Below are 60,948 nucleotides of genomic sequence, written 5' to 3'. Positions count from 1 at the left end.
GAAGCAGAGTCTTTCCTCTCCAGGCAGTACTAGAAACGCCCCACCATCTGCCCATTCCCAAGAGTCTACCAACCCCAGATCCCGTGGAGGGACCTAGGACCCTCCCTCTCGACATGGCTGACTAAGCCAAGATGAGCACCTGACCCAAGGGCAGGGAGTCCAAGGGCGGGCTGGAGACTTCTGTGGCTTGGTATAGAAAGAGGAAGGGAAGCCCCCGGGGCAGTGGTAAAGAATCCGCCTGCCCATGCAGGAGATGCAAGAGATGGGGGTTCGATCCTTGAGGTTGAGAAGATCACCTGGAGTAGGAAATGGCAATCCGCTCTAATATTCTTGCCTGGAGAACCCCACGGACAGAGGAGCTTGGTGGGCTACAGTCCGTGGGGTTGCAAAGAGTCAGATGCAGCTGAGCACACACACAGACATAGCAAGAGAAGGGCCAGATTCCACACCTTAGAATCTGAACCAGCTGGTGTCACGGCATACACAAACTTAAGGGAGTAATGAGATACAGAATAGGTAATAGAACAGGCTAAATGGAAGCAATAGATGGGAGGCAGGAGCTAAGTCATCAAGTGGCCACGCGCTTCTGCAGCATGGCCTCAGTTCCCTCTCCAGCTGGCCTGCACCTTTCCTGACCGCTGCCGATCTGACACCTCTGTGTGCCAGGCTCTGTGCCAAGTACTTTCACAGTTTTCCCCCAAACCCTGACACGTCCAAGACCTAGCATCATTCTATGTTACAGATAGGAAAACTAGACTCACGATGATTAAATTGTTATGTCACTTCTTACGATGTCAGGACTCGCTAGGTCTGGACCAAACCCATGCCCTACACCACTAAGCTGCACTAACCCACAAGACATGTCTTTGCGAGGCCCGAGCACTCCCTGCCCCCATCTCCCGCCCATGTGCCCCACCTGGAGGATCTTCCGCTTATAAGAGTCTGACACTTCCCAAGTCAAAGAATGTCCTCTGTGTAAAACCCTGTGAGAAGACTGCTTCCTTTGTAGGGTGAAGAGAGCAGGGTCAAAGGTTTCCGCCAAGAGCAGAGAACACGGCGCTGATGGTAAGAGTTCCTGGTCTGGGAGAGCATTCTGGGAGAATCTTACTTTTCCTCCCTGCTTCTCAGTGGTCCTCAGGCAGCTAAGGAGGATGCTTTTTATTGTCTAAGAAGCTACAGTGTGGGATGTAGGGCAGGGGCGGGGAGCCAGTGTGTTCTGCTCCTCCTCCAAAGGACATATGAACGGAAATGTGGGTTCTCCATCCCATTTGGAATGCACAAATATAAAGGGACTCGGGTTCTCTCTTATCAACCAGACTTTATAAGACTGAGACAGTAAACATTTATTACTCCCGGATAAGCTCTAGAGTCTGGTTCTGGCTGAGATAGCCATGGATACCCAAATACTTAAAAATGCTCCACAAAGAAGCCCAGCGGAGTCCCCCAGTGGGAAGGCTGCAGGCTATTATTAATGGTGAGGGAAGTTCTGTAAAGCACTGCTAGGAAGCTATGTAAAGCAGCCAGAACCCGGCCAGGGCATTCTAGTAACAAACACCCAGCAAGAAAGATCAGAGTCATCTTCTTTCACTTTCCAGACGATCAACTCCATTTAGGTTCACATCGGGGGCGGAACCAGAGGTTCATCTTACGGTGATAAAGAAAATCTAGTAAGGAAGCAAAGCGTGAATCTGGTTACAGTCAACAGCTGGGTCCACCCCGCAGAGATGGTGCCTGTTGATGTGTGACAGTACACGCTTCCCGGCCAGAGGGCAGACTGATGGAGCGCACGTTTCTCAGTCTTCCTTCCTACTGAGTCCAGTTGGGATGACCAATCCTCAGATTCTGTTAAGGGTATGGTTTGTCTCAGAAGCCCCTGCTGAGCCAAGTTTCTCCACACACTGGAACCTCTCTGTTGGACTTAACTTTCCCAATGGTCTTTTTTTTTTTTTTTTCACGTATCCACTTTTGCATCTCAAGCAAACAAATTCTAATTTAGACCCGGACTGGATTTCTACGTGGTGAGAAGACTGTGGAGGGAAAGGAGACCAGAAGGTACAGTGGCTGCACCCTGGTCTGTTTGATGGTTGACAACTGGATAACCTCCACTTCTATCTTTCTGGCTTGACCCTGCCATTCCCTTTCACTCAGCTTCATGGCTCCTGCCTCGTGGGTATGTGAACTCTTCACTTCTTGCCAAACTGTGGCTAGAGTTCCTTGCAACAGGGACTGTGGGACCTCTCTGCAGTATTTCAATCCCCAGGTCTCTTTCATTAATAAGCTCTGTGTCCTCAGGAAACCTTAGAGTAAAAGGATTCTCCAGGTCATTTCATCCATCACCACATCTAGTGCAGGGAGGGGTGCCTTCTCCAGCAAACCCTGGAGAACGTGCAAGTCCGTTTCTTCAGAAGGGAGCTCACCACGGGGGGACAGCATCATGACTCTTCTTCTTTCTCGTTAGGGACACGCAAACCAGAACTGATCTCAGTCTTGAGTTCCTGGTGGGGAGGTGGTTACCTGTGAAGCTGGAACTCAGACTCTGAGATCCCCAGGACTCCCCCGTTTCCATGGTAGTGGATCCAGATTCTAGCTAGAAAACTCTTCAATTCAGCATGTCAAGGTTCTGTTCATCATCTCTCGTGGTGTGTTCCATACCCTTGCCTTCAGACTGTAAGTTATGACAGGGGACTAGGTCTCACACACATTTCTTAGGGCTCCTGTGATGCGTGGTGTTGTGAATGTCACAGAGCAGATATTTTATACATGTGATTATCCAGAGAGCAGCATGTTCAGGAAGCACCCTCTCGGGAGCAAAGCTGGGCTGACACTTTTTCCTAGTGCAGTCACACATAACGAGGCAGGGTGAAGTGTGCGCTGGGTGACGACGGGGCAAACGGGTCCTTCCCTTATCATTTCGTCAAGAGAGTGTCTTGCCTAAATACTCACAGACCTCGTCCCAATCACCATAGGGAGGTTCCAGGGAAACAGGAGAGCACCAGAGGTACAAACAACTTTTCTGCCCAGGACTTGGGGCTTCTGCGCGCTTGTCTTCTATCCCAGTCTCCAACCGAGTCAACAAATCAAACTGATTTCAGGCAAGTTTCAGCAAGAACATCTCTGCCTTGATTTTGCTGTCTTGTTTTGCTTTCCTTGGATAACAACCAGAGATAGAGATAGGATTTTGGCAGAAGGAATGTACAATATATATATTTTTTAATCCTAAAGGTTCACTTTTTTCCTTTCACCAGCCTTGCATTGCAGATGAAAATGTGAGATTTGTAAAGGAAAGTGGTCAGACTGCAAAGTCGCTTAGGAACGGGACCAGGCTCAGATGCTTCCTGGTGACTGACCGACCCTTACAAAGGTACACATGGTGGCAAATCTCCCCAGAAGCGAAGCCGGCGCAAGAGGCTGCCCTTGCCCCGTCTGATGCTTAGCTCTCGGGGGTCTATGAAACCCCTCAATCTGTCCATCACCGGGGGTGGGGGGGTTGAGCCGGCTCAAGAAAGCTGCATTGTAAACATCATCTCACTACTGAGGAAGCAAAAGCTGAGAGGCCTTGGGTACTTTCCAGGACTCTGTAATGCTTCTAGAAGGTGCTGTAGCCTTTTCCGTTGATGATTGTCAGAATATCAGACACCAGGAATGGAAAAGCCAGCCTACTGGCTTGGAAATGATAGGAAGAATATGGCATATAGTGGCTCTCGGGAACATGGTTCAGGCACAAACTCTAGGCTGTTCTGTCACTTCTCTGGGATCTCTAGCTTTTAAAGCTGGGGCTGCATATCCTGCCTCCAAGTTCTTAACTATGACCTTGGCAAAGCTTTCTAGTAGCTTAAATGGCAGTAAAAGCCTGGATGCTTCAAATTAAGCTAATGAAAGAATTGTTCTCCTTAAGAAGCTTTTAACATCAAGATTTTTGCTCACTCAATATTAAACAAAATATATTAGAAGGATTACTCTGGGAGACCTAGGAAGGCAGTCTTGAGTCATCATTTCGGGCGGGGCAGGACACTGGAGCTCTGCTAGGGCAGCAAGAGCAGGGGGAGGGCTTGGGTACTGGCTTCCAGCAGCCATCACACGACCAAGGAAGTGAGCAAGTGAGCAAACATTCTCTGCCTCACGGTGGGCTTCAGGGCTTGGAGGCTCTTCCATGCACCTGACTCTACATAGAGCTCAACCACTCTCAACTTATTAACCTGTGATGGATCATCAGAGGCTGAACCTTGCTTTCCAACATCTGCGACATTCTGCTAACTTCTGCTTCCGTCATATTTTTTTTGAAAAGATGGGGCAGCTGGGCTTTCTTCCAGGTCTTCCTGGGTTTCGCAACTCTGGTGCTCTTGTGAAGTTCCGAAACTCACACACGGCTCTAGTCAAGTGTTCAGGACCCCACATTCCTCGACGTGCCAAGCAGTCCTTACCGTGGGGTGGGGGGTGGCGGGGATTTCCTCTTTCCCCTACCCTGCCCACACAGAAAACCCTGAAAGGAGACAGCTTTACAAAACCGCGCCCCCACTGCCTTCCCCATACCACTGATTGGCCTCCAGACCTTCGGGGTTCACGCCCAGGCCCGAGGCTTCCAGCCCGGGTAGGAGGGGCCCAGGGGGGTCCGGCGGCGGTCCAGAGGGGTCCCGGTCCCCACCGCAGCCGCCCCCGTGGCCTGCGCGCAGGTGGTCTTTGAGCGTCTGCTTGTAGCGGAAGCTGCGGCCGCACTGGGCGCAAGGGTAGGGCCGCTCGCCCGTGTGGATGCGCTGGTGTTTCATCAGGTGGTGCTTGCGGATGAAGCTCTTGCCGCAGTGCGTGCAGCTGAAGGGCCGCTCGCCCGTGTGCAGCCGCCGGTGGTTGAGCAGGTGCTCCTTGCGCATGAAGCTCTTGCTGCAGTCGGTGCAGGGGTAGGGCCGCTCGCCCGTGTGGATCATCTGGTGGCGGATGAGGGCCGAGTGGCCGTTGAAGTCAATGCCACACTGCGGGCAGGAGAAGGGCCGCTCCTGAGCGTGGCCGCGCTGGTGCAGCAGCAGGCTAATCTTCAGGCTGAAGCTGCGGCCGCACTGCGCGCAGCGGAAAGGCCGCTCGCTGGCGTGTGCTCGCCGGTGGCTGGCCAGGCGCGCCTGGTCAGCGAAGCGCTTGGGGCAGTCGGGGCAGGGGAAGGGGCGCTCGGCGCTGTTGTGGACCCGAAGGTGGTAGGTGAGTCGGGACGGGTGCGTGAAGGTCCTGGCGCAGTGCGGGCAGGTGGGGGGCGTCTCGCGGGCGGGGGCTGGGGGGCCGCCGTCAGCCGGCGGGGGCAAGTGCTTGGGGCACTGGGCGCAGGGGGCGGCGTGCTCGCCCGGGGGGCCGCACTGGTGGGTCAAGAGGAGGTCCTGGCTGAGGCTCTTGCCGCAGTGGTGGCAGGAGAACACCGGCTCCCCGGCTGGGGGCGGCAGCGGGTAGGTGCCCAGCTGCGTGAAGGTCACTTGTCCCTCCGAGGCCTCAGCCAGGTCAGCGGCTGGACGACCAAACGGCGCCAGGGGTGCAGACTGCGGGCTCTTGAAGGCCATGTCTGGGAACGGCTCCTTAGCTGCGGCTGCTGGTGAAGAGAAGGCGACGGGCACCTCGGGGCACAGGGAGGCTCTGGTGAGGCCTTCGGCCTTGATGACCAGCTCTTCGTCTGCAAGAAAGGACTCAGGGTCACCCCCGGCCACCCCCCGGGGTCCCCGCAGCTCTCCTGGGTCCCTGCCTGGCACAAAGCAGGAAGTCAGCAGAGGGCTGAGACAACCACCAGGGTGTCTGCAGGGCTCGCAGTCCATCACTGGATAGTTTGCTACCTAGCCTCTGCGGTGCTTCCGTTTGGACAGGAAGGGCCCTGGCATCCGTCTTTCCAGCGACTTTCACTGTTTCATTCCTGGCATGCATACTCTGAGGTGTTCTCTGTTGCCTGTTGTCATCAGGCCTAAAATCATCTGTTTTATCTAATCCTGTTCCTCCTTACTCTGTCAGATGAACCCCTCAATATAGTTCTCTGTCCTTTTGTCTTTTGGAAAATACAGTACACATTTCTGCTCCTGTATCTTTGCTCACCCTGCCCTCCCTTTTGTAGAATGCACCCCTCTCTTCCCAGCTTCCTGGGTTACACCCAAGCACTTGATACCGGTTTTCTAAGGCCAGTTCCAGCTTCACGTCCTTCTCAGGCTTTATCTAAATACCTAAAGGATAACTGATGGAATGTCCTCCAGACTCCTTATTTCTTGTGTATAAAGTTAAGTCATCCATCCCACTCACCCTTGATGTTTAATAATAGGCATGCCTAGTACTGAAATGTGTCCCTCCAACAAAACTTCTGGAAGAGCAGAAACTCTTTTTCTCTTTTAATTTTTATTTTCCAGGGTCTAAGCACAGAGCACAAAAGATAAATAGGTTGCATTCAGTTGCATGAACCATTGTGTCTCCTCTGACCTTGAGATTCTCTTCTGTTCAGATGGCAAAATACAGATGGCGCTAAGTGTCTTAGAAGACAGGTGCTTTCTCCTGTCATGATTTTGTCCTTAGGGAGAGCTCCTCACTAACACCCTCATTGGTGCCTTGGCTTGTCTCCCCCACACCCATCCCACTTTGGGCCTTTCTACACGATCCTCCAATGTTCTTCTGCCCTTCTCTCCCCTCATACTTTTCATCCGTGTGCACTTCTTTTCCTTCCTCTGACAGTTCTAATTTGTCTTCACATTTAAGAGTGTGTTTTCTCACTTAAAATTTATCTTAGTTGGATTTTAGTTTCATTTCTTACTTGAACAAGCCTCCCCCCGCCCACTTTTCTCATTCCTCACCCACTTCCTTGCCTCCACAACCCCACTTCCTCTGCAGTTTCTACTCAGTGGTCTGACATACTCTGAGCCTGGGTGGCTCAGTACTCACCAGCATAGGTACTTTTGCACATGTCACTCTCCTTGGGCTCCTGCGGGGCACCAACCTGGGTCTCTTCCTCTTGTTTAATCCAAGACAGAATATCTGATGTCGAAATGCCAGGCTCTGTTTGCAGGGGCCGGGGGGGGGGGGGGGGTGGGGGGGGGGCGGGGGGGAGGGAGGGGGGAGCGGTGTGGTGGGAAGAGAAATGTCCTCAGGGCTTGACTCAGAAAGTGGAAATAATCATGCTGGTGTGCTGAATAGTACATTTTGCCCCAATATTTATCTCTAATTAACTATAACAACAAAACAAAATCAGGCTTAAAAAAACAAAAACACATATAACATCCAGAGAACCAGTTCAAAATGAAACCAAATATATGAATCTTTCCATGATAGACTCACCTTGATTCACTATTTTTGGTGGTGAAAAGTGAAAGTGATAGTCGCTCAGTCGTGTCTGACTCTTTGCGACCCCATGGACTGTGGCCTGCCAGGCTCCTCTGTCCATGGGATTCTCCAGGCAGGAATACTGGAGTGGGTTGCCATGCCCTTCTCCATGGGACCTTCCCGACGCTTCAAAACAAATCAAAATTTTTATTTTGGAGATCCTGCAATCACCTAGAAGCATGAGTACCTTTCATTTCATCAGCACACTTACTTTCAGAGTGTTTTCATATTTTTCTCTCACAGCATTTTTATGAGATAAGGAAGCAGGGGATCTCCTCTCCATTTAAGTTAGAGGGGGCCCACGGAGGTTAAGTAAATTTCCAGTAAGGAAACATTTACAGTAAAACACTATATTATCAAAGGGTTACTTTAAAATACAGAAACAACAACCACCACCACCAAACAAACAAGACTGACCAAAAACTTTTTAAGAATGTTAATTTAAAAACAAATATATTATCAGAATTACAAAATCAGGTTTAAGCACAGATCTGATTGCTCAGAAACATTTTTCAGGTTCCCAATGCTACATTCTTTTCAAGACAACATATTACTTTTGCTTATTAATGACACAGGTTTTTGTTTCCTAAACCCTGAGAGTAGGAAGAATAGTATTTGCAAGTTCCTCAGACCTTGGGGATTCTTTTGGAAAATAAAAAAGAACAGCCTCTAAAGATTTTGCACATAACATGCCTCATTTGTTCAGCACAGAAACAGCTGTGCTTGCTATTCCAGCCAAGGTCTATATAGCCTTTTTTGGCCTAAAAGAACAAGCTGGCACATTGACAGGGTCCAGAGAGTAAATTCAAGCTCTCTATATTATTTATCAAAAAAGCCTTGTATACAGGTTATGGTTTTATTCCTAGTGAATGAACAGAACTCACTGTTATTGCTCAATGCCTTTTAAATTTTAGAGACTGCTGGGATCTAAAGGTATACACAAAGCAGAAATAAGAGTTGGACAAGGCCCAACAGACTGTCAGGTTATGTAGACAGACAGGAGAATACAGGGTTCTGTACACATTGTGGGCTGCCTTTCCAACTTCCTACTTTGAGCTACAAGGCTGAAGTGTACTAACTACAGTCCAACCTTATCTTCCTCCAAGACTTTATAAATATTATACATATGTTTATATATATTATAAGCATATATATATAATATATATGTTAACTGCGTCATTCATCAGTCTTCTAAATAACGAGTTAGTGCTCTAGAACCTCCAAATGTGATTCAAGTTGTTTTGACTATTTTTTCTCTAGTTTATCATTATGAACTCATAGAACGTTATATATTTGGTGAGTTTCAATCAATTGCAGTCATTATTCTTTTCTGAAACCATTTTTAAAATTGAGTATGATTAATTTACAATGTTGTGTTAGTTTCAGGTATACAGCAAAGTGATTCAGTTATACACACACATATATATATATGTATTTTTTGTCAGATTCTTTTCCATTATTGGTTAATATAAGATACTGAATATAGTTTCCTGCATTATACAGTGGGTCCTTATTGTTTATCTATTTTATATATAGTAGTATGTATATGTTAATCCCAACTCCTGATTTATTTCCTTCTCCCCACCCCCCACTAATTCCTTTGGTAACCTTAAATTTGTTTTCTGTGTCTGTGAATCTGTTTCTGTTCCAGAAGTAAGTTCAAGTAATTATTCTTTTTGATGCTCAAATTGTCCCTTTTTGGCTAGGGGGAGCCCCTTCAGATCAGTTCTATGTCTTTTCACATCATCAAATATCTAGTTTTGTCCATTTCTGGTATAACAAACTAGACCAGATTCATCTGGTATGTTTTCTGCTCCAAGCACACAATCAATAATCTGAGAAATGGAATTTAGAGACCATAATCTAGATGATAAGGACACAAATTGTTAATAGGTTGTCACTGCTTCTAGGTCTTTTCAATAGACAGAGCTATAAAATACCATTTAGAAAAACAAAATATAATGAATGTACATTAATATTTATGCCCATATTTAAAACTACAGTGTTTAACTGCTTTAACACTTGTATCTGTTCTCTCTTATCCTGAGAATCTTGGTTCCTAATAACAGTGCACAATGTTTGCTTTATCTGAATGTACATTTCAAAACTATACCAGTATTATTAACAAAAATATGGACTCAAGATGTTCTGTGGTATACAGTTTAGCTTTTTCAGCATGTGTTTGATTTTATATCTTATTTTTCTATGTAAAATATTTACAAGGCTCCAAAATCAAAAGTATAAAATACATTCAAAGAGATCCAGCTTCCATCTCTAGTCTCTTTCCTTGTGTAGGTAGCCATCCTCCTTGGCTTTTGTTTTAATCTTCCATACATCTTCATTTTTTCCCTCTTTAAGAGGCATACTACACCAACTGTCCTGGACCTTCATTTTTTACTTCACAATGTATTCTGGGATGCGTGTCTGCAGTATTATACAGAGACCCTCCTCATTCCTTTCTGTAGCTGCACCACTGTGCGTTCAGCATCTCCCCCGGATGGGCATGTGGATTCTTTCCAGTCGTTTGTTACAGTATTAGTCATCAGCCAACCATAAAAGCTGAGGAGGACTGAAACACCAAGGCAGTTCTCTAGAAATGGAGTGGCTATTGTTCCCGTCACTGGTTCAGCGTGCCTTCACTGAACCTGGGGAACCTCGGGAAAGTAACCCAGGGTCTTCTTGAATACTGATGCTAAAGTGAGTTCCTCCTGTCATTCAACTAACTAGATTAGTGCAACGAAGTAAATGTTTATTTTATTAAATAACTGGGTCTTAGCACTGCCGTCCCTGGGTGCAGGGAATATGGCTGTGTCTACTACACTCGGTGGGAGTGGTGGGAGTGCAAGACTGAGCACCTTTAGAAGTGAGATGAAAGGAGCAGGAGAACTGGAGTGGTTAGGGGGCCTCGTGCAGTCACCTGCCTGGTGACAGAAGGGCGACTGCTGGCCCAGTCACAAGGGGACCTGGAGTACACCCTCACAGGCCTGGGGGACCCGAACAGTGGACACTTAAAGAGACACAGAAGAGTCAAATCACTGGTTCATGCAAGCAGCAGGCTTTGGGGAAAGCTAGAGAAGAGAGAAACTGAAAATGCTGATCAGGTAAGAGGGAAATCAAGAAATGCTGAGGTTTTAGGTTCGAGAGGTGGTTAAAATAGAAAGGCAGATCACAAGAAAATATAAAATTAATGTCTACACTGGTTGAATGTTATCATGTGTGCTTTAAGCAGGTAGGGCCCAAGCTGTCTGAGAAGGAGCTGGAGCCTTGACGTTCTGGGATGTGTACAAAGGTGTTATGAACTGAGTGAGTTAGAACTGATGCTGAGCTATGAATTCTTAAGCAGACAATGAAAGTGCCTGGTACATGAAACTACCGTTGGTAAAGATACAAAACTCTTTTTGCGACTTTCGTGAAGCAGATCTGGAACTGTAACACAGCAGGTGACTATGTTGTGTATTTGTGTATTAAGCTAAGTTTTACTTCCAGGGTAATTCTTGCCTGCATGTAGGCTAAACAAAAATAAAGAGTTTACCATATCGGGATGTCTTAGTCACTGGTTTTCTTTAGGAAAAGATGGTCTTGCTGGACAAGAGTGACCAGTGACAAAGGAGATAAGGGCCATGGACCCTAATCAATAAGCAAAGAAGTGTCCTCAGGACCACAAGTTTGGGAATGAATTTACTTTACTTTTCTAGAATGTTGGCTCAGGTCCATGGCTTCCAAACTAGAAGGCGGGCTAGATAATGGGCTTTTGATTGTTATTCTGTTTGAACTTCTTAGTTAAGGCTTTTCTCCAAAGAATTCTAAAATACTGGAGTTCAATATTACAACTATCAGTGACCAAATAATGGCCACACACACACACAGAGCTGGTCTGCATTTTGGCCCTAGTAATGAAGAAGAATTTCAGAAAATCTCAGGTTTATATTTTTCTGCATTCTCTCATTCATTACTATTTTCTACTAATTGGAAGCAATTTTATCTAAGATATGAGGCACCAATGACTGCTCCCTGGAAGGAATAATAATTTCTTCATCAGATTCAGATAATGGTGACTAAGACAGAATATAAAATGAATTCCAAGATATTTGGACATAAAAAGGAGGGGGTGCCACACGGTATCCTTACTATCCCCAAATCTATTCTACCTGTATATATTTTTACTTAATTATAATGCACCGTTCTTTCTAAAGCTCTAAAACAGAGTAAGATAATAAATTATGGGCTTATAAGAAATAAAGATAAAATCCAAACATATTTTAGAAAATTGTTTCTAAAAATACATCAATATTTTAATATAAACATACTACTAACAAATTACAAAGTATGTTAAAGTTAATTTTGAAGGGCCTCCCTGGTGGATCAGTGGTAAAGAATCCAGCTACCAATGAAGGAGAAAAGAAATAGGTTCGATGCTTGATCTGGGAGAATCCCACATGCTGAAGAGCAACTAATCCTCTGTGCCACAACTCCTGATCCTGTGCTCTAGAGCCCGGGAGCTGCCGTTACTGAAGCCCGAGTGCCCTAGAGCCTGTGCTCTGCAACCAGAGAAGCACGGCGATAAGAAACCCTCAAACCACAGCTAGAGAGCAACCCTCGTTGGCTGCAACTAGAGAAGAGCCGGCACAGCAACAAAGACCCAGCACCGCCAAAAATCTATAGATAAATAAAATTAAAAAAAATTTTTTTAACTTTAAAAAGATGATCATGTTAAAGAAGAGGACAGCTGCTTGCTCAATAATGAGAAATTTTTCTTCTTTTCTTTTCCTATTAGAACAAGATGGGGAAAATGATATAAACAGAGTGAAGAATAATCAATGAAAAAAATATTTGATTAGTCCTGTTTCTGAAGTGGCCCAGCATTAGTATCCACCTGGCATCCACGCGGACAGTCTGTTAGGCACCTTGACGACCAGACACTTAACACTATTCTCCACTGAAAGGAATCAGGACGTTTTTAATGTGTTAGGAGAAGGAAAATCTAAAGTAGCCCCATGTCAACACAGCAGGCCTGAGACTGCCTGTCCTTGGAAGGCCTGCTCCCAAGGTTGGCCCTTGGCTGACCAGTAGTTCCATGTACTGATCTCAAGCTCTCCTCAATGTTAAGAGTGCCTCGCTGGGTCTCAGCTGTTTCTACATTGTGGTTTATGCTGAAGATCCACTCCCCTTTTGGGAGTCTGGAATCTTGGTACATGCCAGACAGAGGGGACCTACGGGACCAGCCTTGGGTGCTTAGTCTCTGGAGAGCCTCTCTGGGAGACGACACTCCATGTGTGTTGCCACAACTTGTTGTTGGAGAAATTAAGTGTGGTCTATGAGGCTCTACTGAAAGGGGACCCTGAAGCTGGCCCCCAGTTCCCTCCAGACTGCATCCTGAGCACCTTTGATCTTTGCTGATTTTGCTTTGCGTCCTTTTGCTATAATAAACCTCAACCGTAAGCATGGCTATATGCTGGGGCCTGTGTTCTCCCAGCGAATTACTTGAGTGTAGAAGTCTTGGAAACTCTAACACAGTCTGGAACTTTTTTTTTTTTTTTATGAAAACAAGTACTGAGGCAGTACTGAAAGGACACAGGAGATGGTTTAAAAGTCAGTTGTTGACAATTTGAGCAACCAAAAGAAAACAATTGAATTAAATGAATAAAAAGTCATGAAAATATAATTAAACCTAAAAGGGGGAAAATATTAAGGGTTCTAAAGGTTAGACATGCATGATTTTTTTTAATGCTATATATTAATCAGTCTAAATTCTATGACTCCTATCTTTAAGTTCAGGTAAAAAACTAGGCTGGTAATTACCAATGCAAACTAAAATTCTAAAGACTAAAACCAGAGTATTAAATAAATTCAATGCTTACACTGTTAATTTTAAGTAAAAGTATATTAAAGCATAAAAGGTGACGACCCACAAATGGAGTCTTGAAAACCAAGGTAAAAACAAATTGACAAAAAGGCAGCTAAATGAAACTTTCAGGTATCATCACAAAACCAAATTACTTACACCATTTCCATTCATCCCCAAACAATAAAATGACATACTCATTTTCTCTCACTGAGGCCTATGTCAGGTATTTTTCTGCAATCAAATAACCCATCTTTACTTGTGATATGATTTTAGACTCATTATTTATATCCAAGGTATAGAGATTAATAAAATTCAACCTGTTACACTGCCTAAATATAATCACCTACACATTCTTAAAAACAATGTGTGGCAGACATACATTCCTCAAAATTCAGAGAAAGTTCACTTGAGATTTGAGAATTTCATTGTATATAAAATGTGTATCACAAAATATATAAACAAATATTGAACTCTGCTGTTACTGCTAAGTCGCTTCGGTCGTGTCCGACTCTGTGCGACCCCATAGACGGCAGCCCACCAGGCTCTCCCGTCTCTGGGATTCTCCAGGCACGAACACTGGAGTGGGTTGCCATTTCCTTCTCTAACGCATGAAAGTGAAAAAATAAAGTGAAGTCGCTCAGTCGTGTCCGACTCCTAGTGACCCCACGGACTGCAGCCCACCAGGCCCCTCCATCCATGGGATTTTCCAGGCAAGAGTACTGGAGTGGGGTGCCATTGCCTTCTCCATTGAACTCTAGGTTAATGATATCCATGCTGAACTAGTTTGGAGGAAATGTCTTGCTATCTGCACTGATTTTGAAATACACAGAAAATAGGATGTGTTGATGGATGGCAGAGGGATGCAGAGATGGACACACATGTAATAAGGAAGCAGAATAAAATGTCAGTGATAGAATCTAAGTGCTTGGTCTCTCGGTGTTCGTTGCAAAGTCATTTCAACTTTTCTGACTGAAAATTTTCATAGTAAAATGCTAGAAAAAAATACCAGTGCATGGAATAGGGGTGGGTTGTCAGAGATATTCATCTCACAGAGATGTCTGGAGGATGAAATTTCTATCTAGCAAACAAAATCTATGTGAAATTTTTCTGGTAACAGGTGGGACTTGAGAGAAATAACAACTGGGCTTGGGCTAGCAGTCTTCCCCCCATAATATCAAATAGCTGCCAACCAAAAAAAAAAAAAAGAACACTAGGGAGAGTTAATTAGTGATAACTGGCTCCCAAACTGGGCAAAATCCACTTCACCCAGGTGGACATCATCAGGTCTGCCCTTTTTGTGCATTCCTGAGGGACCATGCAGACTCCCAGCCCCTCAACACTTCTGAACAGCTGGACACATGCTCCCTCAATACTCTCAGGCATGTGCTACTGACGGGTGAAGGCTTTGGACAAGGTGATTTCCAGGGCCTGCTGACCCATTCACAGTCTCCTTGCTTTAGGACCAAGAGCCTCCAGAAGCCCCTGCTTACCTTTGCTCCGAGCTATCACCTCTGACCAGGAAAGGGAGACAAAGGGTGGATATCTCTCCTCCACTCACCTTCGCTGGGATCCGTGGGAATCCCACTCTCCTCTGGCCCAGTCTGGTCCTCTGTATTGCGGTCTCCTTCTGGCTGAATCTGAGATAATACATCGGGTTGATTCATGGCATAATCTACAAGAGGAAAATGGGAAAGAGGGTATGACAAGTGATCAGTGAGGATGACAACTAATGGCCATCAAAGCTGAACGGAAGGCTGTGAGGCCCACAGTCCCAGGGAATTTCTTTGAGTCTAGCACATGGGTCCCCAAGGCCTGGTCTGGTACATCTGTGGCCTGTTGGGAACCGGGCTGCACAGCAGGAGGTGAGCAGCCGGTGAGCCAGTGAGGTTTCATCTGCTGCTCCCCATCACTCATATTATCACCTGAAACATGAGCCCCAACCCCATCCGTGTAAAAATTGTCTCCTTCCATGAAACCGGTTCCTGTTGTCAAAAAGGTTGGGGACAGCTGGTCTAGACTGCTCTCCCCATCCATTCACCTCCAACCATGGATGGTGTCTATTGGGAAACCAGTGGGAGGAGAGGTGATGTATGGGAAAGGCTTGTGTGCTCCTTGAGCACCGACTGCTGCCTCCACGAAGTGAGAGCGCATGCGCCTCAGCGAGCAGAGGTGAGGCCCGTGGACTGCCACCTCCACGGACTAAGAGTGCATGTGCCTCAGCGAGGAGAGGAGAGGCCCACCAACTGCCGCCTCCATGAAGTAAGAGCAAGGGCGCTTCAGCAAGGAGAGGCGAGGCCCACCGACTGCCGCCTCCATGGACTAAGAGTGCATGTGCCTCAGCGAGGAGAGGCAAGGCCCATGGACTGCCGCCTCATGGAGTAAGAGCGAGGGCGCTTCAGCGAGGAGAGGCGAGGCCCACCGACTGCTGCCTCCATGGAGTAAGAGCGAGGGCGCCTCAGCGAGGAGAGGCGAGGCCCACCGACTGCTGCCTCCATGGAGTAAGAGCAAGGGCGCCTCAGCGAGGAGAGGTGAGGCCATAAATAGGAAGGACACCATGGAGATCACTGCAGCTGGCACACCCACAACCTTGAACTTCACCCTCTGTCCCCTGACTTGGCAGAAGGAAAAACTGTGACTTCCTATTTAGCAAGGGTGAATTGGACATCTTTGGCTTGGAACCAGAAATGTATGAGGACAGAGGGAAATGAGGACACTGGAGGAAAAGGGATTGCTCTGAGACTGCTCGGAGATGCTGTCCCCTCATTCAAACCGTGCCAACTTAGCCTCACCCATGGAGATGAGAGACTCATAGTTTCCCTTCATGATATTCTTGTAAAGTTCCTTTTGCCATTCTTCTAATTTTTCCCATTCTGGAGTGGAAAAGTAGATGGAGATATCATCGAATGTCACAGGCACCTGCAATTATGACACACTGGGGTTAGTTCCTCTCACTGCGTTCAATCATTCGACTACAAACACATCTCTACTATATGCCTGCGTGCATGCTGAATGGTTTCAGTCGTGCCCGACTCTGTGCAACCCTAGGGCTGTAGCCAGGCAGCCAGGCTCCTCTGTCCGTGGGATTCTCCAGGCAAGAATACTGGAGTGGGTTGCCATTTCCTTCTCCAACTATATATATATGTCTACTAGTTACAAAAAACCTATGTGAGATGCCAAAAGGATACAGGCAAGACTTAAGACACAGATCTAACTTCCAAGAGTTGATGATGTTTTCACTGTGACAAACTTTAAGGCTGTGAGTTTTAGTCATCAATAGAGAGAGGTACAAATGCAAAGCAGTATTTAATTCACAGAACAGAGCCTATAGTGAATATCCATGAAGTACGAGGCTTATCTTAAGCAGCAAGATTATAAATACACAGTTTCAGTCTTAAAGAAGTATACGACTATATTGAGCTTAATGACCTGGACAACAGATTTTGGAAACAGCTATAAAGAGGCTGGACTAAGTCTAGAAAAGGTGGGACTTTGGTCAGTCCTAATAGGTAGGTTATAAATAGGCCTAATGGGAATGGGAAAAACACTTAAGCATGGAAAATTAGACAATGCATTCAGAGAACAATTATGGATTCTGCCTAGCTGGAGTCAAGTTGCATGAAGGGAATGGTCATAAGGAACCCCACCTTCCAGCATAATGCTGTCTAAAGCTAGGAGCTTATCCGTAGGCAAATGCACATGTCTTTCTGTAGAGAAATCCGAGAGGGGCTGGGGTATTAAGGTGCCAGGTGTGGGCACTGTCACCTAGTGTAAAGTTTCTCTACTTCTGCTGTCATCGTAACAGCTCATTCTTCCTTCGCCCACTTGAGAGCTTTCCAGTTTTCTTCTTAAATATGAGTTAACTTTTAAGTACCAGTGGCCACTGAGAAATCCTACAGCATGACCAAGAAAGACTAAAATGAAAAGAGGGGGAGGATGAGTGCGGAAAAAATAGAAATACCTAGGCAACAGAATCTTTATAAAAACCTTACTAGTAATACCATAAGGATTTGAGAGAGATTAAATCCATAAAATAAAAACAGGATGCTATGGAAAAAGGAAAGAGAATGAGAAAGACTCCTGGTAATTTCATACATATATGTGTGTGTGTGTGTGTGTGTGTGTATTTTTTTTCTCCCCAAATTAAAAAATTCAATAAAAAGATACTCATCTTCATAAACTTCACATATCCTTTAAAATACAAAGGTCTATACAATTCTGTGAGGCAGTTACATTTTCTAATTGCTTCATCTGTGTCATCAACCATAAATTTTGTTCCTTAGGAGCTACTAGCATCATAAACTACTCATTCACATCCTTCTCAGCATCTAGAATCAAGCTGAGGGCAAATGTAGATGAACTCAATAGTCAAGTTTTATCTAACCTCACTACATAAAAGATTTGTGAAGATTTACAACAGAAACACATATGATAAAACAATGACCAAAATGAAGGATCAGGAGGTTTCTGGTTCAAGATGGTGAAGTTAACACACAGGTACTTCCTTTCCCACCCAAGTTCCATTGAAATGACAGTTAAGTCAGACCAGGAGGGACTAAATATTAGAAACAGTACCAAGAATGAGAAGGAGAGGGTGTGCCCCAATCAGAATTTCTGACGAGCTTCTCACTGAGACCTAGAGGACGCGCCAGTGCTGGGGCCTGGGTACAAGGAAACGGCGTCTCTGACAACGCACAGGGAAGGACTGCAGCGAGGAATGCAGAGAACTGCAAGCTCAAAGCTGGCAGAGACACTGAGTAGGAGTAACAGTGGTTAGAAACTGCAGTCTGAAGATCTATCTTTGGAACAGCAGGGCCCCCTCTCTTGTCCTCATCAGCTCTGGTAAAGAAGCATTTACCCCAAAGCTGAAACCCAGACTTCATCTCTAAAGAAATCTAAAAACCTGTCTGGAGACAGTACCCATACTGTCCCATCCACTGTACCCCATCCCGGTGTGGGGCTGACATCTCAGAGTCCTGCCTCACTCCTGGCCTCTTGGTGACCCCCGCACTGCCTGTTTGCTCCTTGCATGGCACCCTAAAGCAAAGCCCACCTATATGGGGCATCTAAGGAGAGAGCCTCTCGTGAAAAGGAAAGATCCTTTGCTTAAAAAGACTGACACGGTGGTAGAGAAAAATGCAAGCTTCCACTAATTATCCTATTAATCAAATCCTTCGCTTATAAATATGAACAAACAACCAAGGATTACGCAATATTAAAAAAGTAAAACTGGGACTTCCCTGGTGGTCCAGGGGCCGAGACTCCACGCTCCCAAATGCAGGGGGCCTGGGTTCGATCCCTGGTCTGGGAACTAGATCCCACATGCCACAACTAAGAGTGTGAGCCGCCAACTAGGACTCAGTGTAGCTAAATTAAAAAAAAAAAAAAGTAAAACTGGACTTCCCTGGTGGTACAGTGTTAAGAATCCACCTGCCAAAGCAAGGGCCATGGGTTCAATCCCTGGTCTGGGAAGACTCCACATGTTGTGCAGCAATGAGCCCGTGTGCCGCAGCTACTGTAGCCTGCACACACTGGGGCCCACAAGGCACAACTACTGAGCGCCTGTGTCACAACTACTGAAATCCACATGCCCTCGAGCCAGCAAGTCACAACTACCGAGCCCACATGCAGCAACTGCTGAAGTCCATGTGCCTAGAGCCTGTGCTCTAGAGTGCAGCCAAGAAATAAATGAATGAATGAATGAAGAAAATTAACAGCATCGAGATGAACATACACTACAAAAAAATCCCAGATTAAAAAAATATATTTTAAAAAGCTCTAACACATATTCCCAGAGACATTCAAGTAGATATTGCATCCGTTAGAAAAATTCAGGCTGCTTTTAAAAAGGAGAAAATAAATATTCTTTACAATTAAATATGTAATGGTTAAAAGTCAGAAAGGCTGGAAAGAAAACTAACAGAACTCCAGTTTAAAAGGTGAAAAATATGAAGGAAAAGTTAAAGAGACGAAGACAAGAATCCATCATCTGTCAAACAGTAATTCCACAAAGAGAACAGAAAAACAAATGTGGACAGGGGAAACAAAAGATTGTAAAAATAGAATCACAGAAGAAAATTTCCCAGAGTGAAAAATCAGTCTTCTGATTGTGAAAGGTGACACCAAGTGCCCAACATAAATTTTAAAAGACCTACACCCAAGACATAACAAGTACAAACAGAAGATAAAAGCTTGCAGAGAGAGAAAAAAAAATATTTCTTACAAACGAGAATTGATTTGTTATTAAACTTTTCACCAATGGCATTTGATGTAATGAAAAAATGGACTGGTGCCTTTAAAACTGTGAGAGAAGTAGAATATTACTCAGCCTTAAAAAGATAATTCTGACACCTGCCCGGACATGGATTACTCTTGAAGGTGTCATGCCCAGGAAAATACTCCCTCACAAGCAAACAGATACAGTATGAGCCCACCTAGATGAGGACCTGGAGCAGACAGATTCACAGAGACAGAAAGCAGGACGGGGGTCACCAGGGGCTAGGGGAGGGGGTCCTGGGAGGATCTATAGGTACATCACTAAAGCTTTGCAAAATGAAGACGTTCTGAAGATGCATGCTAGTGATAGCTGCGTAACAAGGGAAATGTACTTAATGCCACTGAACTGTCTGCTTAAAATGGTTAAAATGGTAAATGTTTTTTATTTTACCCCCCTCCCCTAAAATGGTCAATTTTATGTCACACATATTTTACCACAATTCAAAAAATGAAAATTAAGAAATGATTTTTGAGGGAGAATTATTTTGAACTTGACATTCAAAAATAAGGGCAGAGTACGAGGATTTTCAGGAAATCAAGGACATGAAAGTGTCCCTATGGCCCATATTTCAATCTAGTAAATCTTCTATATATTTTAATTTCATGAAGTAATCTTTGAGAGGAATCACATTATTTTATATACAAATTGGAAATTTAAGAAGGACAGTTTAAATGTTATCCATTTACCCATGTAAGACAGTAAGTAACTTTAACTTACCTTCTCTGCTATTCTTATGGCCCAACACCAAGTTTAAATTACTCCAAAGAACTTCAGGAAGCACTCAGGTACACACACAACATACAGAGGGTAAGGTTCTCTCTCAGATGCTGACTCTGACCTTCCCGGCCACCTGCTCACCTGTTCCTTGACGGAGTCTCCATCTCCTCTGTTTGCCCCCCACCCCACACTCAGTCTTCTATCCCCGACTCCGCCCTGCAGCAGCTCCTGCAAGGTCCCCGGTGAAGTTGTGTCGTCAAACTACATTCACCACCCTCATCTTTCTAGACCTCTCAGCAACATATCAGCCCACACGACCACTGTCCCTTGACCCTGTGACCCACACACTCACTGGCCGCCACTCCCGCCCCTGGTGCTTGATCCTTGGACTCGTTTCTCCTGCCTCTCCCACCTTCTCTCCCGAGGTCATCGCTTCTGCCTTCACGACTTGCAATACAATCTGCACGTCAATGATTTCCAAATATTTCTCACCTTTGAGCTTCAGAGACTGCTTAGCATCATTCCTGAACATATCCCAGGCATATCAAACCTAACACCGCCAAAAGGGCACTAATTCCTTCCCCACCTCTGTAAACGCCAACACCATCCCCCCAGACCTCCACGTCAAACCCGGCGAGTCTGTGGTTCAGAGCGCCTGCTCTGGCGCCAACTGTGTCACAATCGAACGCCACTATTTATATTCACAACTGCATGAGCTCGGGCAAGTTAGGCTTCTTATGAAAGTAATGCCACCATTTATATTCACTAACTGCATGAGCTCGGGCAAGTTAGGCTTCTTATGAAAGTAACCAAAGGACTTACAACGGTAAGTGCTCAGAGATTATCATGCAGTAAATTTACAATTAGTATTGTTCTTAATTCGGCACTCCCTAATTCCCATCAGTAAATCTTACTGTCAATTTTACCATCAAAACGTCCCGAATCTGCCGCTTGTCTCCCCCTGCACTGCTGTTACCCTCAGTCAAGCCGCTCTTGGCCCTCCTGCCCTGACGGCTGCCTTAGGGTTTTTCTCCCTGCTTCTGCTCTTACCCCCGTGAGCCATTTCCCAGGTAGCGGCCAAAGAGATTCTTTCAGAATATAAACCAGATACAACTCCTCCGCTTAAAACCTTCCAACCTTCTCATTCTAATTCAGATAAAGACCACATTCCTCACCTTGGTCTCCAGGGCCCTACATTGGTGGTTTACAACCAGAGTCGCATGCTAGAATCGTTTATGGAGTTTTAAGATCAATGGTTAGGCCCCATCCTGAACCTGCTAAGTCAGAACATCTAGCCATGATGCCCATCAGAATTTTCAAAGTCTCCCAGATGACTCCTGTAGAACCAGGGCTGAAAAGCCCTGCCCTAACGAGTCACCCCCCGTGTCTCTGGACATGCTCTACTTGTTCACGGCACACCAGCCGGCTGGCCTTTTTCCTTCCTCTTGGCGATCCAAGTTTGTTTGTGCCTTTGGGACTTTGCACTAGGTATTCTTTCTGCCTGGAAGGTTCCTGCTCAGACCTTCTCCCAGTAGGGTCCTTCCTGTCACTTACTCTTAGCCTAAATACTTTACCAGACCTTCTCTGACATCCAATCTAAAAAAGAAATCACCAGATAACACTTTTATTTTTACTGAGGCACTTAAATGGATTTATTTTGTTTGTTTGTACCGTCTTTCCCCCTAAAATTTAAGCTCCAGGGGAGCTTGTGTGAATTGTTCACTGCTGTGCCTTCAGGAACTAGATACCAAGCAAACAGTACGTGTTCAAGACATACTTGTTGAATGAATGAATAAATTAACAGGCATGTTTGGAAACTGGCTGCCTCTGTCTTCCAGAGCTCAAGAATGGCGTTTATTTCCTGTTGTTTTATGGGCTATTCCCTCCGGAGAGGCTGGGGCCAAGCACTAGAGTGCACCTTGTAAAGAGTGAAGGACAGGCCCCCCGTGGATCCCAGCCCCACAGACAACCCCCCATCCTCACACCAACCATTTGACTCTACATCTCCTTCCTCTGTCCTCTTTTTTTTTTTTTTAACCAGGATTCCCAACAAATTCAAATTGACTGATTTCAATGATATTTAATTTTGTTTCCAATCAAGATTGCAGCAGACAGGTTAATACAGAAAAAAACTGACTTGGGGATAATGGGTAGGAGAAAGAAAAAAAAAACCATCTGCTGGATAGCCAGCTTTGGGCTAAGAAGAGTCTTCCAGTCTGAAGTCTGACATTTCCCATGACCAGAACATGTAAATTGAACATGGAATGCTTCCCAGATAGACAGACACAGAGCCACTTCTGGTTCCTCCAGCCTCACTGATTGACCAAGACCACCCGTTACTAACAGTCTAAGGACGAGGGGATAACAGAGGACGAGACAGGTGGATGGCATCACGGACTCAATGGAGATGAGTTTGAGCAAGCTCTGGGAGATGGTGAAGGAAGCCTGGCGTGCTGCAGTCCATGGGGTCACAAAGAGTTGGACATGACCGAGCGACTGAACAACAGCAAGGACAAGGGGTTGCACTCCCCACGTCCAAGTGCAAGGCCTACCTTTGGAATGTCTCCTTTGATACCCGGGGGCAGCCGCAGGATCCAGAAGTTCCTGTTCCTCAGCAGGTTCTCCAAGTTCTCCAGCCGCCTCTGCAGCAGCCCGTACTCCTGCAGCAGGGTCCCCAGCACAGCCCACTTGCCCTCCAGCTGGTTTCCGAGATCCGCCACTGTCTTCTCACAGCTGGCCAGCTTCTTCTCTGCCGTCCCCGTCCGGCCCTCCAGGTGCAGCAGTCGCCGGCTGTGGACTTCCACCTTTCTCTCAATGGCCTGCACGGCCGCCACCACCGTCCACAGGGAGATGGCTGCGGTCTGCAAGTGAGCTTCGTTTGCCGCTGGGGCTGCGGGGAGAGGGAGCGCCTGCAGGGAGGTAAGGCATTCGGAATCCCATTCGGAAGTCTGTGCGCAGTGGGGAGATGGGAGGAGACACTGAGTGTTAGAAGGGGCCCTAATCCAAAGCAAAATCAGATAAGCGCTGCTTCCGTGGCCAGTTGCGATTACTCTAAGTACAGTTTTAGTACTGCCTGCTTAAGCCTCATCTTTGTGGAGCTCAGTGGCACCAAAAGGCAAGAGAACTCAGGGGTGGATGAGCTAAGACAGTGACCAGGTGAAACTGGATCAAGCAGTGGCCTGGGGCATTCCCTGGGGTGGAAGGCCCTGAGCCAGCCCCGTAGGGGCCAGGCTGCGGTGGCATCCTCTGCCTCTGCAAAAGCTCGAAGCGCACCAGGATCTCTCCAGGTTTCACCGAGCTCCATGCCCTCTGATAAACCCCTTCTTTACTGACTTAATTAAGCTCCTGCCCGTCCACCACCTAGCTGACAACCACAGCCACACCATGAAATAGTAGTTGAATAAGCTACGAATGTTGCGTGTGGAGAAAACACAGTGGCTCTTTTCTAATACTTGCAGGTTATAAAACCGAAGGCAGAACAGACTTGTTTAATCTGATCCACTCTGTGTTACTCCAGAGGGCAGACAGAACTAGAACCAACATAGAATTTTAGGGAAGGGAAACTGGTCTGTATAAATGAGTATGGAACTAGGTCTTTCCAAGAAAATAACAGGCTCCCCCCTCCCCTGTTCACTGAGCATACTTTGAAACATCAGTGTTTTTTTTAAAAAAAATGAAATTCCTACAACAGAGGAGGTTGGACAAGGATATCTCTGCAAAGCCTTCTGGCTATGAATTTGATAACCTGCTCTCTGGCCACAACCTCTGATCTCTCTGGCTCCCATGACCTTACTCTTCTTTCACCTGCTCTGCGATCCCATTGAACCCTTGACCCTTCCATTTGCTTCTGGTTTACCAGCCTGCTCCAAGCTTTGCTTTCTTCCTTGGCTGATCATTTCAGCTGACTTCAACCCTTCACTTCTCTGTCTTTCTGCCTCAGTGGCTCGGCTAACTTCCGGCTTTGAATCAACTGTTCTTATTCTCTGTTCCTGGAAGGAGGCTGGGAAGCCCAAGGAAATGAAGTCGCATAACAGGGTAAACTGGTGTCGCCACACACCCCTGGTCTCTAAGCTCAGCAGGGACACCACCCTGCCTGGTTCTTCCCCCCTCCACCATACTGGCCACTACAAGCCCCTGGCCCTCTTCAACTTGGTGTAAAGTGCTTCTCAAACTAATGAGCACATCTGGAGATCCCCTTAAAATGCAGACTCTGACTCAGTAGGTCTGGGAGGAAAACTGACAGTCTGCATTTAAACAAGCTCCCAGGTGATGCCAAAACTGCTGGTTCAGGGATCCTGTTTGCTGCAGGCCCCTGCCTCTCAGGAGATGACATGACCTCCTACTTTGAGAATTAAGAGTAATTAGATCCTGGAGAGTGGGAATGGGGGGAGTCTCTCTCAACTTTCTCTTCTTTTTCTTCACACTCCTCACTTCAAATTCATCAGTAGCTTAGTATATATGCTTTCTTCTTTCCTTCCCTCAGGAAAAAGATTCATCCTTCTCAAACCCTTGTGCTCTGAATGCCACCTCCTTCCACATTTTAAAATACACTGATCTTATCTCTTTTTTACAGTCAATATTTCAATCCCTCCTGAGTCTTCTCCATGGGACAGACCTGCACTGTTCAATATGGTAGCCACGTGTGGCTACTGAAAACCCGAAATGCCCTCATTTCAATTGAGATGTGCGCTGAGTATAAAATACACACCAGGTTTCGAAGACGTAGTATGAGGAGGCAAATGTAAAACTTCATCGATAATTTCTTAATACTTATTACACACTAAAATATTTTGTATGCACGGGGCTAAATAAAACATATCATGAAAGTTCATTTCATCTGTTTCTCTTTACTTCTAAAAAATGTGACCACTGGGAATTCCCAGCCGGCCTAGTGGTTTGAACTCTGCAGCTTTCACTGCAGAGGGTCTGGCAATAAATAAATAAATAAATTTAAATAATAAAGTGTGACTACTAGAAAACTTAAGGTTATCTATATGGCTTCCATTATATTTCTATTGGACAGGGCTGGCATAGACACACGATCGTCTCTACCATATTGGAAAAACAAGATCCGAAAGGGAAAAAATAGGTCCCCTCTGCTCCGTCCCCAGCCCCATTGCTGCTGCTCCCCTTTTCCTCCTCTCATTTTGCAACTCAGTAGGCCAGTCTGGCTCCTGAGCCATTACAATGGCTGAACTTGGGGTGCGCAGAGGCTTCTTAGCTGGCAAATCCTGGGCCTCCCTATCCGGTCCTGGTATTGACGCGTCCCTGGCTGGTTCTCACGAGGCTCTTGTGTGCAGGGACGGTCTTGGCCAGCTCGGTTGGCTTAGCCACGGATAGAGCCGGCTTGGCCCCGCGGCCGGCCTGCGGTAAACATCCGCTGGATGAATAAACACGCAGAAGGTAATCCCGCGCTCGGAAACCAGCACTCGGCAATCCCGACAGAGGGCCTCCTGTGTGTCTGGCATCCCCCGACACGCGCTGGGCACTGGGGATCACTGCGCTCCCGCGGTCCTTCAACACACCTAACTGTTGCCGTCACCCCGCATTTGTGGCTGCACGAGGCTCGGGGTGGGGGTGTGGGGGTCGGGGGCTGCAGCGAGGGTGACTCTTGTGGGGTCCGCTCCCAGGGCTGGAGAACAGCTGATGAAAACATCAAATCAAGCCACCATCCTCCCCTGCCCCCGTGTCCTGCAGCGGGGCTGCTAGCGGGGCTGGCACCAGGAGGGGGGACTGTCTCTGAACTCATTCCTCCCATTGGGGTAAGAGGCTGTCTCTGCTGCAAACCTCCAAACGGGATGGGGAGCCGGGGACTCGCACGGAGGTGCGGAGACCGCAGGAAGCGGAGAGCTAGCGGTGCCAGACCCGTGCCCGGCGTTGGGGTCTCCCCCGCTCCCGGGCCCTCCCCTGCCGGCGGGACCCGGAGAGAGACGTCTTCAGCTCAGTCGTCGGGGCTGCGCCCAACTCCGGGGCCCTGCGCCTGACAGGAGGCCGGCTCCCCGCCCTCCCCCCGCCTTCCCTCGGGTCCGGGTCTCAGAGCCCGAGGCGCCCCGACCCTCCCGGGCTCGCTGCGCTCAGCGCGGGGCGGGCCGCCCTTACCGGAGCGGGGGCCGCCTCGGCCATGGCTCCTACGCTGTCCGGCCCGGAGCCGGAGTCGCCGCCGCCGCCCCACGCAGGCCGGCCCCCCGGCCTCTCCGCAGGCGGCGCGCGCCCGGCCCTGCCTTCCCCGGCCCGGGCTCTCGCTAGCCCGTCGGGCCCGGCCTGCTCGGGACGCGGGGACGCGGTGGAGACGCGGGCGGCCGTGCGGCGGAGCTCGGGTGGCGGGCGGGTTCGGCCCCACTCGCTCGGCCCGCGGCGACCCCTCAGCTGGCGCTTTGTGGGCACCGAGCGCACCCCGGGGACCGCTCGGGCCTAGACGCGCCGCCCACCAGCCGCGGCAGCGCGCCCCCTGCCGGCCCCGGCGGCCACTTGTGCCCCACCGGGCTTCTGCTCGGCGTCGCTCGGCTCCGCTATGGAGCCCAGGTGGTCCCGATTTCTCACGAGTCCTCGGGAGTGCGCCACAGATGGGTACTCGGGGCCCAGCCACAAACCCGGGCTCGTTCTGGGAAGTGATTTTCTTCCTAGACCCCAATCAGCGGGTCTCGCCTGAGGGGAGGCGCCAGGGGGAGGGCCGCCGGTTGCAGGAAGGTGGAAATGGGCGGAGTGCCAGGGCTAAGTGCTGGACCGGGGCGACCGGAGCCAGTGGGTTAGAATGAGGGACAAGATACAAAGATCTGTGATGAAAACCAAGTTCATCATTGGCAGAAACTGCAGATGTGGCTCCCAAGTGGAAGCGGTTCCCATCCCACGTGGACGGTGTCAAGAGCAAAACGTACTCGGCAGTGGTCTTTACATCTCGGATGACGGGAGTTGCGGTTTGCTGGGTCTGTGCTAACCGACAGCGAAGAACTAAGTGTTATCTACGAAGGTTGTGGATTTCAGGCTGACAGAGCGTGTGTTACAGTTAAAACAAAAACAAAAACAAAAAACACACCATAAAACACATAACTCTGTTTCCAGCCCAGTCCTCCTTCAAACAGGCTGAACCTGACTGGAGTCCTCCTGAATCTGTATTTCAGTAAACGATTCAAGTCAATGCCCCTAACAGGCAAAGTAGATACAAATCACCTCTAAAAGTATGAGAAGGGTCCTGTTGGGGCACCTACTGTTGAGCCTACAAAGCTATTTTTAGACTAGCTATACCTGCAGTGTGTCCTTTGAGGTCTACCGCAAAGGAAAACATATTTTGGTCAGATGACTAATGACAGTTAAAAGTTGCTATTCTCTGAATCAGAATATCACCATGACAGAATGAACTTGAGAGAGAAAAAAAAAAAAAGGGAGGGAAATCTGAATTTTCTTGATAAGGAAATTCATTTATTATTTAAAATGTAGTACTTAAAATTTTCGGAGAAGGCAATGGCAACCCACTCCAGTACTGTTGCCTGGAAAATCCCATGGATGGAGGAGCCTGGTGGGCTGCAGTCCATGGGGTCTAAGAGTCAGGCACGACGGAGCGACTTTGCTTTCACTTTTCACTTTCATGCCTTGGAGAAGGAAATGGCAACCCACTCCAGTGTTCTTGCCTGGAGAATCCCAGGGACGGGGGAGCCTAGTGGGCTGCCGTCTATGAGGTTGCGCAGAGTCAGACACGACTGAAGCGATTTAGCAGCAGCAGCACTTAAAATTTTGATGCTGGGAAAGATTGAAGGCAAAAGGAGATGGGGGCAGCAGAGGATGGGATGGTTAGATAGCATCACTGACTCGATGGACATGAATTTGAGCAAACTCTGGGAGATAGTGGAGGACAGAGGACCCTGGCCTGCTGCAGTCCTTGGAGTTGCAAAGAGTCAGACACGACTCAATAACTGAACAACAACAGAAAAGCTAAAATTTAAAGTTTAATTTACAAGGCAAGAATGGCAATTACCAGCCTGTCAACTGCTGGGCACAGAAACAATTGTATTACTAAACACAACATTTTCAGCTGAACTTCTCTGGGCATAAGGCTAGTTCTGACAGCATAATATGGTAACATTACCATTAAATGTTCTTTCCTCTTGTGTTGTTATTGCTCAGTTGCAGCTCTTTGTGACCCCATGGACTACAGCATGCCAGGCTTCTCTGTCTTTCATTATTGCCCTGAGTTTGTTCAAATTCATGTGCATTGAGTCGGTGATGCTATTTAACCATTTCATCCTCTGTCTCCCCCTCTTCCTCTTGCCCTCAATCTTTCCCAGGATCAGGATCTTTTTCAATGAGTCAGCTCTTCTCATCAGGTGGCCAAAGTATTGGAGCTTCAGCTTCAGCCTCAGTCCTTCCAATGAATATTCAGGGTTGACTTCCTTTAGGATTCACTGGCTTGATCTCCTTGTTGTCCAAGGGGCTCTCAAGAGTCTTCTCCACCACCCAGTTTGAAAGCATTAATTTATAGGTTATGGTGTAACTCTTTTTCTTTATGGTCCACTTCTCACATATGGATAACTATGTATGTAGCCATCCATACATAACTACTGGAAAAACAACAGCTTTGACTAGATGGATGTTTGTCAGCAAAGTAATATCTCTGCTTTTTAATACACTATCTAAGTTTGTCATACCTGTTCTTCCAAGGAGCAAGTGTCTTTTAATTTCATGGCTGTAGTCACCATCTGCATTGGTTTTGGAGCCCAAGAAAATGAAATCTAACACTGTTTCCACATTTTCCCCATCTATTTGCCATAAACTGATAGGACCAGATGCCATGTTCTTAGTTTTTTGACTGTTGAGTTTTAAGCCAGCTTTTTCACTCTCCTCTTTCACCTTCATCAAGAGGCTCTTTAGTTCTTCTTCACTTTCTGCCTTAGAGTAGTATCACCTGCATATCTGAGGTTATTGATATTTCTCCTGGAAATCTTGATTCCAGCTTGTGCTTCTTCCAGCCCAGTGTTTCTCATGATGTACTCTGCATATAAGTTAAAGAAGCAAGGTGACAATATACAGCCTTGATGTACCCCTTTCCCAATTTGGAACCAGTCTGTTGTTCCATGTAAGGTTCTAACTGTTGCTTCTTGACCTGCATACAGGTTTCTCAGTAAGCATTTAATGTAATCTGGTATTCCCATCTCATTAAGAATGTTCCACAGTTTGTTGTGATCCATACAGTCAAAGGTTTTAGCATAGTCAGTGAAGCAGAAGTAGACGTTTTTTTTTTGGAATTCCTTTGCTTTTTCTATGATCCAGAATATGTTGGCAATTTGACTTCTGGTTCCTCTGTCTTTTCTAAATCCAGATTGTACATCTGGAAATTATCAGTTCACACACTGCTGAAGCCTAGCTTGAAGGATTTTGAGCATAATCTTGCTGGCATGTGAAATGAGTCGACTGTACGGTAATTTGAACATTTTTTGGCATTACCTTTCTTTGGGATTGGAATGAAAACTGGCCTTTTCCAGTCCTATGGCCACTGCTGAGTTTTCCAAATTTGCTAGCATAATGAGTGCAGCACTTTAACAGAATCATCTTTTAAGATTTGAAATAGCTCAGCTGGAATTTCATCACCTGCACTAGCTTTGATGCTTCCTAGGGCCCACTTGACTTCACACTCCAGGATGTCTGGCTCTAGGTGAGTGACCACAAATAAGAGCTTATTAAGGTAATGACTTTTCTTTTTTTAATTCTTGGCCTTCAAAATTTGGGGGGATGGTGATGACATTTCACTGAAGTAATTTTAATGACTGAGGTTTTACAAACTGTTTCAAGAAAATGCATATTTTCAGAAGCAAATTCAAGATGGTCATACTCATATTTTTTATTTCTAAACCCTAATGACAGAGGATGAGATGGTTGGATGGCATCACGGACTCAATGGACATGGGTTTGGGTGGACTCCAGGAGTTGGTGATGGACAGGGAGGCCTGGTGTGCTGCAGTTCATGGGGTCGCAAAGAGTCAGACACGACTGAGTGACTGAACTGAACTGAATGTTTTGGGGCTTCCCTTGTGCCTCAGCTGGTAAAGAATCCACCTGCAATGCAGGAGACCTGGGTTCAATCCCTGGGTTGGCAAGATCCCCTGGAGAAGGGAAAGGCTACCCACTTTAGTATTCTGGCCTGGAGAATTCCCAGTCCATGTGTTCACAACGAGGCGAACACAACTGACTGACTTTCACTTCACTAATAGTTTCATCTGTTCTTGCTGCTACACATAATCACTGCAGAAAAATTGTTCTTAAAGCTGGGATCTAGAAATGGGACAGTGGAACAATTTAACTGGTTTTCAAGTTAAGAAAATAATTGAAGTGTCCATATGTATCTTGGCTTTCTTTGTATGCACATCAATTTTAGCATCTTCCCTGGAATAGAATCAAAGGGAAATTTTTTCAGCAGTGGCGCTCTAGGGCATGCTTGCACTCTCAGGGCAGGCTTGCACTCTCAAGTTTATTCAGCAAGAATCAACAAACAAAGTGCTTTCCATGCAAACCACCACTGGTTATTAGTAAGTGTTGCTGCATTAGTTATGTTCTCTGGAAAATACAAAATTAAGGCCTTCTGTATTCCATGAGCCTTTGAAGGATGTAATAGCTGTTGTTGTATCTTGTTTAAGTATCTTGCATATGGACATGACAATTTCAAAAATTGTTGTGTGACATATCATTTGTCATTGGCTGAATGGAAATTTTGAAGTGGTCTATGATCTTTCTACAATATGTCTACAAAATCACTTAAGCCAGTTATTTTCTATTACATCTTCTTAAGGCATAACCATTTTCAGATATAGAACTGAAAAGCGTAAACAAATTATGGTACGCTTGTCCTCATTGGCTTTCACTGTATTTGTTTCTTAGTCGATACTTTTACGCATTTCTCTTTACAAGTTTTACATTCCATGAACAGTTCTCAAAGTCCAGTTCACTATGTGTGTGAGACCTGGGAATCTTTCATCAAATAAGGAAAGAGGTGACACAGTTGAAGTAATCCTTAATCCTCTATGTTGTCAAACCTTAAAAAAAAATTAAGGTTGATTCTTCATGTCCAGAAATACATACTGTGGTAGCATAGTTCGTAATTTCAATAACCTTTTGGGGCACAACAAAGTATAAATCAGGAAAAAGATTTTTGGAATGCTTCTAAGATGAATCAATATTTAGAATGTATAGCTTGGGCTAATCTCAAAAATCCTTTCTCTTCAATTGCTGAAAACTGGTTATCAGTCTACAGTAATTATTTCTACAAGCTTTAAAAAATATTACCCTTCACAGATCCCAGGTTATGAGCCACTGTCTTATTAAAAGGATTCTTGTAAAGTCCATTGTTTAGAGAGAAGAATGTATACTGAGTGTCTCATTTTATCTAAACTCTCTCCTTTTCCCCCTGCTGTCTCTATATTTTTAATCACATCTCAATCAAAGATGATTCATCATGTCTTGTACATGACTCTTTTGTCCTTGTGAAATTTTGATGTAGCCATGTTCACATTCTGCATTTAATTTTACCCTCCTAATATATGAAATTTCTGGTTTTAGAAAAGGCAGAGGAACCAGAGATCAAATTGCCAACATCTGCTGGATCATGGAAAAAGCAAGAGAGTTCCAGAAAAACATCTATTTCTGCTTTATTGACTATGCCAAAGCCTTTGACTATGTGGATCACAATAAACTGTGGGAAATTCTGAAAGAGATGGGAATACCAGACCACCTGACCTACCTCTTGAGAAATCTGTATGCAGGTCAGGAAGCAACAGTTAGAACTGGACATGGAACAACAGACTGGTTCCAAATAGGAAAAGGAGTACATCAAGGCTGTATATTGTCACCTTGCTTATTTAACTTATATGCAGAGTACATCATGAGAAGCGCTGGACTGGAAGAAACACAAGCTGGAATCAAGATTGCCGGGAGACATATCAATATCCTCAGATATGCAGGTGACACCACCCTTATGGCAGAAAGTGAAGAGGAACTAAAAAGCCTCTTGATGAAAGTGAAAGTGGAGAGTGAAAAAGTTGGCTTAAAGCTCAACATTCAGAAAACGAAGATCATGGCATCCAGTCCCATCACTTCATGGGAAATAGATGGAGAAACAGTGGAAACAGTGTCAGACTTTATTTTTTTGGGCTCCAAAATCACTGCAGATGGTGACTGCAGCCATGAAATTAAAAGATGCTTACTCCTTGGAAGGAAAGTTATGACCAAGCTAGATAGCATATTCAAAAGCAGAGACATTACTTTGCCAACAAAGGTCCGTCTAGTCAAGGCTATGGTTTTTCCTGTGGTCATGTATGGATGTGAGAGTTGGACTGTGAAGAAGGCTGAGCGCTGAAGAATTGATGCTTTTGAACTGTGGTGTTGGAGAAGACTCTTGAGAGTCCCTTGGACTGCAAGGAGATCCAACCAGTCCATTCTGAAGGAGATCAGCCCTGGGATTTCCTTGGAAGGAGTGATGCTAAAGCTTAAACTCCAGTACTTTGGCCACCTCATGAGAAGAGTTGACTCATTGGAAAAGACTCTGATGCTGGGAGGGATTGGGGGCAGGAGGAGAAGGGGACGACAGAGGATGAGATGGCTGGATGGCATCACTGACTCGATGGACCTGAGTTTGAATGAACTCCAGGAGTTGGTGATGGACAAGGAGGCCTGGCGTGCTGCGATTCATGGGGTTGCAAAGAGTCAGACGTGACTGAGCGACTGAATTGAACTGAACTGAATATATGAAAAATTACCAAATAGGGCTTTTTCTTTTTAAAGAGCCACAGACTAAATGGAATTAAATTAATTAAATTTTTTAATTAAATAATTAAACATTAGTTTCTAAAGATTACTTTGTGTTATGAATGCAATTTCACCAAATAATTCTACAGTAATTAGAACTGTGATATTATCTAATCTTTACTATTTTGCCCTGTGGTCATATTTATATTTTTCTGAACACCTGTAGGCTCATAAAGGATATAATAATTTATCCGGCTAACATTCTTTCAGTATTCATATTAACTGGTAATATGTTTATATTAAAGTTTTCATTTATTACATACACTCAACACATACCTATCATAACTGTCAGTAATTATTATAGCATTTTACTTTGGCAATATTAAACATACATTCATTGTATACTTCAACTGACTGTTAGAATTTCAACATCTAAAGCAGATCAACAGAGTTGCCACCTCAAGTTAAAACTAGAATTTAGAATACTTAAGTTTGAAAGTAGATATTCATTTACTAACAATGAATGACATACCCTGTTGATGCTGCTGAAGATTGGTGCACTGATGGGATGCGATGGAAGTCTATCCACAGTACAGTCTTTCTCATTTACAGGTTTAAGGATGCCAGAAATGGTATTGCGCAAGCATTCACCTATTTCACTTTGCAGCAGCCAAGGCTGAAGCCACAGCTAAACAGCAAAATGTGGCCAAACACTGACCTTGAAGCCAAAGAGAAAATAGTGCCCTCCCAGTACACGTGCATGTAGTTCTCATCTGGGAATATGCAAAAAGCCTGGGACTTGTACAGTGATCAAATTACTATGATTGTAGATGGAAATCTCCAAGCGGCTATTATTCATCTCAGTTGAAAGAATAGATGTTATTTTTAAAGTATTTAAATATTTTATATTTATATGATGTAAATAGGTTGAAATCATTTTCTGTTTTTGCCACCAGTGACCACCAGAATTCTGAAATTGACACCTCTACATTTTCTTTTTTTTAAATTGGCCATGCCATGCACAACATGTGGAGTCTTACTTCCCCCATCAGGGATTGAACGTGCACCCCCTGCACTGGGAACATGGAGTCTTAACCACTGGACTGCCAGGGAAGTCCCTACTTTTGCCTTTTGTCTTTCTCTAGTAATATTTATTATACTTTTTGTGCTTTGCAGAATGTTTGAAATACACAGCAATGTAGAAAGAAGACAGGGGCTTCGCTGGTGGCTCAGATGGTAGAGTCTTCCTGCAGTGGCAGAGACCTAGCTTCAATCCCTGGGTCAGGAAGATCTCCTGGAGAAGGGAATGGCTACCCACTCCAGTATTCTTGCCTGGAGAACCCCATGGTCAGAGGAGCCTGGTTGGCTACAGTCCATGGGGTTGCAGAGTCAAACACGACAGAGTGACCAACAGTTTCACTTTTTCATAAAGACAAAAGCCCCCTATAACTGCACTTATTCAGAGATAATCACTCAGCCTTTTGGTGTCTATCCATCCAGGCCTCTTTTTTCCCTCTGTATTTTTGTTTGTCTGTTTGTTTAACATAGTTGGAACCAGAAGTACTATTTTGCAAGCTGCCTTTGTTACTAAGTATACTTGAATATCTTCCCTGGTATCAAATATTCTTTTAAGATATAAATGAATTGCTTGCACATTATTTCATTGTACAGGTTTTAATAATTTATTTATACATTTAGGTTCTAATTTTTACCAGTACATACATTTAAGATGAGTCTCCTTTTCCTAATCTGGGGTGGCCTCGGTCTGCAGCAGCTTGAAGCAGGGTTTCGGTTCTGGCCAGGGATTAAAGTCAGGTCGCTGCAGTGAGAGCACCCTATCCCAGCCACTAGGCCAATGGTCAGTGACAAGACCCTGGCCCTTTGGCTTTACAGAAAAGGATTCCCACAAAGATGGAAAGTACTAAAACAAGTAAAGCGTTTATTAGGAGGAAAAAGAGTTGAATACATGTGTATAGACACACAGGAGGACTCAGAGAGAGAGTCATGCCCTGCTGCTGCTGCTGCTGCTGAGTCGTTTCAGTGTGTCCGACTCTGTTCGACCCCATAGATGGCCATGCCCTAGGGGTAGTTTAAATCACTTGCAGGGCACATTCTTCTGGGTTTTCTTCGGCCAGTCATCTTGCTTTATCTGGTTCTGAGTCCATATTTGGTTTATCTCAGGATCCTCCCATGTGTGCACACGCATCCCTCAAACAAGATGGATTCCAGTGAAGAGGCCTATGGGTAGACTTGACATCACTCCCCTTTTGACCTCCAAGGAGTTTTCTAGTCAGGAAGGTCTCCTTGACTTCGAGAATAAGAAATACGTGGCCTCTTATCTTTATCCAGGCAGGGCTCAGCTTGCTCTCTCGATTGCCCTGCTATTTTCACTTTGGATGTTGGTCCACAGGGGACGAACTCCAGCTGCTCTTCCTGGGGGGTGTGGGGTGACCATCTATCTCCTGTCTCAGTTCATAATTTTTATAAGCTTTTTTGATCATTTCCTTAGATGCAGTTGTCAGGAATGAGAGATTACTGGACAAAGGTATGACTATTTTAGACTCTTGAGATATATGACTAGATTTCTATCCAGAGAAGTTAGGCCAGTTTACATTCCCACCAGCAATATATAAATCTCACTTTTGCTTTATTTTTGTTGTTGTTGTGTCTTTTAATGTTCCAAAGTTTCATTTTGGTTTTGGCCACACCATGTGGCATGGAGGATCTTAGTTCCCCAACCTGGAATCAAACTCCTGCCCCTTGCAGTGGGAGTGGGAGTCCTAACCACTGGACCACAAGGGAAGTTCCCCAAAGTTTATTTCTATGTATTCAAATCTTTTGGTGTTTCCCTTTATGCCATCTAAATTTGTGTTTTGTCGTGTTAATCTAAAAGTATAAAGAAAATTCTTAAATTTTCTTCTGGTTATGGGAAAAAAAAACTTCAAGTCTTTCCCTTGAATGATTTGTTATAGCAATAACCACTAACATTTATTGAGTACCAAATGTCAGAGACCGTTCTTTGCTCTTTAAATATATTATATAATCCAATCTTCTCAGTTCAGTTCAGTCACTCTGTCGTGTCCAACTCTTTGCAACCCCATGGACTGCAGCACTCCAGGCTTCCCTGTCCATCACCAACTCCTGGAGCTTGCTCATACTCATGGCCATCGAATCAGTGATGCCATCCAACCATCTCATCCTCTGTCGTCCCCTTCTCCTCCTGCCTTCTCAACTAGATTATAATAGAGATAACATGCCTTAAAGGTGAAATAATTCGCCCAAGGTCACAGGACTAAGAAGTGCACAGGTCAGAATTCAAATACAAGTTCCTTTAACCTCCCAGCCCCAAATTTTCTTTTTCTTTTAGTTTTATTGTAATAGAATTGATTTACAATGTAGTGTTTAATTTCTGCTGTACAGCAAAGTGACTCAGCTATACGTTTATATACATATTCTTTTTTTTCTTATGGTTTATCACAGGATATTGAATTCAGTTCCCTGTGCTATACAGTAGGACCTTGTTCTTTATCCACAGCCCAAGCCCTTTAAAAAAAAAAAAAAACATTTACTTATTTACTTGGTTGTGCCAGGTCTTAGTTGCAGCACTCAGCATCTTCAGTCTTCAGAGGCATGAGGAAACTTTACTTGTGGCATGTGGGATCTAGTTCCCTGACCCAGGATTGAACCCAGGTCCCCTGAATTGAGAGCATGGAATCTTAAATACTGGACCACCAGGGAAGCCCCCACAGCCCAAGTTCTTGACCACACTGCTGCATTACTTCCTTTATGGCCTTTAAACCAACATTAATGTGAAATTGTTAACCGAACGAGGTAAGAAGAGAGAGCCTACCAGAGATGGCTGAAGATGGCTACAGATTTTTCATTGCAAAGACATTATTATTTAAAACATTCAGTAGTATGCAGCATTATCTTTTTCCTACCAGGTATAAACGGATGAGGGCTTCCCAGGCAGCTCAGTGGGTAAAGAATCTGCCTGTGATACGGGAGATGCAGGAGATGCGAGTTCTATTCTTGGGTCAGGAAGATCCTCTGGAGGAGGGCATGGCAACCGACTCCAGTATGCTTGCCTGGAGAATCCCATGGAAGAGGAGCCTGGCGGGCTGCAGTCCATGGGGTAGCAAAGAGTTGGACACAACTGAAGCAACTGATCATGCACGCATAAACAGATGAACAACTTTTGGGTTTTGGAAGAGTCAGCAATGACCATTGACATCATAACATTTCTTTTAACTTTTATGATCATTCATGAGTACCTCCAAGTGCCAGCTATTGTACAGGGGATAAAGAGTAGAGTAAGACAAACTTTCTCTTCTCAGGGGCCATGGCTTTACTTAGGAGTGGGAAGTGGCAAGAAAGCAAATAATTTCAACTCAATGTATAATGTGTAATTATATGATGTACTCATTTTTGGGCTCCAAAATCACTGCAGATGGTGATTGCAGCCATGAAATTAAAAGACACTTACTCCTTGGAAGGAAAGTTATGACCAACCTAGATAGCATATTCAAAAGCAGAGACATTACTTTGCCAACAAAGGTCCGTCTAGTCAAGGCTATGGTTTTTCCTGTGGTCATGTATGGATGTGAGAGTTGGACTGTGAAGAAGGCTGAGCGCCGAAGAATTGATGCTTTTGAACTGTGGTGTTGGAGAAGACTCTTGAGAGTCCCTTGGACTGCAAGGAGATCCAACCAGTCCATTCTGAAGGAGATCAGCCCTAGGATTCCTTTGGAAGGAATGATGCTAAAGCTGAAACTCCAGTACTTTGGCCACCTCATGCAAAGAGTTGACTCATTGGAAAAGACTCTGATGCTGGGAGGGATTAGGGGCAGGAGGAGAAGGGGACGACAGAGGATGAGATGGCTGGATGGCATCACTGACTCAATGGACGTGAGTCTGGGTGAACTCCGGGAGTTGGTAATGGACAGGGAGGCCTGGCGTGCTGCAATTCATGGGGTTGCAAAGAGTCGGACACGACTGAGCGACTGAACTGAACTGAACTCATTTCCTAGGATGGCCACAACAAAGTACCACAACTGGGTGGCTTAAAAAAACAGAAATTTAGTTTCTCACAGTTCTGGAGGCTGTAATTCTGAAATGAAGGTGTCCATGGGGCCATGCTCCCTCTGAAGCTCCAGGAAGGGCTTCCTTGATCCTACCTAGCTTCTGTGGTTTTCTGACAATTCTTGGTGTTTCTTGACTTGTAGACACATCGCCATCACTGCGGTCTCTGCCAGTGTCATCCCATAGTGCCCTTCCTGTGCCTCTGTGTCCCTGCTTCTCTTTTCCTCCTCTTTTTTTCTTTTTTAATATTTATTTGGCTCAATTGCAGTATGCTGGGTCTTTTAGTTGTGGCACCAGGGATCGAACCCAGGCCCATGTATTGGGAGTATGGAGTCTTAGCCACTGGACCAACAGGGAAGCCCCTCTTCCCCCATCTTATAAGGACACCAGTCACACTGGATCAGGGGCCCACCCTACTCCCATATGACCTCATCTCAACTTGCATCTTAGTCATATCTGCAAAGCCCCCGTTTGCAAATAAAATCACGTTCACAAACACCAGGGATTAAGACTTCAACATATCTTTGAGGGCATGTAATTCAACCCGACAGATAAAAACATGACATAAAAGGAGCTGTAGTAGGTAGCATATATTACAGAAATTTTTTGCACGTCCTGGGAGTTTCAGGGAGAAGGTGACGTGATAGCTGGAGCCTCATGCAGAAACCCAGGGCCTCGCCTGTGGTCCGCTCCGCTTCCGTGCTATTCTGGCCCTGTGCCGGGGCCCTGTGAATGTCCTGATTTCTCTTGAGCTCAAGTTCTGAGTGCTGCTGAAGAATGTAGCCTCCGAGAAGACCATCTTCATCAGTAAATGAGGAAAAGCTAGGAGGAAGACTGGAGACGGCTTCCTCTAGGAAAGGATGGAAAACTTAACCAGTTTGAGTGGTTTTTCTAGTTCAGAGTTACCATGAATACAATAATGTTTTAATGAAAAATTTGAATACTAGTTTTAGAGTTTAAAAGACATATCCCAAACCTAACCCAGGAAACTCTACAATCAATTAAATATAACTTGCCAAGTATGGACTCAAGTATCTAGAATATGTAAAAAACTCTCAAAACACAACATTAACAAAACAAACAAAAAATGAAATTAGAAAATGGGTAAAAAACATAAAGAGACAGTTCACCAAAGAGGATATGTGGATGAGAAATAAGCACATGAAAAGGTGTTTATCATTATTATTCATTAGAGAAGCACAAACTCAAACCACAATGAGATCATTGCAGAACTATTAGAATAGTGAAAATAAAAAAGAGTAATCTTACCAAATGCTGGTGAGGATGCTGAGAAATGATCTTTCACATGTTGCTGGTAGGAATGTAGAAAAGGGTTCAACCACTTTGGAAAATAGTTTCTTAAAAACTAAGCAATTCCAATACCAAAAAAAAAAAACAAACAAAAAACCCAACCCTAAACAAATAACATTCCATATGACCCAGCAATTATAGTCCTGGGCATTTGTCCCAGAAAAATGAAAACATACCCCCACTCAAAAACTTGTATAGGATTGTTTATAACAGCTTTTTTGGTAATAGTAAAAAACTAGAAATAGCTACATCATCCTTCAAAAGGTAAATGGTTAACCAAACTATGGTACATCCATACCATTGAATACTACTCAGCAATAGAAAGAAATGAAATATTGATAATGAATAAAAACAACTTGGATGGATGTCAAGAGCATTATAATGACTGAAAAAAGTCAATTTCAAAAGGTTGTATGCTATGACTTCATTTTTTATAATGACAAAGTTACAGATAGTTATAGATGGTTATGGTGAGTGTGATTATGAAGGAGTAGCCCAAAGGAGACTTCTGGTGATGGCATGGTTTTTTTCCTCCATTGCAGGATGGTCACATGAGCTAACCCATGTGATGAAACCACTAGAATTTTGCACACAGTGCCAATGTCAGTTTCATGGTTTTGACAGTGTACTATAATAATGCACTTTTCTCTACTACCATTGCAACTTTCTGTGAATTGAATCATTTCAAAGTAAAATGTTTCCTTAAAAATTAACACATCTGAAGCAACCTAGATGTCTATCAACAGATGAATTTATGGATAAAGAAGTTGTGATACATATATACAACGGAATATGACTTGGTCATAAACAGGAATGAATCTGAGTCATTTCTAGTGAGGTGGATGAACCTAGAGCCTGAAATAAGCCAGAAAGAGGAAAACATCATGTATTAACACATGTATATGAAATCTAGAAAAATTATACTTATGAACCTATTTGCAGGGTAGCAAATAGTGATGCAGGCATAGAGACTTGTGGCAGGAGAGGGTGGGACGAAGTGAGAAAGTAACACTGAAACATATACATTACCATATGTAAATAGATGTATGCTCAGTTGCTCAGTCGTGTCTGACTCTGCAACCCCATGGACTGCAGCCCACCAGGTTGCTCTGTCCATGGGATTTCCCAGGCAAGAATACTGGAGTGGGTTGCCATTTCCTTCTCCAGGAGACCTTTCCCAAACCAGGAGTTGAACCCGAGTCTCCTGCATTAGCAGGCGGATTCTTTACCACTGCACCACCTGGGAAACCCCAATAACTTGATCAGTTTATGTAAATGCACCTTGAAACATTCAAGCTATTTAAAGCGTGTAAAGGATGTTTGCCTCTGTGCCCTTGGCTCAACTTAAGATGTAAGGCATTAATCAAACTGACGGAGCACCTGTGTGACCAGCTCTGGTTTCTGCCATCACCTCTTCAGCACGCCTCCTCTGCCCGAGTCCCTATCAGTCACCACTATCCCAAACTGGGTGCTTATTCCTGAATAGATCTTCATCATTTTCCTATATAAATATTACTGATAAATAATATATGGTGTTTTATATGTCCTAAAGTCTTCGTAAATGGTACCATACTGAGTGTAATCTCTAACATGTTTTTTCACTCAGCATTATGTTAATACTATTCATTTGTGCTGCCTTTAGCTACAGTTTATTAATTTCTACTGCTAGTTTTCAGAGTATAGGGGAAAAAAAAAACAACACATAAGATATCTATCCTCTGGGTGATTGGACATCTAAATTATTTTCCTGTTTTTACTTTTAAAATAATGGTCCTTTAGAGATCCTAGGATATGGCTCTTGTGTATATGTGCAAAAATAGCCCTGAGATAAGAATTGCCAGACGACAGGATATGCACAGCTTCATAAACATATTGCATTTGCCTGACTAACGATGAGATGGAACATTGTGGTGCATTTATTGCCTACTCATTTTTTTTTCTTTTCCGTGAATTTTGCACATTTTCCTCTAGGGTAGTTTATGATTTTTAGCAGTTATTTATATGTATTTATATGCTATTCCGTGTTGCAAGTATTTTTTTCTCAATCTGTGACATAGTTTTCTCTATGATGTCTTTCGATGGAAAAAGTTTTAAATCTTTTTTTTCAATTAACTACAATTGATTTATGGTGAGAGTTGGACCATAAAGAAGAACTGATGCTTTTGAACTGTGGTGTTGGAGAAGACTCTTGAGAGTCCCTTGGGCTGCAAGGAGATCAAACCAGTCAATCCTAAAGGAAATCAATCCTGAATATTCATTGGAAGGACTGATGCTGAAGCTGAAGCTCCAATACTTTGGCCACCTGATGGGAAGGGCTGACATTAAAAGACCCTGATGCTGGGAAAGATTGAAGGCAGGAAGAGAAGGGAAGGACATTCTCATTTCATCTTATTGAAGACGAGATGGTTGATGGCATTACTGATTTGATGGACATGAATTTCAGCAAGCTCTGGGAATTGGTGATAGACAGGGAAGCCTGGCTTGCTGCAGTCCATGGGGTCACAGAGTCGGGCACAACTGAAGGACTGAACTGAACTGATAGGAACAGTTGATTTGGGCTTCCCAGGTGGTTCAGTAGTAAAGAATCCACCTGCCAACGCAGGATGCAGATGTGGGTCCAATCCCTGGGTTAGGAAGATCCCCTGGAGAAAGAAATAGCAACCCACTCCAGTATTCTTGTCTGGAAAGTTCAATGGACAGAGGAGCCTGGCAGACTCGAGTCCATGGGGTCGCAAAGAGTCGGACACATCTTAGTGACTGAGCACACACACACACAGACGCGTGCACATTGATTTAGAATATTGTATTAGCTTCAGGTGCACAGCACTGTGATTCAATATTTTTATAGATTATACTCCATTTAAAAGTGAAAGGCAGAGTAAATTTAAGATCCATTTCATATTTAGGTTATAGACCTTTTCCTGGATTTTACAGACTATGAGTCGTGTTCCTACTTTAAGTTCATGGGGTCAGTCAGGGGTGGCCTGCACCCTGAGTCCCCAGCAAGATGGACTCCCAGTTGCCCGCAGGGGAGACCTGCTCGTTAATCCCCCTTGATTTCTCACCTCCTTCACTTGATTCCTGGGACCACTTCACAGATGACCCCTTGAAACTAATCCTTGACTAAGGAAGGCTTTGGCGAGGAATCAAACCCCTGCACTAACTCTCATCGTCTCCGTCTCATTAAAGAGCAAGTCTCCTTTCCTTCCATTTGCAGTTGACGTTGCATTTCCCCCACCGCACACCCTTTCCGTCTCGGTCTCCCTCCCCTGACTCTCCCAACACACTGCCAGGACTGGTCTTCCAGCTTGCACCAGATGCCAGGTCCGCACAGAATGGGCGGCGCCCGCTCCTCCCGGCCGCAGGGGGCGCTGTGGGGCGGAGGTGCCCGCGAGTTCCAGCGTGCACCGCGCCCGGGCCGGGCCTGCGGGTCGGAGCGGAGCGCGAGGCCGCCGCGGGGGAGGTGCCGCGGGGCCGCCGGGAGCTTGGCTTGGCGGTAGCCCGGTCCCACCGGGCACCTGGTGGGACCGCGAGAGCCCATGGCCGAGCCGGCTCCGGTAAGACTGGCTCCCCCCGCGCGGACGCCCTGACCCAGGCTCGGGGAGGGTCCGCGGGTTCCGGCTCGGTGGGTCAGCGTCCTGGGGTCCTCGCGCGGCGGACGCGGACTGGTGGGCGGGCTGAGGGTCGCGCTAGGCGCATGGTGTGGGGACTGGACCCTGGACCGAGCCGGTGACCTCCGCTCCTCCGTGGCCAACCCTGAACAAAGCCGAGCGTGAAACTGCAGAGTCTGGGCCATGGGCGCCCGTGAGTGATGGGGCCAGACGAGGGAAGGCATCAAAATTCGTGTGGGGCCAGCGCTGGGTGTTAAAGTTCAGTCGGTTTTTACATTATAAGTTACCGAATTTAGAATAAATATTTTTTAAAGTTTAGATTCTGAATGGTTGAAATGATAGCTGGCAAGGTCAAAATTAAAGCCTAATGTGTTGAAGTGTGTTGCGTTAAGAAGGAAGGAGGACACGTTGGAAAGAATAGAAGTCGAATATAAAGACCTAAGTAGGATATACATTATTTTATTTAGTGTTTTGTTGAAATTGAGGTTTTATGTCTTTCTGTATTTTGTAAGCTTACGTATTGAGCGTTTTTACACCGAGTTCCACAAGCAAGTTTCAGATGGAGGAGTAATTTCGTCTTTCAAGTCTTACTGCTTAAGAAATGCATTTCATAAGGCTATAGCTGATTACTAAATGAACTCATGAGATGATTACTTTTAAGGTATTGCTAAAGACCTTAGCAAAACAAAACAGCAACAACAACAAAAAAGACCGAAAAATATAATAAATAATCTCAGCAAAACCTGTAATTCCTAAATATGCAAAAGATATGCAACACATTTATAGGGAAAATTACAGATGCAGGCATACCTCAGGGATATTTTGGGTTTGGTTTTAGAACTACTGCAGTAAAGCAAATATCACAATAAAAGAAGTCTTTTTCTTTTTTTGGTTTCCCACGGTGTATAAAAATTATGTTTACACTATAGTCATTGAGTATGCAGCAGCATTATGTCTTAAAAAGCAACGTACAACCCTTAATTAAAAATACTCTATGGCTAAAAGTCCTCACCATCATCTGAGCCTCTAGGAAGTTGTAATCTTACTGCTGTTGGAGGGTCTTGCTCCATGTTGATGGCTGCTGACTGATGAGGGTGGTAGTTACTGAAGGTTGGCATGACTGGCAATTTCTTAAAATAAGATAGCAGTGCAGTTTGGGGGATGGATTGACTCTTCCTTCCAGGTATGAGTTCTCTGTAGCATGTAATGCTGTTTAATAGCATTTCACCTGAAGTAGCACTTTCAAAATTAGAGTCAGTCCTCTTGAACCTTGCCACTGCTTTATCAGCTAATTATGATATTCTAAATCCTTTCTTGTCATTTTAACAATCTAAATGGCATCTTCTGCAGGAGTAGATTCCATCTGGAGAAACCACTGTCTTTGCTCATCCATAAGAAGCCTCTCCTCATTTGTTAAACTTTTATCACGAGTTTGCAGCAGGTCAGTCGCACCTTCGGCCTCCACTCTGAATTCTAGTTCTCTTGCTGCGTCCATCACATCTGCAGTTACTGCCTCTGCTGAAATCTTGAATCCCTCAATGTTATCCATGATGGTTGGAATCAACTTCTTCCAAACTCCTGTTAATGCCGATATTTTGACTTCTTTTCATGAATGTTCTTTGTGGCACCTCGAAGGATAAATTTTTTCTAGATTTTCTATTTACTTTGCCCAGACCCATCAGAGGAAGTACTTTAGCCTGATGAAATATATTTCTTAAATAATAAGACTTGCAAGTCGAAATTACTCCTTGATCTGAAGTTTGCCTGTAAAAGTGGGTATAAGAAGGGGTGTAGCTTTAGAATTACTGTAGCAAAGGAGCATTATCTGAACTCAGAGGGAAGGTTGTCACACCAAGTGGGAATAGGTAGGGCTCACCACAGGGTAATCTAAGGCAGCTAGATGGTGTTAAGGGGATGCATGTGTGCACTTTGTATATTCCTACTCGGTTCAGTTCTCACAGTAGCAACCAGAACTCTCAAATTCCTAGGAATGAATCTGGCAAGACTTATATAAGATCTGTACAAAGAAAACATTAAATTTTACTAACACAAAAAATCTAGGTAAATGAAAGATATGTTTCTGGATGGGAAGATCTCGTAATTTAGAGATCCAGTTCAATAAAAATTCACATATTTAGTATATTCCCATCAGAATCCCAATAGTATTTGTATAACTTTGACAAAATATTTTCCCTGTTTATTTAGAAGAGAAAATAGACAAGAAAAGTCATGACAATTTCCTTTTAAAAAAGGGGCGTGATGAGAGTGAGGCTCAATGGGATGGGAGTGTGTACATACATACACATATATATATATATATACATACACACACACACACACACATATATATATATATATGACTGACTTGTAATGTTGTACAGCAGAAATCAACACAACACTGTAAAGCAAATATCCTCCAATTAAAAGATCAGGATCTAGGTGGTGGTAGATGGCCATATCCCTTTAAATGGCAAATAATTTGATAAAAATGTAAGAATTAAACAGTGCAGTATTGGAGCAAGAATACACAGAATCACCAGTGGAACAAAAATATAACCAAGTATAAACGGAAAACTAGTTTATGAAAAAATGATCCCAAATCCGTGGTAAACAGACTAGTCAGTATGTTTTGTGACAGCTGAATATCTCTTTGGAAAAAGAATTCTGTCCCTTCTTGTTATGATACATATAAAAATAAGTCCCAGATGGAAAAAGATTTCATTCTAATAAAGTCATAAAAAACATTGTGAAGATTTCAGAATATCTTTTATATAAATTTTAGAATAGGGAAAGTCTTCTAAGTCATCTCTTAACCCTAATGTAAGAAAGTTCATTCAGATTATAAAAGCCCAGTAAAATGTTGAGCCAAGGATGAGAGCAAGCATGTGCAAAGATATGTGGGGAACCCCCCCAAATATGAAATAAGGTTGCAAAGTCTCACGAATGCAAATTAAAACAATGAAATAAAATTTTTTACCTGTCACATACACCAATAAATAAAGAAGCAAAGTTTAAGAACATCTGTGCTGGCAAAGGTGTGAAGAACCTTTACACCTTTGGACTTGCCTGGTGGCTCAGTGGTAGAGAATCCACCTGACAGTGCAGGAGACACAGGTTCAATCCCTGGTTCTGGAAGATCCCACATGCCACGGAGCAGCTAAGCCAGTGCACCACAACTGTTGAGCCTGCACTGTAGATCTCAGGAACCACAACTACTGAAGTCTGCACCCTAGAGCCTGTGCGCCACAGCGAGAGAAGCCACCACGAGAGGTCCAAGCACCACAACTAGAGAAGAGCTCCTGTTCACCGCAGCTAGAGAAAAAGCCCACGCAGCAACCAAGACCCAGCACAGCCACAAACAAATAACTAAATTTTATTTTTAAAGTGGGCCCTACAAGGCATTCTAAAGGGGCTCTTTAAAAAAAAGTCTCTATTGGCAAGGGTTAAGTGCTGCATTCTTTTTGGAAGGCAATCGAGTGATATCTCGTAAATAGAAGGCGTTTCTATCCTTTGATTTAGTAGTTCTCATTTTTAGCCTTTTCCTGCGGAAGTAAAACCACTCATATATAAAGAAGCATATCAGAGCATTGTTGGTAATTTATAAAGGAAATGGAAAATACGTATCATCAGTGGGGTATGTGTACCCATGAATACTGCAATTTAGAAAAACCTGATTTTGCCTATATAAATTGACCTAGTACTTCCCTGGTGGCTCAGACGGTAAAGCATCTCTCTACAATGCGGGAGACCGGGTTCGATCCCTGGGTCGGGAAGATCCCCTGAAAAGGAAATGACAATCCACTCCAGTACTATTGCCTGGAAAATCCCATGGACAGAGGAGCTTGGTAGGCTACAGTCCATGGGGTCACAAAGAGTCGGACACGGCTGAGCGACTTCACTTTCACTTTTCAGGAAGATGACATTGAAAGAAGTCACACAGTGATTTGTTACCATTTTTGTTTAAAGGAAAAATGAAAGAATTCCATTCTATACATATGCATTCGTAGCTGGGCGAAGCATAGAGAAACAAGTGAAAGGGGTGGTTGTGGTCACCCAACAGAACCACACGACGGGAGTAGGGGAGGAGCTGTTCCCAAGGGAGAAGCTGCCTAACAGACAAAAACACTACACTATGAAATTCTTAAATTGATGACAAGGCAGTGGGGTTTTGAAGCAATAATGACTGTATAAGCCTGGTGTGCTGTAGTCCATGGGGTTGCAAAGAGTCGGACACGACTGAGCGACTGAACTGATGACTGTATATGTATCATGTCTATAATTTCAGTTACCTCTGACTTTTGAGGATGTGGCCATTTATTTCTCAGAGCAAGAATGGCAGAATCTAGAGGCATGGCAGAAGGAGCTTTACAAGCAAGTAATGAGAGCCAATTATGAGATTCTCCTTTCTCTAGGTAAGAAGTTTTTAACTCTGCCTAATGCATGGAACTGGCTCCTGTTAGGGGTCTCAGTCACTCAATAACTCCTGTTTCTCAGTTCACCAGGTTTCTCAGAAATTAACTCAGAAAGGCACTTTTACCCAGAGACTTTCATTAATATCTCTAAGTATTGCTAACCCTTATTCAAGGGTAGATGTTGCTGCATGAGAATACTTATGACAGTGTGTAATATAACGTGGTCAGAGATGACTAAATATACGTCAGGACTTTTAATCACTGTGTGCTCAGAGGTTGCCATGATTTTCCACATGGACACATGCCTTACGCATATCCATAAACTACCCTGTGTATCTTTAACCTATGATGTTCCTCTGTGTGTGTGTGTGCTGTGGTCAGTTGTGTCCAACTCTGCGACCCCCTGGACTGTAGCTAGACTCCTCTGTTCATGGGATTTTCCAGGCAAGAATACTGGAGTGGGTTGCCAGTTCCTCCTCCAGGACGATGTTCCTGTCAGCTTTTACAGTGGTGTTCATATGCCTCAGTTCAGTTCAGTCGCTCAGTCGTGTCCGACTCTTTGCGACCCCATGAATTGCAGCACGCCAGGCCTCCCTGTCCATCACCAACTCCCGGAGTTCACTCAGACTTATGTCCATCAAATTGGTGATGCCATCCAGCCATGTCATCCTCTGTCGTCCCCTTCTCCTCCTGTCCCCAATCCCTCCCAGCATCAGAGTCTTTTCCAATGAGTCAAGTCTTCGCATGAGGTGGCCAAAGTACTGGAGTTTCAGCTTTAGCATCACTCCTTCCAGAGGAAACCCAGGACTGATCTCCTTTAGAATGGACTGGTTGGATCTCCTTGCAGTCCGTGGGACTCTCAAGAGTCTTCTCCAACACCACAGTTCAAAAGCATCAATTCTTCAGCGCTCAGCTTTCTTCACAGTCCAACTCTCACATCCATACATGACCACAGGAAAAACCATAGCCTTGACTAGACGGACCTTTGTTGGCAAAGTAATGTCTCTGCTTTTGAATATGCTATCTAGGTTGGTCATAACTTTTCTTCCAAGGAGTAAGCGTCTTTTAATTTCATATGCCTCAGGAAAGCTAATGTTATCTTTTTTGCAATGTGATTTCAGAAGGTAATACACACTAGTGTGTTTAACTGCAGTTGTTTCTGGTAGTTATTCTAATGGTGTTCCTTTTAGTCTTTTTGCTTAGTCTTTATAATTTTATTATTAAATATGATTTTTTAAAAAATCAGTCTGTTTGGAGGAGCTTCAGAATGAGTGATAAAAGTCTCTTGCTTCACTCTCATCCCATCCCTGCCCTCACTCAGTTCATTCCTCAAAGGCAATAACTTTTAACCATTTCTGTATTAGTTCTTACTTTGTTTTCCTTTAGTCTATCATGCTTACATCTGTATTTCTTAGTTTATCTAGTTTCAGTTCAGTTCAGTTGATCAGTCGATCAGTCGTGTCTGACTCTTTGCGACCCCATGAATTGCAGCACGCCACACCTCCCTGTCCATCACCAACTCCCGGAGTTCACTCAGACTCATGTCCATCGAGTCAATGATGCCATCCAGCCATCTCATCCTCTGTCGTCCCCTTCTCCTCTTGCCCCCAAACCCTCCCAGCATCAGGGTCTTTTCCAGTGAGTCAACTCTTCGCATGAGGTGGCCAAAGTACTGGAGTTTCAGCTTTAGCATCATTCCTTCCAAAGAACACCCAGGGCTGATCTCATCTAGAATGGACTGGTTGCATCTCCTTGCAGTCCAAGGGACTCTCAAGAGTCTTCTCCAACACCACAGTTCAAAAGCATCAATTCTTTGGCGCTCAGCTTTCTTCACAGTCCAACTCTCACATCCATACATGACCACTGGAAAAACCATAGCCTTGACTAGATGGACTTTTGTTGGCAAAGTAATGTCTCTGCTTTTCAATATGCTATCTAGGTTGGTCATAACTTTTCTTCCAAGGGGTCAGTGTCTTTTAATTTCATGGCTGAAGTCACCATCTGCAGTGATTTTGGAGCCCCCCAAAATAAAGTCTGACACTGTTTCCACTGTTTCCCCATCTATTTTCCATGAAGTGATGGGACCAGATGCCATGATCTTCCTTTTCTGAATGTTGAGCTTTAAGCCAACTTTTTCACTCTCCTCTTTCACTTTCATCCAGAGGCTTTTTAGTTCCTCTTCACTTTCTGCTATAAGGGTGGTGTCATCTAGACAGCCTTAACTCCTTACTGTGTACTATCCTTCTTCTATCATCTCCTCAAATTTTGATAGTTTTTTAGTGCCTCTATTTGCTACCTTTATAATTTAAATGATAACCTTCTAGATCATGTTTCATCAACTTGTTATCTCTTGATCCCTTCAGTCTATAAAGATAAGGTAATTAGTTCTCCTATATTCCCTCTGCTTCTCCTGCCAACACCTGCCAGCCAGACCACTTCTTTTATATTGCAGCATTTCTGATACTTACATTCTATCTCATTACCATAATTAAGCTTTCTAGTTTCTATGGAGTGTTTCTAAAACATTAATCCAAGATATTACATTATTTTCATTGTTACCAGTTAATTGAATCTATAGAGAAAGAAAAATAATCCAGTCATGATTACTGTGCCACCCAAAAAGAAATGTCCAAGCATCAAGATCAAATGATGTGAAGTGGTGTATCATTGTGTGTTTGGTTTGCATTTCCTAAATGGTTAATCATGTTGAGCATCTTTTCATTGTATATCTTCTTTGGAGAAATGTTTATTAAAATATTAATAGTTGGCCCATTTTTAAGGTTTGGTGTTTTTTTTTTTTTTTTTTTTTTACTGTTGAGATATGAGAGCTCTCTATTTCTTCTGAATACTAGACCCACATCACATATGTGATTTGCGCCTATTTCCTCTGGTTCTTGGGTTGTCTGTTTTTGATTGTGTCCTTGAAGCACAGAAGTTTTAAGTTTTGATGAAGTCCAGTTTATTTTTTTCTTTTGTTTCTTGAGCTTTTGGTGTCATATCTAAGAAACCATTGCCAAATCCTAAGTCATAAAGTTTCACTCCTATGTTTTCTTCTAAGAATTTTATAGTTTTAGTGCTCATATTTAGGTCTTTGATCCTTTTTATTCCCCTTCTTTGATCCATTTTGAGTTAATTTTTTTTACACGGTGTGAGGTAGGAATCCAACTTCTTCTGCATATAAATATCCAGTTGTCCCAACACCGTTTTTTGGAAAGCCTTCTTTCCCCCCATTGAATTACCTTGACAGCCTTTTGGAAAACTAGTTGACCATAAAAATGGCAGTTTATTTCTGGATTCTGAATTCTGCTTCTTCGATCTCTGTGTCTAGCCTTATGCCAGTACCACACTGTTTTAATTACCATTGCTTTACCATCATTTTGTCAGTTTCTACCAAAAAAGAAAAAGCAGATGGGGTTTGGAGAATATTGTCATCTTAACAATACTAAGTCTTCCAATTCATACCGTTTCATTTATTTAGGACTTTTTAGAATTACTTTCAACATTTTATGATTTTTATTGTATCTTATTTTTTTATTAAATTTATTCGTAGTATTTTATTCTTTTTGACATGGTTATACATGGACTTGTTTTCTTATTTTTTTTTTAGGAAGATGGTTTTATTTTAAAAGATGCAGAGAGTTCAACCCAGATGAAGATTGAGAATAGGTATTTGGATTTGAATAAAAGATAGTGATTCCTTTTATCATGAGAGGAGCCTTGGAATTAATTTGGGGTTGAAGTCAGATTTCAGAGGGCTAGTGAGGAATCTGGCACAGTGTGATCAGTTTCCACGTGTACATGATTACTCTCTGACATTTTATCCCTAAGGCATTACCCAGCTTATCCTCTTTCTCTGATCTGGACCTTCTGTTAATCTCTCTTTAGCAATCCATGAAGCATACTTTTGGTTCTTTTAAATATAATTGAAAGAAAGTTTTACTTGAAAATAGAGTAAACTTTTCTTCCAGGGGACCAGGGTCATATATTAGAGAATTTTGTAACTATTTTCATTTATTCATTCATTGCAGCCCCTTCTATTCTAGCAGAAGTCTACTGTGTTTTAGGTTGTGATTGTAGTGTTACCGAAAGTACTTCTCAGAGAATGTTTTAGCTGAAGCTAGGTACATTGAAATTTCCTAGAACAGTCATTCTTGCTCTTATTTTTGTTTACCCTGTATTCCCAAGATATTGCCAGTTGTCTCAGGTGTTGTTCCAGCATTCTCAAAGCACACTACTGGTGAGTTTTAATAAACCCATGACAGAATGCAGCATTGCTAGCTCTACAAGGACCAAAACAAAATTAAACATACAACTCATCTAAAGGTCCCAGTTAGTTAGGAAGCAGTGTTACAAAATGTGGGCAGTTTTGCTTCTCTTTGTGTAAACCTATACTCTATTTTTCAAACATCTCTTCTCATATATTTTACCAGGAGTAGATTTAGGAAATTTAAAAACAACTTACTGTGCTTCGAAATTCAGTGCTCAAGGAAACCAAACTACGTTGTCTGACTTTTCTGTACAGATAATGGACTTCCTAAACCAGAACTAATATCCTGGATTGAGCAGGGGAGAGAACTCTTTAAGAAATGGGGAGAATCACAGGAATCAAGAAACATAATTTGCTCTGCTGCTGATTTGCATTTTGATCCATTTATTGAGGGACAGCCATTTTCAGGTGAGTTTTAAGATGATTTCTTAAGGCTCTGTCCTTAAGACATCACATTCATGTTTCTTAGTTCCATTTCTTTGGTGTTGCCTTCCTGTTTGACTGAACTGAGGCTTAACATCTGGTATATTCCAGAGAAAGGCAGTAAAGCACAGTAGCTAGGATTATGGGTTCTGCATCCTGAGTCTGGGTCCTGCCTTTTCCAGGTAACCTGGGCCAGTTATTCATCCTCTCCTGGTGGCTCAGATGGTAAAGAATCACCTGCAATGTGGGAGACCAGGGTTTGATCCCTGGGTTGGGAAGATCCCCTGGAGAAGGGAATGGCTACCCACTCCAGTATTCTGGCCTGGAGAGTTCCATGGACTGTATAGTCCATGGGGGTCACAAAGAGTCGGATTAAATGAGTTTATATATGTAGATGGAGAAGGCAGTGGCACCCCACTCCAGTACTCTTGCCTGGAAAATGCCATGGACGGAGGAGCCTGGAAGTCTGCAGTCCATGGGGTCGCTGAGGGTCGGGCCCAACTGAGCGACTTCACTTTCACTTTTCACTTTCATGCATTGGAGAAGGAAATGGCAACCCACTCCAGTGTTTTTGCCTGGAGAATCCCAGGGACAGGGGAGCCTGGTGGGCTGCCGTCTATGGGGTCGCACAGAGTCGGACACAACTAAAGTGACTTAGCAGTAGCAGCATATATGTAGATTGTTAAAATGATACCTGGCAACACAGTAAGAGTTCAGCAAATATGCGCTATTCTTCAGGCAGGGGGAATCAGCAACTCCTTTGTTTCTTGTCATGATAAGAAAGTCTAAGATTTTTGGCTTCTTAACAGTCAGTATTAAAGCAAGGAAAAAGTGAGTCACTTAGTCATGTCCGACTCTTTGCGACCCCATGGACTATATAGTTCATGGAATTCTCCAGGCCAGAATATTGGAGTGGGTAGCCTTTCCCTTCTGCAGGGGATGTTTCCAACCTAGGGACTGAACCCAGGTCTCTTGCATTGCAAGCAGATTCTTTACCAGCTGAGCCATGCGGGAAGCCCAAGAATACTGGAGTGAGTAGCCTATCCCTTCGCCAGTGGGTCTTCCTGACCAAGGAATTGAACTGGGGTCTTCTGCATTGCAGGCAGATTCTTTAACAGAGTAAGGAAAGAGAAAGTCAAATGGGAATATCATTCCAAGAAATCTTGTCAACAGTTTACTTTTTAGCTGCCTCTTTCAGGAGAGTAAAGAGTTTTACTCACAAATTATTTCACTTTTTACCATCTGTTATCAGTTCTTCTAAGAAACCTTTTTACAAGATTGATAGGAATAGAGGTGAGGAGGGAGAAACAGCTGGTCTTAGGATAGCTCATGGATTACACATAACCATAGTGGTGGTGTTTAGTCTCTAAGCTGTGTCTGACTTTTTTGTGACCCTGAGGACTGTAGCGCACCTCTGTCCATGAGATTTTCCAAGCAAGAACCATGGAATGGGTTGTCATTTCCTTCTCCAGGAAGGAGATTCCTACCCAGGGATCAAACCTACATCTCCCGTGTTGGTAAGCGGGTTCTTGACCACTGAGCCACTCGGGAATCCCAACCATAGTGTTAGTCAGGGCTTAATGCTGCCAGGAACAGTACCGTCATTATTTTTTGAACCAGGAATGTCTGCACATCCAAATGGGACAAGACTGGTGGTCCCCAGGTCATAATAATGGTGAACATTTACAGAGTACCTGCAGCATCCCAAGCCCACACTAAGCACTTTACACACATTAACTCATACAGTCCTCATAACAGTTATGTATTGCTGTTTCCGTTTCTAACAGGAAAAGGAACTGAAGCTGGAGATTAGCTTGACAAAGGCAGCACAGTGAAAAGACTGGATTTGAACCCAGTCTGATGCCAGAGACTAGGCCCTACGCTTGTGACCTAAGTGTCCTTTTTTTAGTATTCTAAGATAGGTGTGTTCAGTTTAGTCCTAAACTAGGGCTCATGATTCTCCTGGTCATGAAACTGACTGCCACTGAAAGGAGCTGCTGGTTTAGTTCAGTGCAAGTTGGGCTCCTGGGCCACCTCAGATTACCGCTTCTGGCCACAAAAGCCTTAGCCATGACATAGGCTGGGACACTGACTGAATCTTGTTTTCAGTTTTAGGAAACCAACAAGCTGTGAGTTCAGAAGAAGCTCATTACTATTTCCAAGTAGCTCCTCTTCAGAGCCACCGTTCCTGTGAACCCTTATCAGAAAAAAGTGAAGATGTTTCTTTCAGGCCTGACCAAGCCGTCGCCCTCGTGAACCCACAGAGACATAACACCTGGGCTCTACTCCCAGCGGTCCACAGCTCCAGGGAACCCACCCAAAGAGATAAAATCGCCAGCCCCAGGGCCCTGGGTATCCCAGGCTTCCAGAAAACCGCCTCAGGGGAGGGCCTCCAGCAGTTCTGTGCCTTCTGTGGGGAAAGCTTTTGGAATGAGGACCTCTTAGAGTGGCACCAGGGGAGCCACTCGAAGGCCTGGAAGCAACTCAGCAAACAACCCAAGGCACAGCAGCCTCGGAGCCAGACTCACTTCCGCTGCCCGGGATGTGGGCGGAGCTTCCGCCGGAAACTGCGCTTGCTTAACCCCCTGGCAGTCCGGGCTGAGGAGAGCTGCCCGCTGGGCCTCGAAAGTGAAGAAACGTGTGGCCACCGCGTGACGCTGCCAGGGCCGCCTCCGTACCCCGGTTGCGACGAGAGTGCCTCCCGGGACCCCCCGGGCATGGAGAGGCCAGTCTCCCCGAGAGAAGGTGCCGGGGCGGCCTCTGAGCAGGACGAGCTCCCCCCGAGCTCGAACCTAGCTGGTCAGAAGTGTGGCCACTGGGCTGGGGGGCCGGAGGCTCTCAAGCCTGGCCCCGGAGGGGAGAGACCGTCCTCCTATGGTGCGTGCAGCCGGCGACCCTCCCAGCGATGCAGGCTCTCCGACCACACTCACGTGCACCGCGCGGAGCGGCCCTGCCGGTGCGCTGAGTGTGGTCGGGCCTTCCGCCAACGCGGGCAGCTGCGGCTCCACCGGCAGCCGCCCTCTCATGAGCCGCCCTGCACAGGCCCGGAGTGCGGCCTAGGCTTTCGCCTAAGGAGCGCGCTGCGGGCCCACGGGCTGCGGCACGGAGGTGAGAGGCCGCTGGCGTGTGACGAGTGCGGCCGCGGCTTTGCCCATCCGTGCAAGCTGCGCGAGCACCTGCGGGTGCACAGCGGCGAGCGGCCCTTCGGCTGTGCCGAATGCGGCAAGAGCTTCCGCCTCAAGGGCATCCTGAAGGCACACGAGCGCACGCACAGCCGCGAGCGGCCCTTCCAGTGCGCCGAGTGCGGCCGGGGCTTCACGCGGCCGTCCAAGCTGGCTGAGCACTTCCGCGTGCACAGCGGCGAGCGGCCCTTCAGCTGTGCGGACTGCGGCCGCCGCTTCCGCCTCCAGGGGCAGCTGCGGAGCCACCGGCGCCTGCACACGGGTGAGAGGCCCTTCCCATGCCCCGACTGCGGTAAGAGCTACCGCGTGAAGGCCGACCTGAAGGCGCACCAGCTGCTGCACGGAGGCCCGATGCCCTTCTCCTGTGAATGCGGCAAGGGCTTCGCCAAGCAGTCCAAGCTCGTGGAGCACGTCCGGACGCACACAGGCGAGAAGCCCTTCCAGTGTCCACAGTGTGACAAGCGCTTCCGCTTGAAGGCGCAGCTGCTCAGCCACCAAGGCCTGCACACCGGGGAGAGGCCTTTCCGCTGCCCTGAGTGCGACAAAAACTTCCGGGAAAGGGGCCACATGCTCCGGCACCAGCGCATCCACCGGCCTGACCGTCCGTTCGCCTGTGCGGACTGCGGCAAGGGCTTCATTTACAAGTCGAAACTGGCCGAACACGTGCGAGTGCACACGAAATCCTGCCGTGTCCGCAGAGAGCCTGATGTTAAGAAAAGGCTCAGCCAGCTGTTTGCGATGATCGAGGCCGACTGGAGTTGAAGGCACCCAAAGCGGTCAGCAGAATCGGTGTTGCCTGGGAAGCCACAGCCGAACCCCACATCTGGTAAGAGAGCAAGAATGGAATGCGAGTTAGGAATAGGAGAAACCACGAAGATTCTCTCATTTAAAACATCACCAGCTATTAATATTTTTTTTATCTATTGGTAAAAAGAGGTATTTGTTCTTCCCACCATCTTATGGGATAATTTTCCCACCGCATGCTAATAAGCTAACTCTGAAATCCTGACGTGAATTAGGCAGCGGGAAAGCCCTCCAGTACTGTTCTCAAAAGCATGGGGTGACTGTTAAATGTCAGCTCTTCTCTTCATAGTATGAACATAAGCAGGGGCTTCAATCCAGTGAATTCTGTTGCAGGTCTGAAATGATACTGAGTTTGGTTTGATTCATTTATTTGAAGCTAATAGCAATAAAATGAGTTCTCTGAATTGGGGTGTGTCGATGTGAATGCTGAAGTGTCATAGCAGGTTCCACAGGGATTATGCATAGTTACCCTTAAGGAAAAGATGATTTAAGAAAATTTTGGTTAAGCTGGGTTGAAGAAAAAACTGAAGGTGGTAAGTTATATGGGACTAGAGTTTGTTTTTTGTTTTCAGTTGGAGTGTAGTTGATTTACAATGTGTTAGTTTCAGGTGTACAGCAAAGTGATTTAGTTATACATATATATATATATGTGTGTGTCTATTTTTTTTTAGATTCTTTTCCCTTATTAGTTACTACAAAATATTGAGTATAGTTCCCTGTGCTATTAGGTTCTTTTTGCTGTATATATTAATCTCAAACGCCTCATTTACCTCCCCCCCCAGACTAGAACTTACATAAGAGATAGAGACGGGGGGTAGGTTTGGGAGTTCCAGAACACAGATGCTGTTTGCAACTGAGAGTGAACAAGATTTCCAGGAGTGACTTTCTAGGCAGATGACTAAAGTCTTGAGTTAAGACGAAGTAGTAAAGCTAAGCAGGAAGCATGACAGGCAACAACAGTTCTGTATAGAGAGTTTTCAAGTGAACGTTCAAAGTAACATAATACAAATAGAAATACAGGAAAACACCCCATTTGTCACATTCGGTGCAGGTTGCATGAGAACAGAATGTTTATACCTCAGGGAGAGAGTTGTACTCCATCCCAAGAATTCCTGACTTTAGAGGGTTCATGTTTCACGTAAGAGAATGGCTGACCTGCAATTCTTCAGGATGACATAAAATGAAACATCTTTAGACTGTAATAGACATTACTATAAAGCAACGATTGAGAGGTTGGGAATCTCTTGGTGGTTCAGTAGGATTCCATGCACTCTCGCTGCCGTGGCTCCAAATCAATCCCTGGTGGGGGAACTAGAATCCCACAAGCTTTGAGGCGCTGCCAAGAAAAAGAAGGAAAAAAAAAAAAAAGCAATGGTTCATAGATGATTTTTTCTCTGAAACACTGCATCCAAAGATATTTTGGGAAAAAAGAATTACATGGCTGATTACTTTAAATAAGTTAAACAGTTCCCTCCTACACACACGTAATCTATGACTCTCAAGAGGAAGACATTATGTATTACAATATTCTGAATTTGTTTGATCATGGGATTCCTTTCTCCCCCATCTCCCCCCTACCCCAACACTGTGATCTGTGGACATAAGAGTTCTGCAGGACTCAACTTTGGAAAACGTTACTGAAGGATAGCCCTGGCTCCAGCCAAGTAGCCCTTAGTCTGTTAATAATGAGAGTATCAGAGGATGAAGGCCTTCAGTTTTAAGTGACAAAATAGAACTTCAAATCAGAATAAATCTTTGATTTTAGCGCACTCTCCTGTGTGACAGACACTAACAAATTTGTTAGATATTACGTAATAATATTAGATAATATTAAGAAGTGATATGATTTACCCAGATTTATGGGATTCTCAGATGGATCAGTGGTAAAGAATCTGCCTGCCAGTGCAGGAGACGCCGGTTCGGTACCTGGGTCGGAAAATCCCATGGACAGGAGCCTGTCCATGGGATTGGAAAAGAGTTAGATTTAGTCTCAACTGAGCACACACATAATCACTAGAGATAATCACTAGAGATACATGGTTATCTCAGTGGTGATCACGGGGCAGCCAGCCTCACAAGCATGAGGAAAGAAGGGTCAGGGGCCCTGATACAGATGAGGGCCCATGATGAGGGAGCAGGAGGAACAGGAGGAGGAGGGTCCCAGTGGGGAAAGGGAAGGAGGAGGATGTGATAAGGTAGAGGCTTTGAGGGAGACTGAAGGCCAGGGCCTCCAATTTGGTGTTCTCACATATTGCCTGTTACAACTGGTTTGACCTGGGACCTGCCTGGTGGTCCAGTGGCTGAGACTCCACAATCCCAATGCAGGGGGCCTCAGTTTGACCCCTGGTCAGGGAACTAGATCCCACATGCTGCAGCTAAGAAGTTGCATGCCACAACTAAAGCTCCTGCATGCCACAGTGAGCATCAAAGATCTGTGTGCCACAACTAAGACCTGGCACGACTAAGTAGATCTTAAATATGTACAGAATTGGAGGATCTCAGAGGCAGTAAAAGATCCAGTGTTTGAATCTTATTAGAAACTGGAAGTGTTGTGGAGGAAGTTGAGAAAAAGGGCACCACCCAGCTAAACCCAAGTACTCCAGGTTGCCCACATTACAAATGAAAAAGATACCAGAATGGTGTCTAAAGAATTGAGGGATTTCTGGGAATGAAGGTATTATTTTAAGCACAAGTTTCTAAAACTTCTCTTCCTTTCTTACCCAAAATTTCTTAAAAAACCAATGCTACCACAGTCTGGTGGAATCTGTGACTTCCAAAAAAAGAAAAGTTCTGTCTTCTACAAAGGAAAGGGCTTCCTGGGTAGCTCAGCTGATAAAGACTCTGCCTGCAATGCAGGAGACCCTGGTTCGATCCCTGGGTGGGGAAGTTCCCTTGGAGAAGGGATAGGCTGCCCACTCTAGTATTCTTGAGCTTCTCTGGTAACTCAGACAGTTAAGAATCCACCTGCAATGTGGGAGACCTGGGTTTGATCCCTGGGTTGGTAAGATCACCTGGAGGAGGGCATGACAACCCACTCCAGTACTCTTGCCTGGAGAATCCCCATGGACAGAGGAGCCTGGCGGGCTACAGAACATAGGGTCCCAAAGAGTTGGACATGACAGCGACTAAGCACACAGCACACAAAGGAATAATAAATATGACTGCCCAACAATGATCATATTAAAGTGACAGAATGGTTTAAACATTTTTTCCCATTAAAATCAAGATCACTGCTGAGCTATTACTTAACATTATGGAATGCATTGTATGATTGTATACCTGAAAGATCTGAGAGAATCAGCTAGATAACCAGTTGGTGGTGGTGGTGGTGGTTAGTCACTAAGTCGTGTCTGACTCTTTAAGGCCCCATGGACTGTAGCCCACCAGGCTCCTCCGTCCATGGAATTTTCCAGGCAAGAGTGCTGGGGATGGTTGCCATTTCCTACTTCAGGGGGATTGATCCTGCATCTCCTGTATTGACAGGCAAACTCTTTACCCACCTGGGAAGCCCTGAAGAGGGTGATGAAATAGTTATTTTTAAGACAGCAAGAAAGTTTTTAAACATAAAATTGTCTCTCTGCCCTGGGGACTTCCTAGCCATCCATTGGTTAGATCTCTGAGCTTCCACTGCTCAGGATGATCTGGTCAGGGAACTAAGGTCCCACATGCCATGCAGCATAGCCGAAAGAGAAAAGTCTCCCTCTGCCATTTCTCCCCCCTCTAGTGTGCATTGTGCACCTGCGTTACACACTAACTAGATCCTCTTAGAGGACACAGGAGTGCCTACTGGCCAGTTTCCTCCTGGCACCGACAGTGTAACGCCTCAGGAGTTAATATTCTTTTTTCTGTCCTCAAAGGGTCACAGTAACCCACTAGTTGCCTTGTTGGACTATATATAAACTCTCATTACAGTACTTTGATGTATAACCCTTTGTTTCAAAAACCTGTATAACTATGTTTTGACTTCTGACAGGTGAAACAGTCTTCAGAGCTCTCTGAAGGACTGTCTCCATTGTACTAATCCTCAGGTTGGTTCAAATAAAAATGTCTGTGTCTTCTATGAGGTCAACTACTGATTAGTTTTTTTCACAGACAGGAAGGAGTAGTTTGGAGTACCAAAAATTGAGGCAGAAAAAGGACAACCTTACACATGATGCACCTCCCTGATTGATATGCCTATCCATTTTAGGTCCAACCTTGTGTGATTATCAAAGGAGAAAGAGGCCAGAGTTTAATTAAATTTTAATACTCCCAGTCAAGACATCCTGGGAGTCATGGACACCTACTGGATGAACATCAGGATGAAAAAAACTAAGATCATGACATCTGTTCACATCACTTTGTGGCAAACAGAAGGGGGAAAAGTGGAATCAGGGATAAATCTTATTTTCTTGGGCTCCAGAATCACTGCAGATGGTGACTGCAGGCCATGAAATTAGAAGATGCTTGCTCCTTAGAAAACTATGACAAACCTAGACGGTGTTTTTAAAAAGCAGACATCACTTGACCAACAAAGGTCCAAAGCTATGGTTTTTCCAGTAGTCACGTAGAGACGTGAGAGTTGGACCATAAAGAAGGCTGAACGCTGCCAAAGAATTGATGCTTTGGAATCGTGGTGCTGGAGAAGACTCTTGAGAGTCCCTTGGACTACAAGGAGGTCAAGCCAGTTAATCCTAAAGGAAATCAACCCTGGATATTTACTGGAAGGACTGTTGCTAAAGCTGAAACTCCAGTACTTTGGCCACCTGATTCAAAGAGCCACTCGATGGAAAAGACTCAGATACTGGGAAAGACTGAAGGCCAAAGGGAAAGGGGCAGCAGAGGATGGGATGGTTAGATAGCATCACCGACTCAATGGACATGAATTTGAGCAAACTCGGAAGATAATGAAGGACAGGGAAGCTTGGCGTGCTGCAATCTCTGGGGTCGCAAAGAGCTGGACAGCATTTAGCGACGGAACAGCTAGCTGAA

General features: G+C 44.8%; 2 protein-coding genes and 1 long non-coding RNA gene across 4 annotated transcripts; 1 reads left to right on the top strand and 2 right to left on the bottom strand.

Moving 5' to 3' along the window:
* Positions 1 to 1,318: 1,318 nt before the first annotated feature.
* On the bottom strand, positions 1,319 to 26,542 carry ZNF398 (zinc finger protein 398). 2 transcript variants are annotated; one of them, XM_055591226.1, is made up of 6 exons: positions 26,259 to 26,542; positions 22,712 to 23,107; positions 15,958 to 16,084; positions 14,727 to 14,840; positions 6,886 to 6,999; positions 1,319 to 5,644 (listed from the first exon to the last, which is right to left on the bottom strand). In XM_055591226.1, exons 1-6 carry the CDS (start codon positions 26,280 to 26,282, stop codon positions 4,497 to 4,499), a joined length of 1,923 nt encoding a protein of 640 aa, XP_055447201.1. In that variant the 5' UTR covers positions 26,283 to 26,542; the 3' UTR covers positions 1,319 to 4,496. The 2 variants fall into 2 exon arrangements, with proteins under 2 accessions (XP_055447201.1, XP_055447202.1); XM_055591227.1 differs by having other exon boundaries at positions 22,712 to 23,068.
* Positions 26,543 to 38,335: 11,793 nt separating this feature from the next.
* Positions 38,336 to 40,607, bottom strand: LOC129658753 (uncharacterized). Its single transcript, XR_008717510.1, has 3 exons — positions 40,308 to 40,607; positions 39,237 to 39,279; positions 38,336 to 38,817 (listed from the first exon to the last, which is right to left on the bottom strand). It is a non-coding gene; the product is annotated as an uncharacterized LOC129658753 (long non-coding RNA).
* A 568-nt stretch (positions 40,608 to 41,175) lies between these two features.
* On the top strand, positions 41,176 to 56,381 carry ZNF786 (zinc finger protein 786). The gene is made up of 4 exons (XM_055589415.1): positions 41,176 to 41,188; positions 42,572 to 42,835; positions 51,824 to 51,976; positions 54,101 to 56,381. Exons 1-4 carry the CDS (start codon positions 41,176 to 41,178, stop codon positions 55,933 to 55,935), a joined length of 2,265 nt encoding a protein of 754 aa, XP_055445390.1. The 3' UTR covers positions 55,936 to 56,381.
* Positions 56,382 to 60,948: the final 4,567 nt, after the last annotated feature.

The sequence above is a fragment of the Bubalus kerabau genome, chromosome 8 (genome assembly GCF_029407905.1).
Source record: "Bubalus kerabau isolate K-KA32 ecotype Philippines breed swamp buffalo chromosome 8, PCC_UOA_SB_1v2, whole genome shotgun sequence".
Lineage (NCBI taxonomy): Eukaryota > Metazoa > Chordata > Mammalia > Artiodactyla > Bovidae > Bubalus > Bubalus kerabau.
This window is presented reverse-complemented; position numbering and strand designations above follow the sequence as displayed.

Excerpts from the sequence above, each read along its gene's own strand:
- ZNF398 (XM_055591226.1), bottom strand. The coding sequence starts at position 26,282 with ATGGCCGAGGCGGCCCCCGCTCCG. Across the intron at positions 23,108-26,258 it reads CCGAGGCGGCCCCCGCTCCG|ACTTCCGAATGGGATTCCGA; the intron begins GTAAGGGCGGCC and ends CACTGCGCACAG. Across the intron at positions 14,841-15,957 it reads TGAGTCTCTCATCTCCATGG|ATTATGCCATGAATCAACCC; the intron begins GTGAGGCTAAGT and ends TTCCTCTTGTAG.
- ZNF786 (XM_055589415.1), top strand. Across the intron at positions 42,836-51,823 it reads CCATGGCCGAGCCGGCTCCG|ATAATGGACTTCCTAAACCA; the intron begins GTAAGACTGGCT and ends TTTTCTGTACAG. Across the intron at positions 51,977-54,100 it reads TGAGGGACAGCCATTTTCAG|TTTTAGGAAACCAACAAGCT; the intron begins GTGAGTTTTAAG and ends TCTTGTTTTCAG.